The 60,948-nt window shown below is 40.3% G+C and overlaps 2 protein-coding genes across 7 annotated transcripts; one reads left to right on the top strand and one right to left on the bottom strand.

Moving 5' to 3' along the window:
• Window positions 1-517: 517 nt before the first annotated feature.
• Window positions 518-43,179, bottom strand: TRAK2 (trafficking kinesin protein 2). Of its 3 annotated transcripts, XM_044431867.1 has the most exons (17): window positions 42,944-43,179; window positions 30,659-30,956; window positions 29,705-29,890; window positions 23,561-23,614; window positions 23,144-23,217; window positions 19,069-19,185; window positions 18,082-18,291; window positions 14,170-14,248; window positions 13,123-13,253; window positions 12,931-13,005; window positions 11,999-12,136; window positions 10,228-10,304; window positions 8,492-8,695; window positions 7,543-7,844; window positions 5,747-6,022; window positions 4,606-4,705; window positions 518-3,960 (listed from the first exon to the last, which is right to left on the bottom strand). In XM_044431867.1, the coding sequence occupies exons 2-17, from the start codon at window positions 30,693-30,695 to the stop codon at window positions 3,297-3,299; spliced, it is 2,724 nt and encodes a 907-aa protein (XP_044287802.1). In that variant the 5' UTR covers window positions 30,696-30,956; window positions 42,944-43,179; the 3' UTR covers window positions 518-3,296. The 3 variants fall into 3 exon arrangements, with proteins under 3 accessions (XP_044287802.1, XP_044287803.1, XP_044287804.1); XM_044431868.1 differs by lacking the exon at window positions 23,561-23,614; XM_044431869.1 differs by lacking the exons at window positions 29,705-29,890; window positions 30,659-30,956; window positions 42,944-43,179 and adding an exon at window positions 25,683-27,356.
• A 249-nt stretch (window positions 43,180-43,428) lies between these two features.
• STRADB (STE20 related adaptor beta) lies at window positions 43,429-59,493 on the top strand. 4 transcript variants are annotated; one of them, XM_044432009.1, is made up of 12 exons: window positions 43,429-43,626; window positions 45,414-45,470; window positions 46,532-46,612; window positions 48,846-48,948; window positions 49,913-50,034; window positions 50,621-50,729; window positions 51,319-51,442; window positions 52,333-52,504; window positions 54,887-54,991; window positions 55,610-55,836; window positions 57,640-57,682; window positions 58,136-59,493. In XM_044432009.1, exons 2-12 carry the CDS (start codon window positions 45,459-45,461, stop codon window positions 58,286-58,288), a joined length of 1,251 nt encoding a protein of 416 aa, XP_044287944.1. In that variant the 5' UTR covers window positions 43,429-43,626; window positions 45,414-45,458; the 3' UTR covers window positions 58,289-59,493. The 4 variants fall into 4 exon arrangements, with proteins under 4 accessions (XP_044287944.1, XP_044287947.1, XP_044287945.1 ...); XM_044432010.1 differs by lacking the exon at window positions 43,429-43,626 and adding an exon at window positions 43,636-43,722; XM_044432011.1 differs by lacking the exon at window positions 43,429-43,626 and adding an exon at window positions 43,741-43,759.
• The last annotated feature ends 1,455 nt before the right edge of the window (window positions 59,494-60,948 follow it).

Genomic DNA, 60,948 nt, shown 5'->3' with positions numbered 1-60,948 from the left:
GCAGGATTGCAGCTTGAGTTTGATAGGCAAAGGGTCAAGAAATGTCTCATTATTTTGAACAAATTCAAATCTTTAGGGCCTGATGAAACGCACCCTGGAGTAATTGGAGGCATTCAAGATGCAACTGGATACCTGTATGTTAGGAATGGTTTCATTTGCAGTCCTGCCCTGAGCAAGGGGTTGGACTAGGTAGCTTTAGTGGCCCCTTCCAACTCTACTATTCTATATTCTAAAATAAAACTGTGTGCAAAAACTGTGTGTCAGTATAAGAAGACATGATGTGCAATTTGCTGGGAATGGCAAAAAAGGGATGCTGCTGAAGCCCTTTTTTTCCTGCTTTACAGGAGGTTTCTTCTCAGCTGAAGAACATTTCACCTTTTACCTGGTGCATGTGTGTGCACATGTGTGCATGCATGCGCACGTATGTGTGCGCACACACAAAAGACCTTAATGAACTTAAGAGTATGCATTTAAGGAAAATATCACATCCTTCTACTTCAAGTATGAGAGACTGAAATGTATTATACAATTTATTTATCAAATATGTATAGAATTCAGGTTACAGCAACAAACTTTTCCATAGATTTCTATTACAAGATTGTATATGTGCACATCTTTGCGCTTTACTAGCACTCAAGTATAGAACCCATTTTGTTACGTGGTGATCTGGGATGTCACTTGCATTTCCTGTTTCTGTATTAATCAGTATCTCTCTCACTGATTTTCTAGTGCCCTCTGCTCCAAGGTTCATGATTTAAAAGGATTTTGGCACAAAGGTATTGTTGTTCACCTGACTCCCAGCTGATTTTCTTGAGGAAGAACTTTAGGCACACTGTACAAAACGCAACTGAATACCTGTGGAAAGAGTGCTGGGTTTTCTATGCTTTTGTTTTGCTGCTATGGGATGCCCACTGATGGGACAAAAAATAGCGATCACTTGCATAAGAGCCTGAACCAGGTTATTTGGCTATCTATTTTTTTTCCAGGGGCAGGTAAGACTCCTTCATATCTTCAGATGACCTTCTTCATAGAAGCAGAAGCAGGGGAAGGGGGGACTGTCTTAAAACATGCATTGACTGAAAATACCTGCAAAATTAATTTTCACATGAACATGGTCTGCAGAAAGATTCTGGTTTACCAGGTCAGCTTCTTCTACAGTTAACAAGTTTAGATATTTAGCAAAGACATGCAGATACAAGGAAGCCATTTAGAAATCCACATTCATTCTAGGCTGCTACGCTTTTTATAGAAAAATGCAGGAAGGATTTATAGACTACAAACAACAGACATACATCAGTTCCATACTAGCTGCAATGTTGTGCTTCTTTTCCTCTTGGGATTGCTTGCTAGCATAGGCAAACATTGCCAATTACCTGATCTTTCCCTCATACTGTAAGAATAGAGCAGAATATGTTGGGTTCCAAGCTTAATGGAGAGCAAATTAAGCAAAATCCTCTTTTATCTATTTTATCAAGCAACGTGAAAGGCAGGTTGCATTTAGGAAATGCACCTGAAAAGTTTTTAATAATGTCAGAATGTTTTATTTTAAAGTAGAATTAACCCATATATAGCAATCTATAATAAATTCATTTTTACCATTTACAGGATTTTGCTTAGTTCCAACAACTGAGCTAAACAATAAAAAATCCATAGAGAAAAGCTAATAGATTTGGAGAGAAAAGTCATGTTTTGAGCAACACACAGTTCCATACAAAGTCATCATGTGTCTTAAACTTAATCTGCTCAGAGTGTCTAGATATATCCTAGATATAAGAGGGCCATTCTATATATGGCACTCATATATAGAATGGCCCTCTTTCCCACATATGCCATGCTTAAGAGTTACACCATGCTGCCATTATCTGTGGTTAATTTTCAAACCATGCTGACCTTTTCCCCTGTACGTGCTGTTTTGCACGATAGTTACGTACATTAGCTTACTGGAAACACAAATCAGTTTGATCGTACAGCTCACTGCATGTCTGTCTGATTTGCAACTATTCTCTCCACCCTCGGGTGAGGCAATTTTTAGATCTGCATCTGAAGTTTCTACTTCAGTCATCACATGGAAGGAGAGAGGTACAAGTCACTTGTGCTTACTCTCACCTTCCTGCTTCTATTTCATCAAATAGCTATCAAGAGATTCAGTGTCTGTCTTCTCATTCTGCCAGAGCAGAAGTGGTTCATTCAGAAACATTACAGTTTAGAATTTCTCTTATGAGAAATGGTTTCTTTTCAAGCAATGCCAATCCTTGTGTCTACTGCAGCTTGAAAACTGGGCCATCTTAGGATGCCACACTAGCATTGGGAGTTGTGCATGTCACTTAATGCAGTAGATTTCTTGGACGTGCCTCAGTGAAAACTTTGCAATGGAAACTTACCAAGAACCAGAAGGAAATTGACTGATAATGCATTTTGTTTTATAAAACAGATTTTCCCAAAAGGTATGGCTCCAATCCAGTCACTTCAGCTGAGGTTGTATTTTAAATTTATGGAATTGCTCAAAGACATTCATGTTCAGAGCATGATGTAGAATACAGATGTAGAACAGAATACCAAACGTACTATCCTTTGCCTGCCAAATATATGCTCCCTATTTAATTTAAATAAATACATACTTTTAAAAAACACATAGATTTTACTCCTTTCTTAATATTTGCCTGAGTATTTTGCCTGAAAATATATTTTTTGTTTGTGCAACAGGAGGTGTCACTGCAATTCTACACTCCTGAATCTGAATATATATCACAAGTATTTTTTTCACAAAGCTTGTAACACTATTTTTCAGAGAGCTAGTATATATTCCATCAGTATTTGTATTTTTAATTTATAAATTAAGCTGAGCTCTCCATCAGAAACACATTGCACCTCTTGTTTCGGACCAGTATTTAACAAACATTTTGCTCTTCTGCTTAGAATCTAAGTGGTAGGATCTCAAATAATACCTGATAAAACAAAATTAAGTGATAGAACTTAAATATTTCACTGTCCCAGAGACGTCATATCAAAGATTGAAAATATAATGTACCTACTTGTGCAGCCCCCTATTGTTCATCACAGAAGGTTAGAGATTTGAACTTTCAAGACTGAACTTTGGTTTGCTCTTTCCTTTGCACTCTTTAAATTCATTACCTCTTTTCCAACACTTCATGCAAAGCCTCCCACTTCCCACCTTTAACCAGGTATCTGCCTCCTTTCACGCACCCCTTCCAGACATTCTTTTCACCATTATCTGCATCCCCAGTAAATGCATTTTGTGCTTTTCCTCCAGCCAAAGGTCATTCGTGCTGAACCGCTCAGTCTTCCTTCAGGACGCCCATTTTTGAGGAGGAGGTGCTCACTGGGCCTCCCAGTGCTCCAATCAAGACTGGCAGGCTGTTGTTTCTCCTCAGTCCACCCATCAGATTGCTGCCTGGACTTACATACACAGCCGAGTCCTGCCTTTGCAGGCTCCCCTTTGCCCCCACTTCTTTACTGTCCCCTGCTTCGGCATGCTTGACAGCTCTGGCGATACCCAGCTTCTTTAACCTTTCCACCAGGTTCATTTTCAGCTGCCTTACATCATTGATATTAGAGGATTTCTGTGCATACATCTCCTGCAGTAATGTTTCAGCTGGTCGAGAGGCCAAAAAACTTTCAGAAATACTTGCTCGTGAGTCAAAAGGCAAGGGGGAAGGACAGGGGGAATGCAAAGGAGAATTTGGTGGTGTTGAAGGAACAGCAAAAATCTTGCGAGGCTGAAACACTGGTGCTTTCTCCAAAACTGGACTGTTGTAGACCTTTGCTGAGATGCCCTGTTCTTGCAGAAGCTTAGCTAAGCTTCCTGTACTACTTAAAGTGGTAGTTGAGTTTCTTCTGGTAGTGAGGAATTCTCCAGTACTAAGCCTATGGGACACACAGCTTGTAACTACATGGCTTGTACTGCTAAAACTTCCAGAGCATACAGGGGCATATGAAGCACTGAAAAATAGAATGAGAGAGAGAGAATTGTTAATAATGTTCCTTATAAAATAAAAAAGAATAAAGCTTACAAGAATCAAGGGTCAAGGTTCTATGTTTTATATTTATGTTATACTCCTTCCAGCGCCAGGTAAAGTCCTTTTTATTCAACCATCATTTTAATAATCAAGGGTTTTAGATGTTTTAAGGTTTTTTTTTTCCTTCCTCACAGTCGCATTTTCTATTCCTTTCCTCCCTTCTCTTTTTCTTAGTTTATAATGTCCTGTTTTATATTGTTTTAATAATTGTGGTTTTATTACTGTATTCTATAGACATTATTGTAATTTTATATTGTGTAAGCCATCCTGAGTGCTTGTTGGAAGGACAGGATATAAATGTTTGTAATAAATGATAAATAAATAAATATATCAACAGCAAAACTTTGCGTTTTCTTTAAATGACAATATTCCATGTACTATATTCCGTTTTTCCTTCTCTGATCCCATCCCTTTACATATTTACATATGGCAAATGTAATCATAATTCACTAAGCACACATACACACTGCACTGACTAATCAGGTGCAAACTTCTAGCTAACTTGAATATAACGAATGAGTTAAATATACATTGGATTACACATAAAATTCCAAGAATACCTTCTTACCTGGGGGTAACCTGTGTGATATCAGATGGATGGAGGATCCTACAAGTAGTAAAAGTAAATGTAGAATTTGTTGATGAAAGACATTTTCCCGGATTAGAAGCTGCAATATAAATAAAAACACATCTTATGAAAAGGAAAATGGTGAACGAACTAGCAGGAGAAATATTTCAAAATCCTGTATCAGCAAGTGTAAGAACTGATTCTTCCAAAACAAATACATTTCAGTGGAAGAAAATATTTTATACATTATTTTAAAGTTATCTGCATAGTGGATCATGGTTCTTGCACATCAAATTATGGTGAGTTATGTATTCTGAACACCAAATTCTGTAACTTTAGACTAGGCTATCCTGACTGTTTACAGCTAGGGGGTGCATTAGATATACTTTTCCTGATTGCTTAATCATGGTGAGGTGATGGCCAGTGGACTCTATATAAACTCTTCCCCATGCAAATTCTACTGCTGGCATCAACCATGTTTAAAGATTATGCCAACATCTATCTTAACCATGACTAATGCTCGCCAATGTAGCCTTAACCAGGGTTATGAAGCCAGCTTGGAAACCTGCTCAGAGTTGGCCATGATTAAGTGTATCATTAACATGGCTAAATCACCACTAAGTCTAAAGAGAGGATGGTGAAAGGGACATAAATAGCCTAATTCCTACAAGCAGCAATACATGTACAGCAGTTGAGGCCATCACTATGGTCAACCTCATTGCACTAGCTACTAAGGCTGTACAACTCATCTGTGCAAGGCATTTCAACATAGGACTGATTATTTTTTCAGTAACATTTTTTCAAAATGAACAGAAAACTTATTTTCTTATCTATTTGAGAATATGTTTCATTACTGAAGAACTATGAAATTAAACCTGGATTTCACCCTAATTTCACTAAGGTTATGTGCTTTACAGAACTACGGAAAATGGCAGCTGCAGTTTCCAATATTCCTTGAGAATGTCTATCTTCTTGTGAAGGAATACAACAGGCTCTCACGACAGAAAAAAAAGTCTGCTAATATCTTTGGTATAGAGAAAGTACCAACTTTTCTCTGGTAAAGTACCAAAGTACCAGCAAAAATCTAAGAGCTATCACAGCATAGAAATTTAGTGAAAATCATATGATTATACACTTTTACCTGTGAGGGAAACTGTTGCTAATTTTGTGGGTGGCAGGAAGATCCCCATCTCTGACTTTGGCACTGTGGGTTTCTGTTCCTCCAGAGGGGAGTGCTGCACTTGGAAAGTTATGCCGTCATCACTTTCTTTCTCATCTTCTTCAAAATCAGAAAGGTGATAGACATCATCTTCAGACAGCGGTGTGAACCCTTTTGTGACAACACCAGGGCGTGGGTCTAGAATTGTGCCTAGGTTAGGCTGAGCCAACTGCTGCCAGTGGAACAGGGTCTGAGAACCTTGTGAAAAAGGAACATGCACAAATTTCAGATTGAATGGGATTTAGGCACCCCAAAAATTACCCACTGGAGACTGGAAGCTACCACGCAGGGTGGAAATGAAAAATGAAAAGATGTTAGAAGTGATAGGATATTATCGAAAAAAATTCACTCTGCACTTGAAAGCTGAGAAGTCACTCATCTTCCAAGCAGAAACCAAAGTTGCACAATAGGACTAACATTTGGTGAGTATTTATACAGCAATATTAGTGTGCAAAAAGTACATTCATTCCCACAAAAGCTTTGCATTTCTGTTTTGGTGAGCCCGAGGGCACGTCCAGACTGTAGTTTCCCATGTGGATTGTTCTGCATTGAACAGGAAGCAGGGATAGAAGGGAGAGTACTGCTAAAGGTTCGGCAGCAACAGGTAAGCCCTGGAAAAGACTGAAGTACCAAAAGATGCAGGGCTTGTACACAGTAGTAAATGACTACCATTTGGAAGAACAGCAGTCAGCAGTGGAAGATGTCTCAGTTCTGGTGGGGCAAGTTGGTGACAACCAGGCTTAATCAGCAAGCCTTCCTGATGGTGGGTGGGTGGAGGGAGAGGGGGGAGGGAGAGGGGGCATCTGGAAGCAGCCTAGAAGAGAGTAACCTGTCAGAGCCCCTCTTCCTGACTGAAGGGGTGATCAGAGATCTGAACCTTGCATCCAGTTCTCTGTCTTAGAATCCAGCCAGCTGTCAATCACACTGATCTCACAGCAAAGGGTTGTGATCATAGGAGACACAGAGCAGCCAACACATAGAAACAGAGAAACAGAGCGAGTCAGAAGGGGCCTCCTGGGCCATTTAGTCTGACCCCTAGCTCCAGCTGGCTCCACTCATGACATGCCCACCATGTGCATGTCCAGCCTGTCTTTGAACACCCTCACCGATGGGGCCTCAACCACCTCCCGTGGAAGCCCATTCCATACCCTCGGGGTCCTGACTGTCAGGAAGTGCTTCCTGGCATCCAAATGGAACCTTGGTTTCCTGAGCTTTGCTCCGTTGGAGCGCGTCCTGCCTTCCTCTGCAGGGGAGAGCAGGCCTCTACCCATCTCCGTGTGACATCCCCTCACATACCTGTATGTCGCCAACATATCCCCCGAGTCTCCTCTTCTCCACGCTGAAGAGACTCAGTTCCCTCAGTCTCGTCTCATACGGCATCCCCTGCAAACTGGCCACCAACCTTGTGGCCCTACGCTGCACTGACTCTAACCTGGCTATATCTTTCCTGTAATGAGGGGCCCAAAACTAAGCCCAATACTCCAGTTGCGGGCGCACCAGAGTCGTATAGAGTGGTAGTAATACCTCTCTTGATCTAGAAGCCACGCTTCTGGCTATGCAACCAAGGGTGGCGTTCGGCCTCTTGACCACCGCATCACACTGCTGACTCATGTTTAGCCTGCAGTCAATCAGCACCCCGAGGTCCCTTTCACAAGTGCTGCTCTCCAGCCACTTGTCTCCTAGCCTGTACTTATGACCCTTGTCCTCTAACACCTTACCTTCAAGAGGTTTGACGATTTGCAGTTTCTCCGGAAGGAGAGAGCGCAAGCTGCTGGTGGATCCAGAGAAATCTGTAAGGTCTGAATTGCCTCCCAGTGGAAGGCAGCTCTCCCCTGGGGTGCTACAACCACTGAGTTCCTCTTTCTGGTCAGCCAGTAAATGCATCCTGCGCTTGCACTCATCTTCAAAGAACTGCTTTTCACTCAGGTAGTTCTGACGACGGAGGTTAAGCCTGTGCAAAGCAGCAGCTAAATCATCTCCCCTGGGGACACCAGGATGGCCCAGGTTTTCTGCTTCCCTCCTAGAAATAAAAGAATGAAATGTGGTATTATGACATTAAAAGGCGACCTCCCTCAAACAAGAGAATGGACACCATACAGTCAGACGGTCTGTCTGTCTGACTTCTGTAACTGATGGGCAACATTAAAAATGTGTAATGTTAAAACTTTCAATTGTGCAGAACAAGTGATATGCTGCTCCAGTGGTACACAAGCCTCCAGCAGCATTGGTGCCAATTCTTCATGGCAACGTAATTTCACAGAGAGAGAACACATCTTGCCAGGTAGTAGTTTGTGTTCTGAGCAGATGACATGCCCAACCATATGACAGACGCAACCAAAAAACTCTGCGCAAGAAAAGTAAACTAGCTCCATTCTTTGTTGCTCACTAATATTCTAACATAACATTTCTGTACTGGTCCATTGATACCCATGTATATCCCACGGCTGATGCAGCACTACGATATAGAAAGGAAAAGGTTCTGTTCATAGTACCTCATAGGAGGATGCTGATTAGATCACAAGATAAAATAAATATGCCAAAGAGGAAGCAGGAAAGAAAAGAGATGTTTGCCTTTAAGTGTGCTTTGAGACAACAGGAACTCTTCTTCTCCCAGCATCAGCATTCCTAGAAGTACACGGTTCAGCACTGACAATGAAAGTTCCTCACCTGGAAATGTTCTCTGAGCTGGTCTTCTGAGAGTGATATGCCTTTCCCTCCCCATGGTGCAAGTCAGAATGAAAAGGCTTTGCTGTCATGACAACACTGGAACGATTTGACCCTGGAATGGGTAGTGGAGTAGGACATGAAGCACAACGGCCACGCATTACATTCGCTACTTTTACAGTATCAAATATGCGCTTTTGCTGAGTCCTAAAAGAAAAAGAAAACAGACACTGGATATAAAAATGTACAGCATTTCTGTTCTCAGAGTGATACGTATCAGTCCATGTGTTTAGATAAGTTTACCTTTCACACCAGTTGTTCTGTAAAATGTCACTTAAGCAGTAAAAAAAAATCCTCACTGACTGTACCCAGAAGCTCATGCTCTCTCCTCTCTCTGGCCTTATGCGGGTCTGTGCCCCCATCTCTCAACTTCCTTCTCTCTTTTTCTTTTCCCATACATCATTTTTATTTTATTTATTTATTAAAACATTTCTATGCAGCCCCTTGCCGAAGCCTCGGGGCGGCTCACAGCACAAAATAAAATACAATAAAATACAAAAATAACAATATAAAATTAACAATACAAAATAAATAACAATATAAAATGTTCCTCTGGGAACATGGTCAATAACATGGTCCTCTGGGAACTCACATTCCTCAGCTAATGCCCTTCATGCTGTCCCACCCCAAAGGTCTTTGCAGCCTTCTGTTTCTCTAACATAACATTCACCCACTCATACTACACTGCCACCACTTTTTTCTGTTTCTGCACCTGTGACTTTGTATTTCCATTTTTCAGCTCCTCCTTATTAAAATGAGTATTTATTTATTACTGTTATCTTGTCCTTCATAAAATGCCCAATGCAACGCACAACAATTTAATGGCATACTAAAAATAAAACACAAACTAACATTGTAGGGGAAAAAAACCTGGCCAGAGCAGTTAAAATAAATATATAAATCCTTAGACTATTCAAAGCAGGCCCAAAGGCTTTCCTGAGAAGTCTTGTTTTTATCATATTCTGAAAGCCCAGCAGTGACAGGGAGGTGTGTAACTGGTTGGAAAAAAATGCAATTTCCATCACATGGCCCTTAATCCTGGAGAGTAGCAGTGCAAACACAGCAAAGCATCACCAAGCTTACTTCTGATGGACTATCATCAGGCCTTATGCCTAGGGGCTGCTCTCAAACAGCAAGGTTAACCTGAAAAGCTTGGTCCAGCAGGGAGCAGCCTGTGCTACATCTCTTCCTACCTGGACCGGGACTTCTCAGTTCAGTCTAAGAACTGGAGAAGATATGCTGCAGTGGCCCTCCCACTGCTAGAATATCCTAAGAAACAGGTCTTACATAACCATAAAGTGGTAGGAAGGCACCACAAACTTTAGCTTTCAAATTTCTTCAGAGAGCAGTGATCCAGCAGGTCTTATATTGCGCAAACCTGCACAGAAATCTGCACTGAAATCTGAGAGTTTAGATACTGCTTTTATTTATTGTGATTGAGTTTTAAACAAACTCAGCATTCAGGGCATTCATCTTGTCAGGACTGCTGTTTAATACAACTATTTTTTGCAGAAGAATGTTGTTTTCCAAACTCCACAATAATATTTATATTTAAGTAAAAATAAAAATAGCATCTCAATCCACTACACAGGTATCTGGATCCATCTACTGTCTTAATCCTACAACTACCATGACCTGTCAAAATGGACTTAGCGTAGCAAACCAAGAGCTGCACTTACTTTTGTCTTGAAATGGATTCCTCATCCATGCTCAGCTCTTTCCGCATTGTTCCCTCAATCTCTGCTGCCAACGATTCCTTACAGTATTAAAGAATATATTAGGTTTCAACATACTACAGTAAAATTGCAACTGCGCCTTTTTTGTTCAGCCCAACATCACTGGGGAAATGCACAATGAAATCCTAGCCAGAAGCATAAGATGATTCCTAAGTATTGCACAAACATCTCCTTCCAGGAAGTTCCTCACCCCAAAGCTACTCCACATAGTGGTGTACAATTTTCCCCAAACCTCTAGGTGTTCAGGAAGATACAAAATGTATCCCACTTTTTCTGGGGAAAAGTAGTTTTGACAGCTAGCTTAAAAATGGGGGTGGGGTTTAACAGGGTCATGGGTGCTTTTTGATTTGGATATCTGACTGCATATATCCCAGTCAAAAAACTCCACTGCCCAGTAAGAGTCCATTGCCTCTCCAAGGCCTGCAAGAGATACCATTGTTTTCAACTCTCTGTCAACTCTTGGCCATTCTAGACTCACTCCCTCCCTTTTTAACTAAAGGAAATGTTTCAATTAGCCATTTAGAAAGGAAGATATTGAGGTACAGAAATAACTTTCTCTAGAGCAATTACTCTGGAGTAAGCCAAGAAGAGCTACAGAAAGGTAATTTTCTAGGATAGATTCTCTACCCCCAATCAGGACAAAACAAATATCCCCTTATTACACTGTGTCCTCATTTAAATCCTTCTCTGTCATCCTAGAAAGACAGCACTATACAAATGGCTTGCATCAGTGACAACCCTCAAAATTATTCAGGGGCTGTTGACAGGATCAGGGAAGCCAACTAAAAAAACTAATACAAAACAAAAAACCATTGGACAATGTCCAGTGGTGGTATTCTGCAAACTCAAACAGTTCTAATAGGATTCCACTAACTCTTTCCATTGTGCAAACACCAATGAAACTGTGCTTGTGCAAACTATTGTGCAAACACCAATGAAACTGTGCTTGTGCAAACTTTAGTTGAATTCTCCTCCTGCACATAATTCAGAATGTTGTTTATGACAGCACAACGTCATTTGTATTAGTGGAATGACACAAGTGAATGCTGCTAAGTGTGCTAACAAGTTTCTACGATCTTTCAGCATTTATAACTATTTATCCAGAAGCACCTTCTTGAATGTACAACTCGGAGGGAGAGAGGGGAAGAAGAAGAAGGCAATGAAATAGCAGGAACCAACCTAGGAAATCCTTTTGCCAAAGTTAATTGTTTAGGTAAAGCTGATGAATTAACTGTTGAATTTCTGTTGCACAGAGTACAACAGACCTTCCTAACAGTAATGAAGGCTTTCTAATAATGCATTTGCTATTTAGTCTTTAGGAAGAAGATATTTTACACAATACTTCTCTCTCTCTCTCACACACACACATACACAATACAATACATACATACATACATACAAGGTGAAAATTATACTAGTGTTCAGGCCTTTGTGTCTGTCAAACGAGATGTATGACCCACAATAAGAAAAAAAGAAGAGAGCAGGAGACATAGGGAACAGCTATATTTAAAAGACAGAATCAGAAGTAGCAGGGTGGAGATTGAGATACTTTAGCTAACTGCCAGCTGCTTTTTCCAAGTTATAAGGGACAAGGTCAGTCACTTCAAGTCTGCCCTTGAAGTTTCATGTTACTTATAACCAGTGGGCAGTTGAAAGGGGTTCTGCTTGAACTCATGGGGTCTGCTAGATGGTCAGAAAACTGATGGTAAGTTACCACGGGAAATGTTCCACATGACTGGGGCTGGCAGAGACGAGCAGCATGGCTGGCTTTGCTGCGCAATCCCTTGGCTTCTTCTTGCGACTCGTGCAGCATCCCCAGGCACTCAGCATTCCGCTCTTGTAAGTCATGCAGCTGTAAGAATGCAAAAGGCCAGTCACTTACTTGGCAAAGAAAACAAGCCATACTGAAAAGACCCAACTACATATAATCCAAGGTGATACTGTTGCAGTCTGCTTCAGTATCTGCAAAGACAGGCAACATGAAACAGACACCTCTGAACAAAAAGCAAGTGCCAATCAGTGCTTTGGAGTTCTGGGTCTCAAGTTCATGAGTCTTTCTTTGTCAAAGTGCATGTATATTATTTTTCTAACAGAAAGATGACAGCATGCTGTCTTCTGGAATTTCCCTCCACTCCATCACTACAGCAATAACCTCATCCACTGAAAAAGAATTTTCCACTGTTCATTGTTTCATAGAATTATTTAGTAACATAATAAATAAATAGAAACCAGTCAAACTGGACGTTCAAAGTTGTATGTTTACAAAACTTAGGAAAAAGCTATTTAATATTCAGTCCTTCGGACAGGATAGAATGACTATGCTCATAATTTTTGACACCTTTATTCCCCCTAAAAACATAAGCACTGTAAGGGAAGTGCCATGTTATCTCAAAAATATTTACAATATTTTAAAAATAGGGCGAGATCCAACATTGTCTGTAGGCAAAACATACATATCACATACAAATTAATACATACTTTTTATAGTTTTGCTAACTAATCATTGGTCAAATAAAAAGAAGCTCATCAAATCACAATCAATTACCAGAACCTAACCCTAACCCTATTCCCAAAAAAAAAAATCTGATTCAAAACTTTCCAGAAAGCTCAGAACACTAGGTGCTATTCACAGAAGAAAACCCATACCTCTGCTGTCAGCTGTCGCTGGGCATCTTTGGAAGCTTGCAGGTGCAGTTTCAACTCTTCCTTTTCAATTACATGCTGAGGGTACATAGAAAATGTTTACCTAATCCACTCTGAATATCACTGGAAATAATAATAAGCACTTAATGCCCAACTTTCAATCCCTCCTTTCTGTCTGGGAACATGCACACAAACCTCTTTGATTTTATGCTGAAGATCAACAATCTGAGACAAGAGGGTTGAGATCTCTTCCTGATAGTGAAGCAGCTCTTCATTCTTCCTTGCCAGTTCCTCACTCATTCTTACATTCTGAGCATTTGTTTCCCCTAAGAATACATGGTTAAAAACATGTTAAGACAGTAGCTTCCCAGTGCTTGTACTAGCCCTCTCCTGCATAAAGTTACTTTTAGGAATGCACAGAAAATCATTTTAAGGGAAAAAAGTCAATGAAACAGCAAAAACCAATCATGATGAAAAAGCAAATAAGAAGGTGGCAGCTAATGCTTCTTACAATACTGGCCTTAACCAACAAGGATTCATCATTAACCAGGGTTTTAAATTCAGTATCAGCCCCTGCTTTCAAAACCCTGCTCAACCGTAAGTCCAAGTTTGAGTAAGGTTACACAGATGCAAATCTAACCACAGTTAAAGCCTGGCAAGGAAAGAGTAGGTGAACTGTGCTAGAGAAAGAAGGGATAATCATTGCAGATTTCTATTGGGTTTTAAAGCTTAAGCCTTCAAAAGGTCCCCATGTTAGCAAGTCCATCTGCTTATATAGTGCAGAACCCACTGGGGCACTTATACCCTGATTCTCTGCTGGCCTTCCAATTGCACCTCTTGTGCAGTAACAGTTAAGCATTTCTGGGGCAGCTCGAAACAAATGGAAGCATTAGGTTCGAGAAGGAAGCACGCTGGTAGAGCTTGTATAAGGGAAATGCTCATTTCTGAAAGGAGGTAAATCAGCAGAGCTCACCTAATGGTGCTCTGCTGGCCTGCCTCCTTCCACAATCAACCGTTTCACTTGTTTCAGGGATTCCCTAGGAATTGCTAAGTCCCCTTACATTAGCCAAGGGTTCTGCCACTTTTGGGAAGGCACAGGAAAGGCAGAAAATAATTTGCCCAGTTGGATTCTGCCCAAAGAGCTCTGACATGGAAGCAGGAGTGCGCCATTGATGTGTTTGCATCCCAAGACAGAAATATATATTTTTTACTTGCAGCAGAAGATGCCACTTGGATACTCACTGATCTCTTTGACACAGTCACTGACTAGCTGTTGCTCTTTCTCTTCATATGTCATAGTTTCAGTCTTCAGATGGCAGGCCTTCAAGAACATGAGCAAGCTTTCATGAATTTTAAAGTTAGCTCTACATGCATGTATATTTTTCTTTCTCTATCCACAGACCAGAAATAACTTCACTGTAACTGCAACCTACACTTTTATGTATTTGATGAAGATTGATTTCTTACCTATAACTATGGTTCCTCAAGTGACCATCTGTGCATTCATAGGCATGGGCTCTTCACTTGCACAGAGCCTTGATTCGGAAAGTTTCTATAGCCGAGGAATTTTGGCATAAACCCTCCCCACTATATATTTTTAGATTCCTGCCCATTTCCTCAGTTTGATGAAACAGCCTATTGTGGCCTCCAAACAAAGAGAAGTTTGGCACTGGTATCAGTACAATGGGTAGTAGTACTGTCTTGAACTCCAAATCATAATAAATGAACTCAAACCAGAATTCAACTAAAAAGGCTACAAAAGTAACTGGAAATCTATGGTAGGCATGGACTTAAAAGGTTTCCCAGTGAGTGCTTTCAGCACTACAGAGAAGCTGCAATGGGGAACAGGCAATTTTACTAGGGAAACAATCTTATAAGCACCTTGAAGGAACTGTTTAACTGCTGGATCTGAAACAAAACAAAACAAGACAAAAACCTGGAGTGTGAAAGAGATAGCAGTTGAATAAACCTTGAGAGAAGAAAGTTTTAAATCTCTTGAGATAAGGATAACAGAAAATGCAGAACATGGGGAAAAGAACATGAAGGACTGGATCCTTTGAATAACATGAAGGAGGAGAAGACTTCCCTCCTCGCATTCCTTCCTACCAATAAATGAAGAAACTCATCAGGTCTCTCTTCCATCAGATCTTGGGACCAAGGTTAGCAATGAGGAAGGATGGTTGTTAGCCCTCACAGAAGTCCTCTGTACCAAAAAAGAGGCTGGCCAAGAGTTTTCCCATCTATTGACATCCTGACATGGCAAGGGCTCTTCCAATCTGTGAAAATGTCACATCAGAACAATGATTGCATTCCAAGGTATCTTAAAAGCCCCAGTCAATGGTATTTGATATAGGCCAGGTGGGAGAGATGGCTCCCAAATGTCACTGTAGTTATCCTTATGATAAGACTGATGAGGTTGCATCAACCAATCCAAGGGTTCCTCCCAGCCCAAGGGAGGGGATTTTTCATGGTACTGATACTGGCTGCCTTTGAGCTGTTGCGATCAAGACTATCCAGGAGAACTCACATGGGATTGAAATACCAGTAGAGGGCTGGTGAGAGGCTCCTGAGCATCTTGAGGGTTCTCCAATTTCCTCCACAGAGGCTCAAGCTCTGATGGCATACCCAGATGGCAGAACAGTCAGAAACAAAGTGGCACCAGCAGCCAAAGTGTGGATGATTGCTAAGACTCCTATGAGTGCTCCTGAGAGGAAACAGAATCTTTCTTCTTTTTGGTCTTGTTCAAAAAGGTTGTTGATTCGGTCATTTTAGACATTTTTTTACTACCAAGACAGCAACAGAACAACCAAATGTCAAGGGTTAGGGTGTTAGGGTTATGTTACTAAATAATTTATGATTAGAGCTTGAATGACTGGTGAGGGAGAAGAAAATGGCCTAACATCTATAGCAGTAGTTGAAGCAGCTTTTGATGGGGCAGGTCATTATGGATCCATTGCAGGGATAGGAATTACCCCTGCCCTTAAGGAGGAGAGTCTTTAAAATCTGTCAGACATGTTTCTCCTCCCCTGTTAGGTAATAGCCTGTCACTGCGAACAGGAATGGACAATATGTCCCTCACCCAGGGGAAGTAGGCAGAATGAGTGACCATTGGTTGGTAGATGATTGCTGCCACAGTGCGTGCACTTCCAAAAATGACCATATGCCTCTCAGGTGAAGGCCTCAATATGCCTTCATGACCATATGCCTCTCAGGTGAAGGAAGCAATCAAAGATTACCAAAAACTGCTGATAAAATAAAGAAAATAATTGGAAGAAATGCTCAGTAATAATCTCAAAGGGACAGAACTTTATCCTGAGGAGAAAGGATAAGGCTTCCTACAAGGCAACCGCAATGGAAGCTGAAGAAGAACTGAGGCAGGAACCTACTGACAATATAAAATGAGGGAGAGATCCTGCTGAAAACTCATAGAAAGCTTCCCAAATCAAGGCTTTGCACAGGTATAAAGCCCATATATGTGGTGCACAGAGGTTACAAAGAAGAATTAATTGTGCCATTTGATTCCATTGAAATCATTTTCTTCATTTGCTGTGGAGAAATATATAGTTCAAAGATTACAAAAATTAAACAACTCACTGCAAAAGAGACACTCACAAAGTGAGATTTGCATTCAGTATGAATAATATATTTGATTGCCTATAACGGGGTGTGAAAGGAATCCATCTGGAGGTAGGGATCAATTGGATTCCCTAGACTTGGCTTCCTAGACTCCATTAATAAAAAGTTCATAAATGAACATCAGATGAGGGAAGAGAAGATACATCAAGGAACTGTACTGGGCCTGGAAAATCTGTACCAGCCCAGGTTTTCTTGTAAACTTGGTTTTGATTGTAAACTTGATGTAAAAGTGCCATCTACAGAGAAAGTACTACAGTAGAGCCATACTTTAGTAAAAGTTAAAGGGTTTTCTTCACTCTTACTGCACAAAGATGTAGTTTTATGCATTCTTTTTTGGAATATGCTGCACTGAACACAGTAAAATTTATTTCTGAGTAAACATGCAGATTGCACCTTAATAGCACTCTTTATCTTGAATTATTACAAGTTTATGCAGGACATAACAGTTTTCAGGACAAGAAAATTAATGAAGAGCTGTAATATAGCAGGTATCATAATTAATCTTGACAGAACTCAAAATAAAAACAAGGCCAGTGTCTAAACAATGTATTAGAATGCAACAAAACAATAAAAATAATAGTCACTAAAACAGCACCACTCAAATCAATAAGGCCATAAGATTTCTATTCTACAGTGTAAAAGACCCAATGTACATTCAGGCATAGGCACATAATTTTCAGTTCCGGTAGCCAGCCAAAATCTGACCTATTATAGAAATAGCCTGTGTGGTTATATATGTCCTCCATTGGAGCATCCTGTAGGATCTGAGGTATCTCACAAACATTCCCGCTAAAGGGTTAATTGCATCTGAAGCTACCTCATACAACTTTTAGCCCCAAGTTAGCTAAAAGATAACATTTTTTTACGTTCCACAGGGCCTATATGAAAGCAAGGGCATTTTATTCCTTCCTGATACTTTTATTCAATTTAGAACTTACATATCATTCTAAAGATCTGACAAACAGGATGTCAGTAAATCAACCCAAGTGAGCAATATGGATTATTCTATTTGTTTTCTCTTCAATTGCAGGAGGGCAGACTATGACCACCCCCAAAATTAGAATGGTCCAAGATCCTAGTTAACTTCTGCCACAACCCGAAGCAAACAATTTAGCTCTGCTTCTTCAATAATTTGGAGCCATGCTCTCACTGTGACATATGTTAATATGAATTGCCCAATGAATCAATATGGGACTGGCAAGTAGTTCTGACTTTTGGGCATTAGTTTCAACTGGACAGAATTCAGAGAAGACAAAGTTAAATCTCAGACCACAGAAAGGAACTAAATCCGTTCAGCAAAGCCAAAAAAGGCATTTAAACAGTAAAGTTCCATCTAGAATGAAGACGATTTTTTAAGCAAAGGAGAAGCAAGTAGATGGTAAGGGACAGTGATATCACAGAATGAACAGAAGAGGCTCATGCAATCTTGAAGACAGAACAAGCTTGACCTTAATTTTGTTAGCAGGCCGTTTCTTTTAATTTATTTTAATGTTTGAAAGGCCCATGAATGTAGATTACCTTTGTTCGAAGAGAAATGTTCTCCTCCTCCAGTTCCCTGAGTTTATCCTGCAACATATCCAACTGCAGGAGTCCATGAGACGAGTTGAAAGACTCATTGAAGCGAAGTGGTGTGGAACAGCTAGAGTCAGTCTCGCTTTCTTCAGAAGCGATGGACACCACGCGAAGCAGTTCATCTTTTTTTGTTAGCTCATGCTGTAGCTGATGAACCTGATTTCAAAAAGCCTTTGTTTACCAAAGCAGTCAACATATCAAGGTTTTGCTGCCACCTCTAAGGGATCACTGCACAAGTGAAAAACAATAGGATACCACCATCCAAAATTGTATGTATGCCTCTCTCCTTTTTCTCTGTTTGATGGGTCTATTAATATGGTATCATCTGAAGCTATGATATGGAGCTCAAAGACATCTTAATATATTTAATGTACTTTTAGCTGCACTATGTAATAATTGTATATGAAATGGTTATATGCAGCCTTGCAAATACTAATCAAAGGCATCACTGCCTGTTTGATGCTCTTCTTTTATCTAAGCTTCTTTCCCATCAGTTTCCTTTGTTCTGCAGGGTGAAAATACAGCCGTCTTTCCAGGTGGTGGTGGTTTCTCTCCCTCCAGCCTTTAAAACTAGAAGGGATAGTGCTAGAAAACACACAGTTGCAGACATACATCCAATAGCACTAAGGCTAGAAGGAAGAAACAGTTATGGGCACAATCTTCCTTAGCTCAATACATGTCCTTTGCTGGAAGGGAGATGAAGGGTTAGTTCACACATTCATCAAATGAGGAAATTATCTTCTCCCAAGGTGATGTGTGCTATAGATTACACACTATTTCATACTTTATTGCCTGATTCTACTTCAGTAGAATATGTTTTAAATACAAACACACTTCTGTAGTGGTTTAGTCGGGTGCAGTAATCTGCTCTTGAACTAAGATTGAACTAAGATCTTCCTGCCACTTAAGATGCTCAAGTTCCTGCTCACTCACCTTGTCAAAGGCTTGGCCCAACTGTTCTTCAAGAGCTTCATTTTGCTCAGTTAGGATATGGTTTCGTTTAAGCAGGGCCTGTCCAATTCGTGCTGCCAACTCAAGATCCCGATCTCTCTGCTCAGAAACAACAAGAAATGGCTTTATGTCCAAGGAATTTATTCAAATCCTAATTTAAAACAACACATGCATCTGTTTCATTTGCAACATATAGAAAAGGTTTCCCTTAATGTACAAAATCTCAGACTTGAGTTAAATGTTACGTTCTCCTTATTTGTCTGTTAAACCCATCAATGAAGAAATGTAAATAAAAATGGGCAGTGCATGTATTTAACATATTTAAAATATCAGGCACAGGTCTAATGTAGAGAGTTTGCATTTTCTCTGATGATTAAAACAAAGAAAAGTATTGACTGAAATAGCCAAAACAAAGTTCACTCCCTTGAAAATGCTTAAGTATTGTTCTCATCCTGTGAGCTAAGCAAGCACTGCAATCTTCCCTTTACTTTTACAACAGATTCTAGGATACAATATTTACTAATTTAATTTAACATATTTCTATGCTGCTTTTTTGGGTGTGACATCACATTGTAGTTTATAATAAAAGTGTTATACTAAACTACTGAAAAACATACTAAAAGCAATTATCAGTTTACAAATGTATGGGAAGGGTCCAAACAGTAAGATCAGTGTGCAGAATCCAGCAGGGCGCTTATGCCCCCACCAATTGCTTTCCTCCCCAATTCCATTCCCCAAATAGTATGTCCCACTGATTTGGTTGTGCAAGCAGGACCCACCATATACACAACAGAGAATTAGCACTTCCTAGGGAAAGACCTGAAATGAACAGAAATGCTCATTTGTGGAAGGAGACAGGGTGGCAGTGTAACCTTCTGGGTTGCCCAGGAAGCACTAAGTTCAGAACTGATTGTGCATAGAAGAATCAGCCAGGAGATAAGAGCTCCATTGGATTCTGCAACAAACACTATCTAGATAGAATTACATTAGTCTATAGGATCATAGGTGGGAGGATCATCTGTTCAGATGAGAGATATCCAGCCTGCCTTGGATGGGGCTGCACTCCTCCTAAAGGACAACGTCTGCAGCTTGGGGGTGCGCCGAGACCCTGAATTGTCCCTTGAATTCCAGGTGGATTTGGTGGCCAGGAGCACCTTCTATCAGCTGAGGCTGATTTGTCAGCTGCGGCCGTTTCTGGACAGACAGGACCTAGGAACTGTTATTGATGCACTAGTAATCTTGTGCCTAGACAATTGAAATATGCTCAGGCTCCCATTCAAGACAGTCCAGAATAGGGCAGCTAGGCTGCTAATGAAGACTGGTATGTATGTATGTATTTATTTATACATTTCTATGCCGCCCCTTGCCGAAGCCTCGGGGCGGCTTACAACACAATAAAATACAAAAATAACAATATAAAATTAACAATATAAAATAAATAACAATATAAAAGAAGTCGCCCTGGCCAGATAAATAAGCAAATATTGTTAACAATTAAAATGACGTTTAAATAAAAAGGTCTTCACCTGGCACCGAAAAACAAATAACGACGGCGCCAGGCGGACCTCCTGGCACTATCTTTGCATTCTTTTCGATGTCAGACAAAGAACTTTTTATTCTGCTGGTATTTTAATGGTTAAACTGGGTTTTAATGCTATTCTAACAGAATGGGACAGAAGTGCATTTTTATTGTTGTTTTATTGTCATTTTAATATTTGAGATGTTTTTATTGTTTTACACTGTTTTGTATGGTTTCGCGGTTGTAACCCACTGAGGGAGCTGTGTGGCTAGCAGGGCAGGCTAGAAATCTAATAATAATAACAATAATAATAATAAAATAAGAAGTAGTTATGTGCATGCATACAGATGCATCAGGGTAAAGAATTAATTCAGCCTGAGGATTGAAACTGCAAAATGGGAAAGTCTTCAGGGCCATATTCAAATTGTGGGCAGGATCATAAGTAGAGAATGCAGGACCAAATGTGATTGCCATTTTAAGCCTACTCAACTGTAAGCAAGGTATGTCTTCTGTATGTTTACCCAAGAGTAAGCAGGCCTGAATCACTAAGCAGGACTTTCAACTAGTACTCCAAATATTATACCTCTGCTTGACTACTCACAAATAAGCAAGTCCCCTGCCTACAAAATTCACACTTGAGTTTGTTGCTGTAGCTCTCCTGTCTGCAAACTGTGCAGTTTAAAAAGTTTTCAGCAGTTCAGTTCTTTGTGGGGTATTTAAGGTTTTCAATCTACTACTGAAGGTAATTCCAAATTAAGCCAGGGAATAGTTGGGAATCCAAGATTGCACTAGCCTTCAGGCTGAATGCTTCCCATCTTTAGCATATATAAAACACAGAGGTAAGGTTCCCATTTTTTTCTAGATGGGCAGGTTTATCAGACTCTGAGCTAGTAAAAAGTACTATGAGTCACTGAGGTCACTTGCATCTTCCTAGCTATTGCTGGTTCTGGGAATACCTCCAAGACAACTCATCAAATTTTGCAATCCCAGCCAGGTATAAACCAGTGATCTTTCTACCATATTGTATTTTGATCTGTGACACCTCTGTACAAGCCTCTGAATTATCTTTCCCAGCAATTTCTTGTAAATATTCAGGAGAGAATAGGTATGGGAGGAGGGCTAGAATACTGACACATCCCAAGGCCCACATTTGTAAGTGGAACATTAGTTCTTCCTATTTCCACCACACCCCAAAAAAGTTCTGAACGTGTTTATTGAGGAAGGACTGGAGCAATCATAGCACCATACCTCCAAGTTTCACTTTGATGACACAGTACAGAAGGAGACAAAAGATGACAGCATTGAAAATAGCTAAAATCTATTAAAAAGCTGCTATAGTTGGTATTATTGAAAGTTGCTGTCATTTTTAGAAGCACAATGGGGTTGTATTCCCTCTGTCTGTCTTCAGGTGAAGATCACTTCAGCAGAATTAACTGAGGCAGTTTTATTTCCATAGCCAGTTTGGAAGCTGGACTGGAACAGATTCAAATATCTTCATCCAAATATGCCTGGAGTTGAAACATCACTGCCTGTTCCAGACAGATAATTCTACATGGGACCCTAATTCTAAGTATAGACAGCTTATACAGATGGGACATGTAGTGAGAACCAAGATTCTGATGCTGGCACCATCAGACAGGGGGAGCTGTAGACTCTTTAATGGTGTCACTAGATATGCTTGCACTTAATAATTATTTGTACCTCCCTGAAATGTATATTTATTTATTTATTTAAGATATTTGTATGCCGTCCTTTGCAAGAGCCTCAGGATGGCTTACACAAATAATATTCCGAGGTACATAAACAATATAATATAAATAAATTGACAACCCACTCTGGCTGCAAATTAAAATACGGTAATAAAATTCAATATTAAAACTTATTAAAATATTGAATAAATAAAAAGGTCTTAACCTGGCACCGAAAAACAGGCAGACCACCCTAGGGAGTGCATTCCATAGATGGGGCGCCACTGCAGAGAAGGCCCTCCTCCTGGTACTCTGTCTCCTGATGTCTTTCACAGAGGGTTCCCGGAGGAGGGCTTCTGCTGCCGATCTGATTACATTATTCCCCTCCAAGCTATTGCTTTAATTCTTTTTTGTTGTTACTACTTCCCATTACTTATTTTATGTATTTATTCAAAACATTTATATGACACTGTTCAGTTAAAAGATTATCAGAGTTGCACAAATTTCTAATGATTTTAGTAGAACAGCATTCCATTTTTTTCTTAATAATTTGACTAACTATATCTGCGGTCTAATCAGGATCTGTGTGTATGTCATACAAGTTTTAAGTAAATCCTATAATATAAAAATACATATCTTTTATAGCAAACAAAAGCTAAACCTTTTATGAAGTTACAGTATTTGCATGCTGCCCCATAAAAAATTCTCTGGATAGTTTACATAAGCAAACATAACAATTTAAATACATAATAAGCCATGAAACTGAAAGATCAAAAGAAGCACAAATGTAAGAAACAAAACATATAGCAACCACAAAATTAAAACAACAATTAAAACTGAATAATTATACCTCAGCCAGTAGACGTGTGACCACTTCAGCATCATTGGAACTTGTCACCTGTTCATGTCTGTCTGGGCCAAGAACTGAAAACCAAACAATGACTCAATGTGGTTTAACTGGAACAACCACGCACAGTAACTAAGGATAACATATTTGGAAACTTAAAGCAGAAAGCTTGTGAGGATTAGTGGGTGAGCTCAAAGGCACATTAAAATGTAGCATTCAGATGAAATTTTCTATAATATTTCTGAAAAAAACTTAGAAAATATTTAAGTATTAATTCCAAGGAATTTTTATGGAATCAGCTGTAATGAATAATTAAGAGGAAAACATTACAATCGAGCAAAAGTTAGCAGTAATAAAAACTAACAAGCAATTTCTACTGGCACTTGTCATGGAAGAGCTGAGGACAGAAGCTGGAATTACCTTGTGCCTGTTTGTGAGGTCCAGCCAAGTAGGAAGGGGGAAGTTCAATAAGAGCTAGTACAGATGAACAGAAGTAGGAGAGGAAGGAGAAAGCATCAATAGTTACAAAACTGTATGGTTGTAAATTTGTTGCTGAATTACCATAGGTACAGTGTGCCCTTGCTATTTCCAAGCAATTTCCTCTTACACTGACCAAAACCAACAAAACTGAGAAAGCAGAGATTCATGCAGAAGCAGGAAGTGGCTCATGTTTGCAAACGGAAGCTGTGTGGTAAAATCTGTAGCTCTAACACCTGCCTGCGAATTCTTGCTAGGTAGGATATGTGCATGTAAACCAAAGGCTGGCCAGTAATGATCAGAATGCAGAAAATCTTTGTGCGTGCAGCATACAGAGCATTCCCCCCACACGCAGATCTTTCAGTTGACAGCATGTTGCACAGCGAGTGTTCACTTCTCACAGAAAAGGATGAAAAGCCCAAGCCTTTGTGAGCACTGTTCTGTCATGGCCCAGGACTGGCTGCCTGAAAACACCTTAATTACATTTGAGAAACATTTGTGGATTTTAAAAGGCGCATTGAAGCTGTGCTCCCTCTAAAAATGATATGGAGAACGAAAATTATCTAGCATAAAGCAGGTATAAAAGAGTAGCAAACATAGATAGCCATACCAAAACAAGTAAATTTGCAATTAATTTGTGCAATTAATTTTGCAGCACAGCAGTGTTAATAATGGGTAAGCCATTTGGTGAATTATTTGTCTTTTTCATTTTTAACTGCTATTCAACTTGAACACATGAGTGTCCACCTTCTTATGCTTTATTTAGTGGCAAACACTATCACCTTCCAACCTATCATGGTACACAACATTTCTGAAAATTTTTATAAGTTGTAATTTAAATTTCTAACCCTTTGAAATTGTGCTCAGTTGTGTTTATTCAGCCATACAGAGAAAAAAAGAAGTGGAGCAGTGGCATTTATTTCCCCATTTGTTATGGACAGAGAACATCTGATATAATCTAACTGGAAAGGGACCTGGTACAGTGCTATGTAAAAGCTAACAAGAAGCTGGGGGAACTGTTTGACTTATTGTACTACAACACCCTGTTTACATTTTAATGGCTCATAGCTTATTCGAAAGGAGGACAAAGTCAAACAATTAACTTTACTAAACATCAGTAAAAGGACAAAGGCCTGCTCAGCTTAACTAATAAGGACAGTATGCAGATATTGGAGGGAGAGGAGAACCCAAGCTGTGCTTTCTTCCAGTGGTATAGTACTTTCAGCCACTAGCATTGTTTAGTAATTATCTAGCACTTTTCTGCTCTCCGAGCACTTCAACATGCCTATCTTCATGTAATTCTCACAACAGTCCTGGAAGACAGGTAGACAATATCTCAGGTTTTCAAAGGCATTACATGATATGGCAATAACAGTAGAAAATCCAGCTGAGAAAACTCTACGATGCCACTAGGCAAGCACAAACCACTTTCATAAACCTAAGCAGCTTTTTGGCTTCCAGGCAACAGTAAAGTATGTTCTAACTCGGTGGGATGGATCCAGAAATGCAACCTTACAAATTGAAGGGCTCCTTCTGTTGAAGCAAACTGGATCCAGTGGAAGCTCCTGTTCCATGAACTGGATGTTCTAGAAAGGGAGAACATTTTTGCTTATTTCCCCTCCCTCTAGCAAACTCCAGAGCCACCTGTTCCCCTATTCTGGATGGTCCCACAAACCACAGAGCAAACTTTCAGTGCATAGAGGCTGCAAGGAAGAGACAGAATCAACAACAAAACCTTTCCCTCTTTCTGCCAGCAGTAGTGTCCATTTTGCAGAGTTTACTTTATGCAACATTGGACCCAACCCTATGCATTGCAGGTGCTTTCTATGAAAAGCTAAGGGAGAGAGGCCTTTGTGAAACCTAGAGAATTTATAGCAGGCTTAGATTTGACCTGGGCGAGTTCCCATTTAGTAGACCAGAGAACCTACAGATAGGTCACAGAACATAAAAATTCCAGTCACTAACATCACAAAAGGATTATGGCTTTGAAAGTACTAGTCCCTCAATTATTTCTGTAAAACTCACAAACAAGACACAACAGTTGTACTGATTTTTATATACTTACTTTGTAAAGTGAAAGCTGCAAGCAGCTCTTCATTTTGGTTGGTATCTCTGTTATCTAGGGCCATGCCTTCATATATAAGGAGAAGCTCCAAAGAAGTATGTCCATGCCGAGGTTAGGCTTGGTCAGAATGTTTTTTTCTGCAGCATGCAGTGCCACTGTGCCACAGTGTAAGCACTCCCTATATTTACTCAGTTGTCTATCAAATAAACATTGCTCCAAGCAACAGTCAGAAAAGAGGAGGAGCTACATTGCAGTTTTGAGCTATTATCAGAGAACAGAGACATGTGGCTCTGAGCACAACAGAAATATGCAGCTGGCAGTTCCTTAGATTTAAAACCTTGCTTACAAAAATAAGCAGCATTGCAATTTTATTAGATTGTTTGCTGAAGTTGTGCTCCTAATTTACCCTCTTACTGTAGGTGTTCAGAATTCACCAAGTTCACACAAGATTAATCTTGCCCAGTTTTTCAAATATATATATGATTTCAATATATTTTAATACTGGTTGGCAGGCCAGGGGTGCTATTTTCTTAAGCATCTCAAAGCAAAAGTTCAGCAATGGATAAAGCTGATTCAGCAAAGCTACATAATTAGATATCAAAGGGGATGCATGCATTCTTTTTGTAAACAATTATTTCTAGCGTACATCATTGATCTATTTCTGCCAGACCTTTGTTTCATCACTAAAAAAAGATGCAGCATCCTGTTATGCAGTGGGTCTTATCGGTAATGTCCTAACATTGCTTCATATCGTGGCAATATGAGAGAGCAGAGAGGAAAAAAAGACTGTAGGAAGAACTGTTCAAATTTCAGTTCTTCACACTCTTGATAAACTGAAATGCTGGACTGCACGTCAAAAGGAGCTAAACTCAACTGGAAAGGCTGTAGAAATGCAGCCACATAAGATACTATACCAACTTTTGGGATCAGCATTTAGGAAAGATTCTGATGCATTTCATGATGCAAGACTAGTTAATACTTGAAAGCTTAAGGTTAGTGCTTTTTCTTGATACTACTTTCCAATATACTATTATGAAACAATTTATTTTTAACTAGCTAGGGATTCACTCAGGTCCTAATAGTTATTTAACCAAGAAAAAAGAAAATAACACAAAATAATTGACACTAGCACCACCACTCTAGGAGTATGAAACAATGGTCAATTTTAATCATAGCACTATATGTTGCAAATTCAAAATTTTCGGTACTAACACAATGCTGACTTATACATTTCTCTACACATAAACTGCTGGAAATATCTACAAGTAACTAATTATTCTTGGTCTGAAATCCACAATACAACAGCCAGAACTGCATTTGAGCACATTATGTTTAGAACACTTTCCAGCTGAAATAGAATCAAAGCTTCATACATGAAACCCTATTCAATCTGTCTTCAATAGCATCAATAACGTGGAGAGCAGGACTAGGGAGCAAGAAGCTGGTTGGTCTTTTCAGTAACAGCAAATTTGGGGCATGTTGGAAGAGACATATGAGGTACTTGTGGAGGTTTGTCAAACATACCTATAAGGCTCAGAAGGATACAGAAATCCAAACACACCCATAGTACACACAGTCAGTCATTACCGTATTTTTCACTCTATAAGACGCACCTGACCATAAGACACACCTAGTTTTTAGAGGAGGGATCCACGGAAAGCTTCCTGTTAATCACAGGCACATTCCCCATCACTTCCCCATGGGCTTCATTAAAAGACGGGTTGCCATTTGAAAACACACACCGACCTGTGATTAACAGCTCTCACCTGCGCTGGAGGAGGGGGGTGGAGCAGGGTGCGCCGAGCACGTGCCGGCCAGGTGTGGTGCAGCACGCCGGCGGTGGTCTTCCAGGCGGCACGGCAGCGGCAGGTCTTCCCGGGCGGTGGGGGTGAGCGGTCCGTCTCTCCGTGCGGCCGGCGGGTTAAAGCCCGTGGCTCCTCCTCGTCTGTGGCAGGTCTTCCTGGGCAGTGGGGGTGAGCAGTCCGTCTCTCCGTGCGGCAGGCGGGTTAAAGCCCGCGGCTCCTCCTCCTCCACGGCAGGTCTTCCCGGGAGGTGGGGGTGAGCAGTCCATTTCTCCGTGCGGCCGGTGGGTTGAAGCCCACGGCTCCTCCTCCTCCACACCGCTCCCCCTGAGTGGCACAGCTCTCACCTGCGCTGGAGGGGGGATGGAGCAGCGCGCGCCGAGAGTGTGCCGGCTGGGTGGTGCCACGTGGTGCAGGCGGGCAGGCAGCGTCCCGGGCGTCGGGCACACACACATTCGCTCTATAAGACGCACAGACATTTCCCCTTACTTTTGAGGGGGAAAAAAGTGTGTCTTATAGAGCGAAAAATACGGTAATTTGACAACTGCATTACAGCTTAAAGATTTATCAGAGCCCAGATAATAAAATGTTGTATAAGGCACTATTTAACTAGCACTTACAATGTTATTTAGATATAAATGAACATTGCACACAAATATTGCAAGGTTCTCATTTTGTGGATCTTGAACATAACCTATGGTCAATTGCTCAGGAATACCTGACATTTTCCCACAAGCCCAGTCACTGTTTAGCTTATGTTTACTGATGTTTTTGCCCTGTGTTGAAAAATGTGTTTGCTCAAGTATGGGCGTGGAGTTTTAAAACCAGAAACAACCATTGAACTCAAAACCTCAACTGCAGTTCCTTATACCAACAAAGGTAAACCTGCAATTTCTCAAAGCAGAAAGGACTTTTGTGTTCCTTGCAGGTTGACTTTAAATCTTCAACATCACATCTTTAATAGAACATTTTCTGGTCCTCATGTAATCCGTAATCTGTTTAATACTTCAACTGTACAGCATAGAACCCCATGAGACTGTTGGGTGACCTCAAAATCTGTTCTGGAGGGTCCCTGGACCCTCCAAAGGATTTTTTGAGGGAGGCACAGGAGAAAGTCCCACTTGTATGACACTGGATTCCTTTCATAAAGTTTATAGCATTATATACATTCTGACATTTTAAAATGCTAATTACCATGAGTGTTAGATCCTTTTTTAAATGTGGATTGTCACAACCTCCGCTCCTGGAATATGCCTCGTACTGGCATTTAGATAACATTTAGATACCATCCCCACTGAAGTGCAAGTATGCCATGAAACACACTCCAGCCTTATATACTGTATTAAGTGTGCAATTTATGACCTCTTGACATTGTCGGAGGGGACAGTGTGGGGAGCATAGGAGAAGCGGGAGTTCCAGCTCCAGTCTTAGAAAAATACTCCAGGGTTGGAGCTGGGACCCCAAATTTGGGGGAGAGGGGGGCTCCCTCAACCTTGCAGCTGACTCAGTTCTTTCCATGCTGGCTGAGGCTGTGAAGATGAAAATCCCTCTTCAAAGCTGAAGGGAAGTGAGGAGTAAGGTCCAATGTCCTCTGAAGAATCTCGGCAGTGCCTTATTTCTCTTCCTCCTGAGAATGGGAAAATGTTTGGATGGCCAAAACTGGTCATCTAAATGTTCTGGAGGGTGAGGGGGGCATGATGGCAATCCTAGCCTTCATATTCCTCCCATCTTTCACTGGATGCCTGTAATCCTATGAGTTCAGAGGGTAACAGTCAGCTACACTGGATGGCCCCATTATCAATCTACAGAAATTTAGTTTCAAATATGAATACTGCCATGAAGTCATTAACCAACAGCACCTGAAGGACATCATACCTTGTAAATGTCATTCCTGTAGGGCATTCAACTACTTTTAGAGACTGATTCAATGGGTTGCAATCCTATGCACACTTACCTAGGAGTTCACTGCCATGATGGGACTTACTTCTCATTGAACATGCAAAGAATTGTGCAGTAACTATATTGTATTGCATGCATACTCTGTACAATCTTTACAATGTTCCGGTCACTTTGACTCCCATTTTGTCCAATGTAAGTGAGAGCAAAGAAAAACTGAGGAAGGATTTAGGTACAGCAGTATAACCAGTGAAGTAGTCTGGCTACATTATATAATTCATTTAGATTTCTATGGAATCCTTAGCTGTAAGTAGAAATACTTACTCATGTAATGGAAAGTCTCCTCAGCAAGGGCTGGAGAAGTAACATCAGGGATGTGACTGTGACAGCCTGCAGACTGGATCCAATCATCATTTTCAGAGAGATATAAAGAGTCCACATGCAACTTATATTGAGGAAGCTGTTCTTCTAACATGCTCACCAGTTCTACTTCAGGAAGGTCTCCATTAGCTAAAGATATATACAGGTTTCATGACACAAATCAGTCTGGGGGTAAATGGTATGGGAACCATTAATTTCCCATGAGAAACAATTGCACTTTCAATAGCAAAAGCATTCATGACAGGCTGTCAATGTCAATTTAAAAACATCTACCAAACAAAGATTCCTAAAAAAAAATAGCTTCCTGGGTAACACTAAGTTATTGATACTGTTCTATTTTGAGTTGCTTGTCAGGTGATTAATAAAAGTGAAACTGATAGATGGAAATGCTTTTACGCTCAACTTTATACAATTATACAAAGTGACATAATTCTTTGGAGGTAAGTTCTGACAATTACCTATACCTTTGATATAAATTTGGGAACATACTTTTTTTGCAACTTCCGAAAAAGGACCAGGAGGCTACATTGATCCATGCTAAATCAATACCTATTCCACCTTTCAGTTCAATGAATTAAAACCATTCCAAAGCCTCTGTAGGAAAGTAAAAGTACTCTTCCACAACAACTCCATGTATACAGACCTGATCAAGAAGCTATGATTTTTAATCTCTTTCACTGATTTTTATATAGCTTCCCCCTCCCCTTAATTCCAGCTCTGAAGTTATCTTTTTTTTGACCCACTGGGGATGCTTGGGCAATTCTCTTTACTTATAGGAGGCCTTGCTGTGAGACAGCCTGTGCTTAGTAAGCTCCAAAAATACACTAATAAAGTCTGCAACTATTTAAGCATTTTTGAAAGCTACTAACACCATATTTAACTGTCTTTTCAACTTACCAGTAATGCTCTCTGGATCTCTGTGGTTGAAATTCATGAGGTTTGCTTCAGACTTCAATTATTTGAAAACCACATCCTGTACTCACATTCTATGTTGCAACTTTTCAATTTGGTTGAAAGATGGCTTTGGTTTAAAAGCAGACTAAGGAGCAGTCGTTAATTTATCTGGCATTATGAGAATTCTTGGCTTATTTTTGGGCTGGATGATCATTCAGGTCCAAGGACGACAACTTCAAAGCTTGTATCTCATCTGATATTATGATGTAGATGTTACAATCTTGCCTGGATGAGCCACCATCTTGAAAAGAATTAAAGAAATGGCTATTAAAATTGAGTTTTAGTTATTAATAAAAATGCTAAATTGTTTCTATAGAAGCACAATGGCAGGGTGGCCAGTACACTAATATTAGCATCATTAGATTCCACTAGGTTTTAAAAATACTTTCCGTATTTTTTGAAATGACAAATTAAGCCATAAAAAACTAAGGATACGTGGGTCAAAGGAAGGCACTATATAATGAATATATTGAATTTTAATTCTAATTGTAGTGAATTCTAATTCTATATCTGCTTCTATTCCCTTGATTTTCCTCCACTACAGTCATGGAATTGTCTTCAACTACGATATTTTCTATTGCTCCTTTTCCTTCTTTGTCCAGGCTAACAAATTCTCAAAGCCCAATTCAATTTTTGCCATATTATATATTCAGCACCATCAGCGGACATGAAACTTTACAGAGTCTAGGAGAAAATCCTGTTTGTTTTACAGCTAGGCATTTATACACCATGCCTTACTTTCTGAGGCAGAATCCTAGCACTGAAAATAGATTCTGAGGCTGAAGGTTGGCAAATCTTGGCTTAAATCAAACTGTAATATAATCAGAGGCAGTATAAGGAAAGTTACTTCATTTAGCCATGCTCTGCCTTTCCTCTTCTCTTTGCCACTGACCCCTAGGATTTACCAAAAATAAGTACTTGTCTATAATTCAGAATCTAAAAACCAATATAGAAGGTAGGTGTATCCAAGTGAAAATTGTTCTATTATCATTAAGCTCTTGGTTGTGTGATCAAAAAGTAGCTAAGCTGGATTCCAACATATAACCCCTCCCCCCCACCCCCAAAAAGCCACAGAGAAGTATCAAGATGGCAGTAGCTTTAGATCAAGGGTCCTCAAACTTTTTCACCAGGGGGCCAGCTGAAAGGTACCGCAGGTGGCATGAGCCAGAAAGGTGGTGCCTGCGGGGCACGCGGGCCGGCCCAGGAGCAGGGGTGGGGCATGCGGGCGAACATGTGCTGAGACAGGGCACACGGGCATGGCAAGATGCGGGCGGGCGTGAGGACGTGCAAAGGGAGGCAAGGCAAGGCGAGGCGGGCACACGCCGCAATGCAGTGGTGGGCGCACGATGCAGCGGCTTGCTCGCTTGGAGATCGTTTTCTCTGAGCGAGTCCTAAACGATCTCCCCGTGAGCAAGCCGCCGCCTCCGAGCGCGGGGGGGGGGGTGCGAGGCAGGCACACATGGCGTGCATGTGGCATGCGGGCGCACGCGCAGCGCATTAAAAACCTCTGAGGCAGGCCGGATAAATGGCCATGGTGGGCCAGATCCGGCCCCCAGGGCATAGTTTGAGGACTAATGCTTTAGATGAAGATGTTGAGCCTCTTAAATTTTGGAGAAACTCTAGTTTGCTACATACTAGATCCAAAGGAAAAGAGAGGGAAGCCAGGGGAAGACTTTGAAGGATCAGACCCCAGGGTGGTCAATTTGGGCCCGTGAGCCTCAGGTTCAAAACCCTTGCTTTAGAGACTTATGGCTCCGAAGTGTTATATGCCACACAAACATTTAAAAATACCCATTTAAACTGGTAATATTCAAGAACTCTTCAAAGAAGTCATTTTGAAAAAGTGTGTACAGTGGTACTTCGGCTCATGAACTCAATCCATTCCAGGACTCTGGTCGTGACCCAAATTGGTCATGAGCCAAGTTAAATTTCCCCATAAGGTTCAATGTAAATAAGGTTAATCCATTCTGTAACTATTTGCTTTACATTTTTCTGATTAAAAACAAGTGACAAAGAACAACAAAGATCGTTGCCATCTCCACCCACCACCCTTAGTATGAGCGCAGTCATCTCCCCACCCCCCCAAGCACGACCGCGATAGTGCCTGTCATCCCGGCGTGCTGGGGGGGGGGAGTGATGGGGCGATCGCAGGAGCACTCGGGGATGGGAGACAGGCGCGATCGTGGGCGCACTGGGGGGCGAGATGGCTGAGACTGCGATTGCGTTCCTGCAGGAAAGACAGGTACAATCATGGGCGTGATCTCGGCCATCTCCCCACCCCCACCTCAGCACGATCGCGGCTGTCTCCCCACTCGGGGGGGGGGGGAGATGGCTGCGATCGCGGTCACCACCCAATGTGGAGTTCATGACCTGAGTCATATTTTTTATGAAAGGACTCGATTTGGTTGTGAACTGAGGCATTTGTGAGCCAAGGAACTACTGTATACCGTCATATATGCAGCATATTATAAGTATTTATTTTCTTACAACATATAGATCAGGCAGTCACTGCACATATTGGTTATTCTAAATGTGTACATACACTACAACATAGAGACAGCTGGTGAAGTCCACTGTTGACTTCACCTCTAGCTGCTTTCCCTGCCTCCCTCACCTGGAGCTCCTGGTTGGAAGGTGGCTGCCTTTGGCAGCTCCTCTCAGATCCTTGAGTGAGTGAGCTTACGCCTGCTTGCTTTAGTATTCTGGCAGGGACTGGTTTTGCTTTCAGGTGGGAGGAAAGAATGATGTGTTTATATCTATGGTTTTTGTATTATAATGCTATTGATATATTGTTGTTTTATATTTGTGGAAAGTTGCATTTTTTCACATTGCTTGTATCTAAATTTGTACGCACATTTGTGAGCCATTCTGGGTGCGTTTTAAACCAAAAAGCAGCATGGGAAGAAACTGTGCCAAAGCAAACTGTAGTGCAAATGTAACAGTGTACATGTTCTCCTAATGTAGGTTGCCTCCTTTTAGAATAAATATGAACCTGTCTGCTAATGAGAAGCACTTTCAGTGCTGTTATGTGGAGAGTTGGAATGATGGTACATTTATTCCATGGGTTAACCTATTTAATGTAACAATAAGAATTAGACAATAACAATAAGTAATCTGCATGTATGCTCTGACCTAACAATTATTAAGCTATTAATAGCTTCCTAAAGTTTTTTTTTACTTTAAAAATTGTGTTGTGATGTTTACCCCGCTATTTACTAAGCTACAAAGTCTGTCCAATATTTATCAAAGTCTACAATTTCATCCCCCTTTTTAATGCACATATTTTTGCAAAGCCACTAGAAGTTCAAATTTGGACATTGCCATCAGTATGCGGGGCTTTCCTTTTAAGACAGTTCAGAAGCTGCAGCTTGTGCAAAATGTGGCAGCCAGATTGATAACACGGCCGAGATTTGAATATATAACACCAATTCTGGCCTGCTTTGCACAGGCTGTATGTTTCCAAGATCGATTCAGGGTGCTGCTTTTAATGTATAATGCTTGCAATGTCCAGGACTACAATATATGACACAGCACCTCTCCAATTGTGACCCTACTCATATACTGCATTCATCATTTAAGGTCTTCCTCCACTAAGGGAGGCTTGGTTGGTGGCAACAAGGAAGAAAGTCTTCTCTAACACAGGTCAAGACTTTCCACTATTCTCAGGCATTTGGCAGGATATGGACAATAGCTCTTCACTGGGTCCTAGGATTTCTTACTGCAGGTTGTTGAAATGGTTTATTTTATTTTATTTTATTTTATTTTATTTTATTTATTTATTAAAACATTTTTATGCCGCCCCATTCGCCGAAGCCTCGGGGCGGCTTACAAAATAGTTTAAGCCAAAATAGTTTAAGCCATGGGTCCTCAAACTATGGCCCGCGGTCCATAAATAAATAAAGGTTTCGGACTCCCCGTGCCTGGTATAAACTCCCTATGTCTGGTATAAACTAGCCAAGCTGGTAGGCCTCACCATGTAGTGTGCAATATCCAAGTAGAATTGGTCAAAGAAAATGAAGGCACAGCACAGCCTCCGAATACGAAACTCTGATGTCATTCACTAAACATGTGCAGCAGGAAAATATTCAAAAGTACTGGGGGAAAAGAATATGCTATAATATATTTAACTATTCATGTTGAGCTAAAGGCCAGCACATTTTGTGAATGTATTAAGAACAGGATTAGTATAAAATACAGTCATTCTTTGCTACAGTGTTTGGAATAATTTAGAGAGCTAAAAACCAATCAAACTAACATTTCATAAAAACAGAAAAAGTACAATTGTGGAAGCGATAACAGTGAGTTGTACCCAAGTACTCAGTGTAACCAGGAAGGTAGAGAGAAAATATTGTAATATTTATTACTTCCACTTGGCAAAGATAAGAATGCTGCCTATCAATTCTGCTCTAAACCATGAATAATGCAGAATGACATATTTGCTACAGTCTACATACTGAAATCACAGATTGAAATCCTGTGCATGGGCAATAGCAGCTATTAAATTTTCAGTGACTGACTTCATTTCCCCACCATCTGAATGATATCCATTCTAACCGCAACTGCATTTAAACAGACTCTGCAATAAAAAATCTAGAGTAGACATTCAGTTTCTCTGTAAAATTTTAATGAATATCCAGCTATATTGCATACTTAATAGCCAGTGCCAACATTAAGTAAAGGTTAGCGATGTTGTGGAGTAACAGTAGGTATAAAAAATGACCAATGCTATATACTAGCATTATAAGAATACTATTAAATTTTCAAGTATACAATCTCAGTTTTCTAAGTTGCTTATTCTTAATATATTCAAAGTATTTTTAAAGAGATGTACAATACTGTGTATTCAAGGTATGTTTATATTGCTACAGAGATAACAAAGCCTTACAAATAAAACAAATTATTCCAGAAGAAAAGCCATATTTAATTGCTGGAGACTCTTGACTTGCTTCTGAGTAGAGATGTATAGTTTTTATGCTACCCTTGGTGCAGTATCATCTATTTATTAGATTCATAAATAAAACAGGGAAGGTGGTAGATATATTTAACTGCAGAGTGGGAGAAATAGTATGAGATAATAGCTGCAGGCCAATAAAAAAGATATAAAGTTCAAGAATACTTTGAAAGCAATGGAAATATGTTAAGATGGGACACTCAGGTTTCTTGTAACAACAATTAAAAGCCACTTGTAAAAAACTGGAAAACTGAAAGCTTCAATTTTCTAAGCCAACAACTTTTTAAAAGTGTTTCAAATAATTCTCAACCATCTTATGAAGGTAAAGGACACAGAAGCGAACATAATGCTATCCCACCCATCTCCCTTGTTCCATCTGAGTTTTCTGGCAATCCAGCTGTCACAAATCCACAGATGCCTCTGGCCCTTCCAGTTCAGTCTTGCTGAAAACCTGTCCTAAATAAATTCTCCTAAGTTGCTTTCAAATAATTAATTTCAACATTTTAATCCACCAAGTTTCATTACACATTCTCTTTGGTTGCAGAATTTCATCTTACAATTCAGGAAAGCCAAAAGCAAATGATTTATTTCCTGCTGTTGAAAAGGACAAAATTCTCTCTTATAAACCTTCTCAATATAAACCTTCCAGAAATGTCTCTAAAAAAAAAGGTATCTTTTTTTCTCTACCTATCTGTGGCACTTTGAATCAATCACAGGTGGAATACATGTTAATTTTCTGTGTTTTTTCCATGGTATTTAGATATATTTACCCCTTACTCACTCTGTTTCCTGAAGCAGACTTATTCCAGAAAAGTTTATTGCAATCTGCAGTATGAAGAAATAAACTGACCTCAAGAGACACAATATGTAATACAAGCTGATCAATAATGGGGCAAATTTAGGGCTTGGTCCTATGATACTTGTTTATATTTGTTTTGTATCTGCTTTATTAGGCATTTCACTAGGTATTTGTAGAAAATCCATGTCTTATTTAAAGATAAGGTCCCAGCAGAATAAAGGCAGCTATTTCAGCAAAGCTTTCTCCTTCCTATCTTCCCTCACATGTTTGAGTCAAGGGTGCACACCTAATGTTCCTGATGCCTTGTTATGTGCTGCCAAATCTGACTTATGGCAACCCTATGAATGAATGCCTGCCAAAATGTTCTGTCAGACAATACAATAACGCAGAGTTCAAAAACTCACACTCAACCTTTAAGCATGTGTTATTGTGTTGTCTGAACACAGCCAGTAAGCTCATTACACAAGCTAAACCACGGCACTTCCATTTAAACTTTCATTTCAATTGTTTTGTTCAACAGGTTTCCTACATTATCTGTTCTTATAACAATTATTGCCAGCCTGCACAAAGGATTGGCACCCAGCCTACACAGAACTATGCTGTTGGGACATAAGCCAAATTCAGTGTGACAGATGATGTTGACAATTACTTGCAGCAATGCATCAGTGTGTCAGAGAAAATACTTGCTATGTATGAAGTACTACTGTTATTTTCAGAATTGTTGTACTGTGCTAAACTTATTTTTACTTGCTGCCAAAATGTAACTTTTGAAAATGGCAGTCTGACAGCAAACACGTCCATTTCAACCATTCAATAAAGAATTGAATTAGTACTTGTAAAAGGCAAAGTGCACTGATAACCTAGCCTCCCCCACCCTAGTGCTCACCAGACTGCTCTACAACAACTCCCAGCAGCCCCAGCCAACATGACCAGGCACCAGGCACCACGTTAAGGAAGGCTGCAAGAGCCAGTGTAGAGACGATGCTTTACAATATTGGCAATACTTACAGCACTGCCAAAGAAAAGGAGTCCTTAAACCAGCCTTCCTTGATCAGATGCTCTCCAGGGATTTGGAATTTCAACACCCATCAACCCTAGCCAGCATAGCTAATGGACAGCCATGCTAGGAGTTGTAGTGCATAATATATAGAGGGCACCAGGTTGGGGAAGGCTGAGTGAAAGCAAAAAAAAGTATGCTGATCTAGCTTGTCCCAATTATTGGCTCAGTACACTTCCACTTCCATATGAGCATTTAGAAAGAAACTGGCATATATTTATTTCATGTAGGCCTCACCTTTCTGCCACTGAACTCAGGTTAACATATATGGGACCTGTCCCCACCCTATTTTTAACTAGCAACTCTGTGAACCACCTGCTGGTTGTTGACCTTAACTAGTCAAGGATCATTCTATATAAGCTTTACAGTCAGAAGTGTTTGATCCTTGTTATTTTCTCATGATTGGGCTATAAACACCTGGTATGAATCATTGCTAAGGGTTGCTGTTGTAAGATTATCAGAACTATTTAAACAGCAACAATAAAACCACAACAAAGAGCCAGTGCGGTGTAGTGGTTAGAGCATGGGACTGGGACTCGGGCGATCCAGGTTCGAGTCCCCGCTCGGCCATGGAGCCAACTGGGTGACTTTGGGCCAGTCACAGACTCAGCCCAACCTACCTCACAGGGATGTTGTTGTGGGGATAAGATGGAGAAGGAGAATGATGTAAGCTGCCTTGAGCCCTTTGTAGGAAAAAGGCAGGACATAAATCAATAAATAATTAAATACAAAGAGAGACATTTAATAAATTATATGCCACATAAGCACATCTGGTTTCAAACAGTGAACATTCTGTTATGTATGCCACTTTTGAAAGACTTTTAAGCATCTAAGCATTCCGACAATCTGAGTACAACCTGTTAAATAAGAAATCATTTGGATGTATTTCTACCTGAAACTTTAAGCTTCTTTTTCTTACAGTCTTATCAATCCTATATCGAACCTTTCAATATTTACTAAGTTTACAGTACTAACACCACCTGCTTGGTTTTTATTATTTTGCCTTCAGCTTGGACTGATGTCAATCAGTAATGCAAGCAATACAATGAGACTTTTAAAGAAATGGTCTTGTTTTGGGTGGGTGAAGAGATTGAGTTGTAGCCAATATTAGTCCTACTCAGAACACATCCATTGAAATGAATGGGATTTAAGTTTGACTAACAATGGATATTATTATATTTCATTTCTATACTGCACAATAGCCAAAGCCCTCTGGGCACTTGACAACAGTACATACAATCATAGAATAAAAATAAAGTCTTATCCAAAGAAATGTAAGTTAAAAACACCTAAAAGCATACAATGAAAAATGTCCTGTATAAGAAAAGCACCTGGGATGGGTTATCCCCTCAAGCCCCTGAATAAGCAAAAATATATTTTGAAGCCTTGGCGTAAAGGGCTGTCATTAACTGGTACTGAAAAGATGACAAAAGTGGCACTAAGCAGGCAGCAGTGGGGAGGTCATTCCATAGATGAGGCGCCACCACACAGAAAGCCTTCCCCTTTTGTTGCCACCCTCTGAGCCTCTCTTGCAGGTGGCACTTGGAGGAAGGCCCCACATGCCAGGTAGATTGCAGGTGGGAGAGGTGCTCGATCAAATATTGTGGTCCCAAGCCAGGTAAGGTTTTATATGTTAAAAGCAGCACCTTGTATTGGGCCCAGCAGCACAGAGCCAATGCAAGCAGGCCAGAACTGTTCTGTGTTGGACTGATGGGTCCCACTTATTCCATCACGGGGAGTGCAACCCCATCTAGAACAGGTTGAACACAGCGAGACGCTAGTTTAGAACACCCACAGCTTCACCTATTGATGATGAAAAGGAGAAGCAGAGCTGCATGCCATGAGTTTGCTTGCTTATTTATAGCTTTTCTATCCCATCCTATTACAAAAGTTTCAGGATGGCAATACACATCAAAACTCCAGATGACTCTACTCAACAGTTTCATACAGATGTTAAATAGAATGGGGGATGGAACAGACCCTTGACCCATGCTAGAGAATTCACAGGGTTGAATAATATTCCCCAACTTGGATATAAGCCTGCAGTCTTATACACACCTACTTGGGGAGAATGTTCAACCGAAAGCAATGAGGTATTTCTAAGCAAACATGTACTTGTTTGTTTAGAAGACTGATATGCCCTTAAACACATCCCTCAGAATCTATCATGATTACAGTACTTACTTTCTCTGCTATATACACTTCAGCAGTCCCCTTAACTGCTCACTCACTGTGCAAATGGCACTGTCAGTTGTATATGAAGTGATTACACTAATGTCAATGTCAAGACCCAAGCTTGATCTGTCTTCAAATGTTCTTGAAAGGATGAATGAGATACCCAAGGGATTGGGTCCATCTCTCAAAATAAGCATTCCAAGCCTGAAAGCTCAGGTTCTGAAGGCAAGCTCAATGAAGAAGCAGAGAGGTTGGAATGTGTTACTGAAATGCCAAGGTTAACAAGCAAGATTAGCCAAGCAGCTGCTGAGAACCAGACTGCCTCTGGTTGGGGGGGGGGGGGGCTGGAAAGCAGATGCAAAACCCAGTCTTTGACTCAGTATGATGGTAACTGGAGAAGTGTGCTGCCCAGTTAAAGGTCGTCTGACATTCCTGCTATCTAGCGATCAAGCAGCAGAAGCCAAAGAGGGGGAAGTCAGTTTTACTGAAAGGGAGGGACTGAGGGGAAGTTTTCAGTTTGGATTCTACTCTTTACATGGGCAGCTACTTCTCCCTCGACTTTAGCAGGTGGCTTGTTAAGAGTTCACATTGTTTTGCAATCTGTTAAGTTTCAATAAAGAATTGCACTTCAAAGGGCTCACCTTGAGTTTGATAAACGGAAGGAAAAGAGGGAAGGGTCCAAAGCACAACATAAGTAATGTCTAGCATTCCCGCAGTCTAGCCCACAAGCTCTAAAGATTCAGCCAGCCTCCTTTGGAGGAAAAAAAATGAGGAGGGGCGTTCATTTGGGAATCTGCTCCTACCATGGGCAAAAGCTAACTCCACCAATCAGAGCGATCACTACATTGGTAAATGCTAACAACTTTACTATTACTCTTTCTGTACTACAAAGCAAACCTAGTTTAATCAAGGAATGTATTTTAGAAGGTTTTCACTTTGATCAGCTGGAAAGGGAACAGGGATGAGATGTACTCCTGACAGATGCCAACTATGAAGCTTGTATTTGGCAAAACGCGCACAGACCTGCTAAAGTACTAAACAAATAACAAGTTTGAATAAAGAATAATAATATTATTTAGCTTCTAAAGTCAAGATTAGTAAATAAAGAAATGAACAGTATATGGGATAATTCAGAATATGGAAGCACTGCTAATACAAGTGGTGATATATACCAATGTTAGTTCAACAGTAAGAGATAATTTAGCATTGACAAAATCTTTTTCCATGACAGAAAATGAACGAATGAGGTAGGCAACAGTGTTGGTAATGGAGGCAAAGCAAAACTAGGCTCTGATCTTAAAATACTATAACCAATTTGTTTAACAGAAGAGTAACAAAAACTTAAGATGTGCAGTTTGACTGTGAAAAAGTATTGCTTTGTTTATATACACACACACCAGCAAGCATTCCTAGTAGAACAACTATGTATGAAAACTGTTATAGTAAAAATAAATTAATATTATTTTTAAGTTATATGTCATATGTCAGCTTTATCTGGAATTGAAGGTGACTTTACAGTCTACAGGTTGCCCTTTGAAAGAAGCACTGATAATCATGAGTAATTTCTTCCCCACTGTAAAGCCACAGGCTATCAGTGAGGATTAACCATTTAAATTTAATTTGTTTAGCACAGCCCTATGCACACTTTTCCATTAAGTTCAGTGGGAATTACTTATAGACATGCATGGGAGACTATATGAACTGAAGCATGAACTGAAAAAGAAATAGAGTCCCTTCTCCTTTTGCACATTGCTCATCTATGCTTGTCTAATGTTTGGATATATTTGTGGAAGATTCATTGGGTATTTTGGAATCTGGACTTAAAATTCTCCTAGTTCTTTCACCTACAAATCCAGTTATCCTAAATATTATACATTTCAGCAGAATAATTTGGCAGGAGGTGGGGAAGAAGACTCATGTTGTTGCTACTAGCATTGAACAATTGTGCATCAAAATTCCTTGCTGGTCCACAGCAAAACATCCATGTTGACCTAATATATAACATATTTTTTTTTAAAAAAAGCACAAAACTTTATGGCACAGTATAGTGCATGCCAAGAACAGGTTTCATAGACAAGCAAGTTTAAAAGTTAGACTCAAGACATACACACTCAGATCCTGTCATAGCTGCCAATATTTGTATGCCTTCTGAACAGTTTCAGGCATGAATCACCAAGGTCAAACTGGAAGGACAGTTTTGTTACTGAAAGATGCATAAAAAGAGCACTTCAAAAGTTCAAATAATTGAACTGGTATTTCCATATGTTATACCTTATAAAGCAAAATAAATCTAGAATCCTCTTTATCAGTTGATAAAGCTGAGCACAAAAAAAAGCCAATACAGAAAGAACCAATATCAGTTCTCTTTTGCAAGAATCATCAACTTAGTTGTTATGTGTTATAAAAGCATTTACATGTAAAACAAAGGCAGGTCAGATGCCATTTTCAAAAAGGAGTCCACAGGTGAAAAATGTTAAAACCATTGCTACTCTCAGTCTTCATTGCTCAACAGGCAACGGAATCAGGCATACATTGTTCTTGGATTCATACTGATTCAGCCTCATCACTTGACTACAAATCCCACTGATGTCACCCAGAAAAGAGAAAGAACCTTTTATTTTCATTAAGAGGGAAGGAGAGAAACAAGTGGGAACTGTCTAATCAGTGACTAGCTGGGCAGGACTTCCGTGACAAGCAAATCAACATCAAATACCGCTCCGTATTCTTCTATGTGCAGAGGCATCCCTTAACCATGTGGGAGAATCACAGTTGGTCCAGATAAGGGCATACTGCATATCCTTTCCTCATTTTTTTATTTTTTGGCTTTTCTGAGTTTCGCCTTTTAATTTTGGAAATTTCTCACTGCAGCAAGCGAGAGAGGACAGCCTGCTCAAAAGAAGCAAATTTCTGGTATGATATCAACGAAGAGAGAGGAGGGGAAGAGGGCGTGAGAGAGTTCAAAGGAGTACTGGGGCTGTCAACATTTGTGGGAAGGAGGGAAGAGCGAGGATGCAATTCTGTGCATGCTTCTCCAGGACAAGGCACGACTGAATTCCTGGCAGTCGTTTCCGAGGCAATACTCCCAGCACCGGGCTGCCTAATTGTGGAGGCGGAAAGAGAGGAAACTGCCTGAAGAGGCTCAGACGAAATGGAGGAGAGAGATGGTGGCAGGAAGGAGACAGCAATGGGCGGGAGCTGAAAGCGAGGGAATGAGGAATCACAGGGTCGCCCCCGTTCGCCTCTTACCAGGTCCACGGTTTGCCTCTTTTCCGCTCCGACCCTTCCCGCCTCCTGCACTCAAGCTACGGGTCGCTCCTATTGCAACAGCCTCTCCTCAGCTCCCTCTTTCGGTGCACCGGCTGGAATGAAGAAGCAACGTGGGCGGATACGGGCAGGGGAGGGGACGGGAGAGGAGGTGGAGATAGCCGCACGGGGTCGCAAGATGGCGCCCGAAAAGGGTACGAGACCGCCGCCCCTCCCCCTCAATAGACCTCAATCGCTCGCTAGCCCTTCTTCTTTTTCTAACTATCTTTCCCGTCGTGCAACAGCGAGGCGGGGACAGGCTCTCTTTTCTCTACCCCCAACCCCCGCTTGGAAAACCCCGTCGTGCACAGACTGGCCGCGTTGCATCGTGGGACTCGTAGTCCTCCCGTGGGGGGCGCGCCCGCTCGCCTGGCCAGCCTCCCTCTCAGCTACTCTGCGGGGCGGGGTTTGAAGCGGGAGGCTCGCCGGAGTCGTGGATGGGGCGCTTGGGTTGCCGCGACCGAGGCGGGGCAGGGCAGTAGACGGGGGTGCGGCCAGCTGTGCGGGAAGAGGAGGAGGCCCTCGCGCTGCCGCTCTTCGGGCACCGGCCGACGTTCACTCGGGGCTCGCGGGGCTCCTCCGCGGCCTTGGGGGCGCTGGCCCCTCCCACGGTCGCCGCCGCTGCGGTGAGAGACGGGAGGGCGGGGGAGCCGAGCCCGCCCGGACGATGGTGCATGCGAGGGAGGGGTCGAGCGCGCCGTCCTCGGCGTGCCTACTCAGAAGTAAGTCCCGCTTGAGTTCAGGGGGACTTACTTCCAGGTAACTGGTGAAGCATTCGCGAGCTCCGTTGGCGCGTGAAGGAGAGGAGGCAGTGCAGCGTGAAGGCAAACGTGCCTGTGTGTACGCACGTGTGAAGTCGTGCAAGGGGAGGCCAGTTAACAGTGCAGGCGCCTGAAGGGTGGAAAAAATAGAAAGTTGCTCATGCAAATCGCCACTTGTCTCTTGCTGTGGAGGGTGACTTCAGCTACTCCTGACACCGCTTTAACTCTTGCGTGCTGACAAGGCTTGGAGGCTGGGCTGGGCTGGGCTGGGCTGGGCTGGGGGAGATTGGAGACGGCTTAAAGTGCCCCGTTTCCGTGCATAGCGGAGCTGCGCGGGAGGCGGGGTACACCGGAGAGAACGTCTTGATTTATGCGTGGCTATCATTAGTATTTCTGAAAGTTAAGATAGCTATGAGTATGCAGTGCTTCTTTATCGCATGTGCAGCCTTATCCTATGCGTGTTTGCTTGCGACAGAGTTAGCTGAGTTGATAAATTTAGGGTACGTACAATTCAATGTTTTAAACAGGACTTTCAAAAATTCTTTCTCCTTTGGATTAAATTCTGATTTCCTTAACTTACCGATGCATTTACCGATCGATGATTTGAATGCCGATTTCAGACTTCTTCCCTCCCCTCCCGCGCCCATTTTCAGGGAGACCATTTATTTGCCTTTTCACTTTGTAAAAAAAATGAACTGTGAATGTTTTTGAATGTTTACATAGTTGTTGTAAGCGTTTTTATTTGCTGCAGCAGAAAGATGGCACTCATATCCTTCCTTCTCCATTCTTTTGCCACCCAAAAGTTTAGATTTCAACTCCTGTCAACTCTTGCCATTCCTGATTATCAGTAATTCTGATGGTAGCTGATGGGAGTTGTAGCCCCAGTCATGTGGCAGGTACCAAATTGGAAAGGCTTATATACCTTTGAGGTGCTACAGCCATTATATTTTTTTAGTTTGTCTCTTCATTATAATTTAAATAGACATCCGTTCAGAAAGAGTTGCACCACCTTTCTGAGTGTGGAACCTCCATGTGTTTTTGCGTACTACATTTCCCATCAATCCTAGCCAGCATGGTTACTCAGCTACATCATAATAAGGAGCCACCTGAGTTATGGGCCAAAACCTCTGGAGGACCTCAAGTTGCACACCCCTGGTCTATAGATATATGTTTGTGTGTGATGAAAGCAGCCAGAAGTGCTGTAGTCTGACACAACTGGACTTTCCTGAGTTTAGTCCATTGCATACATTGTATTCGATGTGATAAATGCTGTTTTTTCAGTAGCTGCACTTCTCAGTGTATAGTTTTAAGTATGCTTATAGGGCAACAATTTCCAGGAAACAATAGGATTTCTGATTAAATATGCATATAATAGCTCTTCTTACCACAGTTCCTTCAAGGTTATGGATTTATTATTTCTGGTGTAATTTTATTTATTTATTTTCATTTCTGTGCTGCCTCATAACCTAAAGGTTATTAATATATGGTGTGTCAGGAAGAATTGTAAAGCTGATCAGGGTAGGATCCTATGTCAGACATAATAGGAAGCTGAGTCTTGTAAGTGTGTGGGTTGGAGTGGCATCTTTGCATATTTGATGTTTGGGATTTAGGGCTGAATGCAATTTAAAATAATTTTTAATATTTTATTTCAGGGTAGATGGGTTTGCATGACATTTTCTATGCACTAAGGCAGTTCCATGTCTTGTTTGGTAAGCAGATATTTGTTCTTTGCTAACTAGCCACATGCAATAGGTTTTAGGTAGACATCTGTTTTGTTTGTGTTTTTAAAACATTGTGTTCTGGTTTGCTTGTAATGACAACCTATGGGTTGTTTAATGCACGAGTTGCTGGACCGAGTATGCTGCTGCCCATCCGTTTGTTCCTGTAAGTCTTGATTAACTGTGTTTAATCCTTGCTGCTCATAATGTGTGAACCAGATCAATGAAAGAAAATAGCTTTCCTTTGACTACTTCAGGTTTCTTTTACATTTGGCTAGATGTCTTAAAACTACAAAGAGAAAGTGGAAATCTCCTGTTTTTCAATAGTGTTGCAGCAAAAAGAAGGCACTCATGTTCTCCTTTCTCCATTCTCTTGTCCTCAAATGTTTTGGGCTACAAACCTTATGATTCCTGACTATTGGCCATGTCATCGGGCACTGATGGGAATCATCTGGAGGGCATCAAATGCAGAAGGCTTAAGAATTTTAAGTGATACAGATTTCTGTTACATTTTTTAATTTTGTCACCACACTATTGTGATGACAAAATTAACAGACATCTATACAGAAAGAGCTGCAAATCCCTGGGTCTGTGGATTGGACCTACTCTCGCTCCTGCTTAGGTGGTAAAATCTTCCTTGGGTTGTAAGAGAGGGCAACATGCCAAAAGTAGTGGTTCTACTTTCAGACCTGTACATTTACACCTTTTTGGTCTGTATATCAATATGGTGGTTCAAGATCAAAAACATAAATGGTGGCGCCATTGCACACTGAAGGCCTACAGAAAAAGCTGTAGTCTGTATATTCTGTGTTAATATTTCTTTGAAGAAGAGCTGCGTTTAGTTGAGAGAGAACATACTTGGTCATGATTTTTCATAATGATGCTAATCGTCCAGTAGCTCCTTTAGAAATTGTGGACCCTTCCCATTTGGATTAGCAGGCATGGCGATGTTCACTCTTTGTAACTGTGTGTCAAGGTTCTATTTATCATTATTGATGAGTGAGGATATAAACTATGATATATGGTGCACTTACCAGTGTAATACTTTTTAGGACTGTTCCTGCCTTCTACGGACAGAAGTTGAATCCATTGGAGCAGAAAAGCAATCTGAAGGCAGCAGGAGTCAGGATTTGGTAAAAAAATATATATATATATATATTATAACTTGACCTTTATGAGCATTTGTTCTCTGTTGGGATAATGAATAAGAGCCAATTCTCTATTAGTTATTTTATGGCGGTGACAATAAGGACTCAGGTGGTTGTATATGAATTGATCCAGAGCCCCTGGCTCCCATCCGCTACAGAGCATCCCTTACTGATTAGGCCAGGTAGAAACTCTGTGCATGCAGCATGGGAATCTTTCCCTTCTACCATTGTGGTGAAGAAGAAGTGTGGAACTCAACCACCACATAGTTTGCATCGTTTGTTTATTTGATTTATATGCTGCCTGATTATTTATTTAAAGCTGTTATATATCGTTCAACTACTAAAGTCTTGGGATGGTCTTAAGAACAGAATAAAAGGAAGCACAGCATGTGAATAATTCCAATAAAATAAAATCCACATTAAAATCTAATCAAACCTTAAAATAATGGGAAAATAAAACGGTTTTGCCTGGTGCCAAAAGGAATAAAGTGTTGGCGCCCGGCGAACCTCTCTAGGGAGTGCATTCCATAACACTCTCTGGGAGGCTTACATGCATATGTAATAAATTCTCTCCATTTTAGGTTTTATATTGTTTATGGAGGTGTGTGTGTGAAACATACATTTTCCGGATTTTAATGCTATAGTAAAAAGAGTTTTTAAAATGTATCATTTATGCCTTTTACAAAAAATTAAGATTGGTTTTACATTTGTAGTTTTTACTCTGTGACTGTATGGGCTAAATTTCTATACAGAACTTCCATGAAGTGATAAGTTTAAGCTCCAAGCTATTGTGCTCCCATTTGCTTAGTAACTGGCACTCCTTTTTCCATTATTATTTTAAGATCATATAGATGTTCTTGTTATTTTAACCAACTGCATGATTCTTCTAGAATTGGCATTTTTGGAGCTACAAAAACTTTTTAAGCCTTATGCATGATAGACAACTAGTCAAGCTGGATATTTTGTTGTAACTAGACCTGGATAAAATAGAATTGCTGTTAGAAATGAAAAGTGTTCTCGGATATAGTAGGAATTGCATTCTTTATTTCCTTATTCTTATTCCTCATATGTTGTGTAGGGTGAGGTCCTATTTATAATATTACAGCCAATTTCACAAGCCTGAAGAATGTTGACACAATAAGAAAATAGTATCATTTAAAAAGATTGCATGAGAGGGATAAATTTTAATTACCAGTCATGCCCACTGATGAAATAAACATTTTATGTTTCTCAGTCTAAATTATACAACCTCTCATAACTTCTCCAGCCCTGCAGCTGACTACCACCTTGCACCAGACTACTGGATACATTTAACTATTCTTGCTTGATGTGTAAAGCCTGCATAAGCAGTAGTCTTTACAAATGATGTAGTTTATGTTCCATTGAGTACTAGTTGCTGCTAACTTTTGATAATCCAGTATATAGTTATGACTGCAACTATTCATGTAATAGCAATGAAAGAATTACCAGGCATCATTTCATGCAGAACATTGTTAGAAGCCAAAGAAAACTGTTCTGCTGCATTGGTAGGTTTACACATGCAGAAAAGTCCTGATGAACTTTGTCCTTTGCATGCAATTTTATTACAATGCCCATAATCCTCTGAGCTTAGGTGCTAGGGGCTTCCGATGCAGAGGAAAAGCTCCATTGCTTTTCCATCTTGCAGCCCCGCTTTGCTTTTTTTTGGGGGGGGGGGGGGTTCCAATCTAGCTGAAGCATTTTGGAGAGCCTTCTCCAAGGTTGCTTTCCCAACTGTGGAGAACAGCAGGCATGGGTCTTTTGTGCTGGGTGCGAGGGGGTGGGGGGGGGTCATCACAGTTAGCTAGCTAATCATCATCATAGATGCCTATTACAGCTCTGTGTTCAAGCAGGGAGGAAAGGGACTATATTATAGTTTGCACGAATGCAATATTGCAGAAAAACACTTAATGCTCTTGCACTGCATACTTGGCTTTTGTCCTGTACTGAATGACTGAAAGTGTACCTTGCCTAATGAACATTTAACAGTGGTTTAAAATTTAAATAAAGTGGACATAAACCCTGTCCCTAACAAATCAACTTTGACAACCAAAGCCAGGCAAAACAAAAGAATATGCAGCGCTTTTGAAAAAGGTACAGGTAAGAATGTAGGTAGATTTAAGAGGTTTCTGTGAATGTGCATTATTAGTTTCATTTTTAATACATTTAATGTAAATGCCTAAATCATATTACTGTTTAGACAGATGAACCTGCTGTTTGTTGGGGCCAGTCGACCCAGAGAGGAGACGAACAAGTGCATTGGTCCTCTGATGTATCCCACTATGACCTCCAGGTGGAAATAGGTGAATTGTTCTGATCTTGGCTCATTGAGAGATTTTTAGCAAATTGGATGGTACTGTTCCATGAGGTGAAAATCTAGAGTCCCCCGCCAATAGCTCCGAAATGTGCAAGAGTAATATTTGATCTTCCTTACTTGCTTTTTCTTTAACATTTAGCCACATTTGGCTGCTTATTTTTCCTGTGATTGTCATACTTGTACCCAGTGTGCTTTTCTTCCATGGGGACTGCAGTCCTGTCAGTGGTGACTGACTATTCCCAAAGCTGCCGCAGTGTGCTGTCCAAATCTGTCTCTCTATGTTGATCAAGAAGTCCTCCAGGTCATTCTTTTCACCTGAGGAAACTGCAAGTTTGTATTTCCCACAGTCCCATGCAATGCCACGTGAGGAAGCTGGAGATGATGCTGTGCTAGTGCTGCACAAGTATCCTAACGTGTCGCTTTCTCACAGTGACAGGAGTTATCTATGGTTGCCCTGTGCTGTTTTGAGGGTTACTAGCTGTGGCACTGAGATGTTATAAGAATGCAGACCTTCCAACTCTGTGTTGTACTCTATGTGTTTTTACATACAAAAGTAGTATGATCCAGCAAGCTGAGTGTCTGTTACTCTACTATATACTGTGCTTCACTATAGATAATTAAGATTTTTGCTGCTGTTTTGGAGATAGTGTAACATTTGGCATTTGGTTTGACATAGTAAAAGGTTAAGACTGTGTTTCAAGATTGCCCTTCATATTGTGCTACATTAGCTTCTGGAATAGAAAATGTCTTCCAAAGTTCTGAAGTTTTGTCAAGCAAAATTCAAACTTGCACCTGTTTGATTAAGTCCAGCCTCACATCTGGTGTTTGTTCATCTGCTAAGCTTTACATAGAATTCTAGGATATAGGATTGTTTAAATGCTAACTGATGAAGGAATCACTCAGTTATGCTACCAAGCTGCTAAACTGGTTCACTCTTGTTTTTCTAATAGGAAAGGGAAGCAACAATTTAACTTCGATCTACCTCGCACGTCATATCCCTACAGGAACACTGGTGGCTGTAAAGATTACAGATCTGGAAAAATGTTCTGAAGAACGCTTGAAAGCTTTACAAGTAAAACAGATGTTTAATATATTCCAGATAGTTATAGGATTGACATATAATGAGGGGGAACATGGTTTTATTTAAAATTCCATGAATTGGTACTCTAGATTAGGGATGGGTGAAAAATGCATTGAGAAAGTTGGTTTGTTTGCTTCTAATTTACCCTGTCTATATTGCCTGCACTTTTCAGTGAGCTGAGAAAGTTGCATATGGAAATACACATACTTGTTAGTTTCCTAATGTAGCCAGCCTCAGGGAAAATTTGCATATGAGGGAAAAATACAATGTAAATGGCTTATATTTGAAAAAGTATACCTCAAACCGCAGTTCTGCAGTCTAAAATATCTAGAAAAACTTGTGTAGGAAAAATGGAAAGGATCGATTTAAGGTACACTAAAATGTTCAGAAACTTGTGATTAAATCTTGCTATATTTTTCTCAAGCAGCCTATTCTGTCAAAGAGCAGCAATCCACAAATCTTTCTATTGAGGTTTTTGATTTAGGCATTGTCCTCAGTTTACTAATGGTCTGTGGCTAAAGGCATAAGGAGTGATTACTGTGCTTTCCATTATTAAAACATTTCTTCATTCCATTAGAATGAGGTGGTATTATCACACTCCTTTCGACACCCCAATATCTTGACACTTTGGGCAGTGTTTACAGTTGGAAGCTGGCTTTGGATTATTTCTCCCTTCATGGCTTATAGTAAGTATTCCATTTACAAAATACCAAACAAAAACATGTAGATTGAATTGGATCTGCACAGGCTAATTTGGGTGTACCTTATGTTAGTATAATGGGTTGAGCTATCAAAATTAAAGAACAGACTGGGGAGGGGTTATATTTTTTAAAAGCTCCCAAGAATGGTGTGGACTTTTCAGTGGCAGCCTCTCAAAGTTTTTGTCCCATAACCAGTGGAAAAGAAAAAGAAACAGTCTATTGTTTAGTAACAGGCGGTTTCATACAGGTGTGGCCTTAGTAGACAGACAATTGCAGGCAACATTTTTAGGGGCAACAGTGAAACAGTCCAATACAAAGAACTGTACTTTCAGGATCCTTTGTAATTTGCTGAGCTCTGCTTTGATCATACATTGCTTTTACTGCCCATGAGTTCTGTCTGAGCATCCCTGGAAACATGGAAGGAGATCATTGGTGCCTCTCTGTGCTGATACACACTATTTACTCATTTGCACCTCTCTGATTATAGACAGAAAATGTCTTGGGGCAGATCTGGTTTCACTTTATAAAGAAGTCTTAATTTGACCGTCAAGCAAGTCTTGTTCACCTTTTCTAGGTTCAGCCAGTCATCTTTTGAGGACTTACTTCCCTGAAGGCATGAGTGAAGCATTGATCAGAAATATCCTGTTTGGAGCAATTAGTGGGCTAAACTATATGCACCAACATGGCTTCATCCACAGGTAATCTATAGAAAAGTTTACAGGGAAGTGTAGGGATGTTGGTGAAGTCTGCAGTGGATCCAAATGAGTTTGGATTTCTATGAGCCTGAGCTGCAAATTCAAGTTTTTCACTTTTGGGTGAATTTGTACTCATTCACATTAATGATAAGTACTTCTACAATTACGCTTATTTGCATTAACTAGTATAAGTAGAACAACATTCTGGTAAAAATAATCTGATGCTGCCAGTCAGTAGATGATAGAATGAAAATGCCTGACAGTCTACACAACAGACTGAACAGATTAAAAATCCATTCATTCTGAGGAAAATGTCAGATTTGCATTCCAGAATTTGTAAAATCCTGTTATTTCTTCATCTATTTCAGTTCAGAAGGCTTTAAACTTTTCTGACTGATGGGTTCACTTATTTATAAGGATACATACCTCACCTTTCTGTCAAAATTCGGAGGCCATTTTAAAATAGATTAAAGCAAATCAAAAGCATGCTACTTCCTGGGAGGCTGTATTTGTTTATGTCATATTTGAATGTTGTTACTTATATTGTGGGTCCTCTCAGAAACTTTGGGGCCATTTGTAAGGCTAACATGATGAACTACAGAAGGCCCTCAGGCCTTTGCTCCCTTACCATGTAACTGCTGCCCCCCAGGAACCTCTTAAAACTGTCCTCAAATGCAGTGTGAAGCATAAATGTAACTGGGAGGGAATGGGGGGAAATTCAGGAAAACTGGATGCATGTACCCTACAGATCTCTTCAGATCACAGCTTAGAATATTGTTGCCAGCATCGGAACTGTTGTGCCAGGCTGTATGAAAAATACCATATGATGTGTGTCAGAATTTTCATTTTTATTTGAGTCCTCTCTTCTCATCCTGTCACTGTTTGTATTTCAGAAGTGTTAAAGCTAGCCACATACTGATTTCAGAGGATGGTCTAGTTTATCTCTCTGGCTTAAACCACCTTTACAATTTAGTCAGCAGTGGGCATCTGTTAAAAGCTGTGTATGACTTCCCTGAGTTCAGTACATCAATGCTTCCTTGGCTGAGTCCCGAACTGCTAAGGCAGGTCAGTATAAGCTGTATTTCATTGTGACAGTGCAGTTCTGCTCTATCACATTGGCACAGACTGTGCATCAGAACTGCTCAAAAGAATTTTAATTCTTAAGCACAGAAACTAAGTTTGAAACCTTAAACTCTGTTACTTCCTCTTTTTAATTTTATTATAGTTTGATATTTCTTAACGTGGTATCTGACGCTTTGTGTGACTCTGTAATGTTCTACAATTCAGAGGAATGCACTTCACATTATTTAAAAAAATTAATGTAATTCAGAGTATTCCATTGCACTCTACATGAGGCCAGGGATGTGTGAGGAATGTTTGGGGCTGGGAATCTGTCAGTTTCCCTGGGCTTGGCTCCCAGATTTGGCCCACTTTGCAGGGGCCCTGTGCTGCAGTTCCTAGTGAGTGGACCCGGCGTTTATGGGGCATTCGCCAGGAATCAAAGCCCATGTGCTGTGCATGCGGCATCCCTCATGTGCACCACTCACATCAGCCCAGATGGCTGCTACACATGGTGTGCAAGAGGGACACAGCTAGTGGTCATGTGATGCTCCATCCCTGGCATCCTTTTCCATGCCACACGTAGCAGATATTTAGGCTGCTTTGAAGTGGAAGAACATTTCAAGGTGCCAAGGAAAAACTAGCCATTTGTTGTCCCCAGCAAGGTTACAAGATTTGCATTTTTCATTAAACATTTAATTTAATGGAGCAGATGGTATCTCTGTTGTGTTTGATCTTGAGTGTTGGTTCTGTTTTTAATGTATGCACTTAATTCCTTACTCGGATGCACACCTTAGCATGGTAATGGGGTTCAAAAGTATCAGAGAAGCCAAGAGCAATCGGAAACATGGAGACAGAGCAAGTCAGAAGGGGTCTCCTGGGCCATCTAGTCTGACCCCCGGCTCCAGCCCACTTCACTCATGACATGCCCACCATGTGCATGTCTAGCCTGTCCTTGAACACCCTCACTGATAGGGCTTCAACCACCTCCCATGAAAGCCCATTCCATACCCTCGGGGTCCTAATTGTCAGGAAGTATTCTTGGCATCCAAATTGAACCTTGGTTATCTGACCTTTGCTCCATTAGAATGTGTTCTGCAGGGGACCACAGGTCTCTACCCACCTCCGTGTGACACCCCCTCATGCACCTGTATGTTGCCAACCGACCCATTTCCCTCAGTGTCACCTCATACGTCCTTCTTTGCAACCCAGCCACCATCCTTGTGGCCCTACATTGCACCGATTCTAACCTGGCTTTATCCTTCCTGTAATGTGGAGCCCAGGAGGCCAGACTCTCTCTCTAGGCTGGTTTCCTAGCCAGATTCCCCAAGGTGTAATGGCCTTAGACAGCAGACTAAGCAGACCTTCTTCGCAGTACTAATTACATCAGCAGAAGAGAATAGATATCTGTAATGATGATGGGAGCAGAGAAACTCCTGAAGGGCAGCTACTGAACAGCGGGGGTAGTTGAAGTGCCACTGGTGGAAGAAAGAAGAAAGGACAAAAACAGGACTTCATTTAAATATTAAGAAAACAAAATCATGACTACAGAAGAATTATACAACCTTCATGTCAACAATGAATAAACTGAAATTGTGAAAGGTTTTGCATATCTTGGCCCAATGCAAAGGGAGCCTGCAACCAAGAAATTCAAAGGAGGCTGGGATTTGGAAGAGCAACAGTGAAGGAACTAGAAAGGATCCTGTGGAGGGCTTTCATTCATAGGGTCACAAGATGACCTGATGGCATGTTGCAACAACATCCACTTAATCCACCCCCCCCCTTTATGGAGCTGTTCCCATCTGTTTCAAAGGCTTAGAGGGATATATGGAATAGAGCAGAAAGTTCTATTGTATTTTGATGTTTTTTGTCAAATGTATTAATTTTTTTCTTTGATGCAAATTACTTGGAATGTTTGGGAAAGAGAAATAAATGCAGATCCATAAAAGGGAGTGGGTGGAGTCAGACTATATAATAGTAAATACATAGTTTTCCTTTTCCTCTCCTCCTGCTTTCAGATATTTTAGTGGAAATGTGATTATTGGTCCAAACTTTCAGTAAAGGGCTGTTTTTAGAAATGAAAGCTTATGAGCCAGTTGAATACAACAAAAAATTTGATACAGTAACTTTGTGTATTAAAATCAACATTATACTAAAAGGGTACAGTTTTGCAGACAGTTTAAAAATATATGCATCAGAGACAATAAGCTATATTTATTTAGCTGTGTAAACTATTTTATCTTAATCACAGACAAAAGCTTATAGAAAAGCTGATTAAAATTAAATTGCAAATAACACTTTCTGCTTGTATGTGCATCAGTTTCTTTCAGTTCACACACATTGATAGATTAGTTGTTGAATTTATCAAGACAGTGTTTTCTTTTATAGGATATGTATGGCTATAATGTGAAATCTGACATTTATAGTGTGGGCATTACAGCTTGTGAACTAGCAAATGGACACGTACCTTTTCAGGATATGCCTCGTACACAGGTAAAGCACATAATGCTTTAAAATATTTATTAAATGCATTTCTTCTGAGGAACTAACTACAGAAATACTGTCATGAAAAGAAAGGCAACTGTTTACAGTAGTGTCTTTAAACACCTGGCTACATAATACTAGCAGAGTTTATCTCCCGTGATGTTCCTAAAACTTATTTTAAGAACTGATGATGATGTATTTGTCAACATCAGAATGTATTTGCCAACATCAAAATGCATCCACCTCTCCTTTTGGCTCTTTTCAAAAAAGTGATTTTGCAAAGTGGTACAAAAGCATTGACAAATTATGATTCAAGAAGTATGGTTTTGTTTGCCCTTAGTGATGTTATCAAGTACACTGCATGATTCTTATTGTTTTGGGATCATTTATACAATCAGACCAGGAGGCATTGTCTTCAATGTTCATTGGCTTTATTGGCCTTCAGTTTGCAACGTAGCTTAGTGACATGATCCCAGACTAGCTACACTGACAATGAGCAGTTCTGAAAAGAGTAGACATAGACACATTGCATAGGTTTCTCCCCCACAAAAAACAGTTCTGCCCAGGATACTAGCATTGATCTAAGAAGTCATGGGAAATTTTGTATCACCCTAATCTTTCTATCAGATGCTGCTGCAGAAGCTTAAAGGCCCATCTTATTATCCCTGGGCTATAAATACATTTCCACATGGTGAATCCAGGATAAAAAATTCTCGATCAGGGATTGACTCTGGAATTGGTGAAAGCATGACACGCACAATGACAAGTGAGAGACTGGCGACTCCACCAAAGACCTTCTCCCCTGCTTTCCATAACTTGATAGAACTCTGTTTGCATCAGGATCCAGAAAAAAGGTAATGCTTTTGCAGTAAACTACACTTAGAAGTTAGTGATTAAAATTTGAAATACATTTGCATGGATACAAAAATAACTTTGTACAGTGGTTTCAAAACCTAATTTTATCTATGCTTGAAAGTATATAAAGGTATATAACAGGAGAACGTATTTTCTCTAGCACTTTTCAGAATTGCTGGGGAAAGAGGGATTCTTAGCCATTGCAAGGTGCATTTATTCTTTAAATGCAGTTCAAATTTCTCAGGAAGCCAGATTCTGTGGCCATACTGTGTAGGGGTACAGTGAAACATATGATACACACAGGTCCTATTAGTTCTAAGTGAGACTTGGTTGCAAAAATCTCAGCTGAAATGAAAGAGTAGATAGACACAGTGAGGATATTATAAAGTACAGTGAGGATATTATAAAAAAAGTTCTGGTCCACTGCATGCCTTGGCTCAGTCATCAGTTCAAAGGAGACTGCAGCCAACAAATGAGGACTCAGGCTTGGAAGGGCAGCAATGGAGGAATTAGAAAAGATCATCAAAAGTAAGGATGTTTCACTGGAGACCAAAGCCAGGATCATCCACACTGTTGTATTCCTGATCATTCTGTATTGGTGTGAAAGCTGGACAGTGATGAAAGGTGGCAGGAAGAAATTGCTGCAAATACTCTGGACTGAGAAAAACTAATGGGTGCATCTTAGATCAAATAAAGCCAGAACTTTCCCCAGAAGCAAAAATCTCAAAACTGAGGCTCTCATATTTGGGGCATATCATGAGAAGGCAGGATTCACTGGAGAAGACACTAATGCTAGGGAAGATTGAAGAAGACGACCAACCATGAGATGGATTGTTTCCACAAAGGAAAACACAGCCTTGAGTTTACAAGAACTGAGCAGGGCTGAGAAGAATAGGACGTTCTGGAGGGATTTCATTCATAGAGTTATCCTACGTTGGCGATGATAAGGGGATGATTCACTGGACATACCATCATCTTGCTAATGCACAGAAAATCCTGCTAAGGCTTAATAGAGCCTTATTCTCTCCTGCCACCCCTCTGGCTTCCTAACCTGTGAGCATATAGTTCATTGGGATGATAAAAAGTGATGGCGGCCTTTACATGCTTCCCATATCTCTACCTTATTCTTATTAACTTACCTCTACCAGGTTAGTTATGTTCAGAACATGCAAAGAATGGAGAGGACTGGATGAGTGGAGAAGTACATTCCATTCTCCCTAACTTCCCATCACTCTACCTCTATAACATTTTTCCACTGTGGGTCCTACCCCAGTGGTGTGAGTGTTGTGATCTTTGGTGGAGCAGCATTTGAAACTGATTGGTGGCAATCAAAGTCAATCTGTGAAGCAATTTTTGCTCTGTTCTGTCTTTAAAATAGGGAATGAAAAGAAAATCTCAAGGACTATGTTTTTGTCTAAATATGAGTGGTAACATATTAAATGGTATAATATGTACTGGTGTTTTGGTAATGTGCAAATGCATTCAGATAAACCACATCAGTAAGTAAAAGGCACAGAATAAATTCAATAAATTCTGTAATTCTAAGTTCTGATTTTGAAACTTTTCACATATGACAAGCATGAAAAAATACATTTTTGTGGAGTTTATGTGTTTTTGAAAATATTATGACATTACTCTAACAGGTGTATTTGGGGAGTATAATTAAATGGAACGATTTTACTTGATTTTTTTTAATCAATTGACCCTGCTAATAGGCTGCAAGAGGAGGGGAAGTAATTACCAGCTAACTCCATTTGCAAAGGTTAAAAACCTAAGCTTTGTGTTTTCCTCCTGGGATCTAGGCCATCAGCGAGAGGTCTACTGTCACATGCTTTTTTCAAACAGGTAAGCTTGTCACAAATTTCAGTGGATACAATATATACAGTAATTGTAGCTTAAGATAAAGACCAGTCTAGGAAACAAGTAATGCATTGGGAGCACAAGCTGCTCATTCTTAAGGGGAAAAATCTTAAGGTGTGTCTGCAGGCAAGCAGATGCATCTGGAGCTGACTGGTGTTAAGAGGAGTAGTGTAAGCGGGATGTACCTTGAAGCAGTAATACGCCTTCAGAAGTAGTCTTTCGGTGGAACAAGAGGTTTTGTGGTGGCAGTAATTTCAACATTAGTTAACCAGTGTGAAGCAGTTAACACCTAGGCATATCTGGAGCACACCCAAGTTTCAGATTCTTCATTGTCCACCAGTTGTAAGATAATGATCCTACCTGAATTAATCTACAATTATTTCAACAGATTTGTCAGTACATGTTTATTATTTGTGTCACCAAGTTCTCCTTTTTCAGGTAAAAGAACAAACAAAGGGCTCATTACTTTCACTGTTGCCTCCTGCCATCCAACATATTCGATCACAAATGTCAGCAGTACCTTCAGCAGACATGTGGAGAAAGTCTGGATGTATTTTACCAAATGCAAGAGAGATGTATTGGGAATTCTAGAGATGCTAAGCCTTACCTCTAACATATGTCTGAAAGAAATGTGATTTATTTGCTGCTTTGTTTTGTTAAAATACAAATATTTGTGATATACTTGAACACGTTAAATGTGTGTACAGATGATGCTGTATGGGGAGGAGGCTTCTTCCCAAGTGATACTTACTGGTGAATGCAGTAAACCTGCCTTCTTGAATTGCCAAACATCTTCTCTCCACTTCTGCAAACTAAGTATAACAGGGCCTATTTTATGATAAAACACTTGCATGGAATGACATATGGTTACCTGTATGTTATTACAGCCTTTGCAGTGTTAAACTGAAATTCTTTCTGTTTTGGTATATCTGTTAACATATTTATCGCATATATACACTAGTGTCTTTTCCTGCATACAAAAAGTGACACGGTACAGACTTGTCACTTAAGTCCTGAGGGTTCTTCCACCATGCGTCCTTCACCTACCACTATAGCCTGGAAGAGAGAGCTATGATCCTTCACTGCATGAATCCATTGCCATTGCTTACCAGTCCACAGTTCTAATAGTATTTGAAATGTTGCTACTCAGAGCTCACATCTACCTAGCCTTTAAATAGGCTTTGAGGATTAGATGGATTGCAGAGAAAATAATCTACATAACTGAGGCAAAGAATAAGATCTGTTGGGCCTCAAAGACTGAAACATGAATGGCAATAATACATGACTATTAGAAGTATACTGCTGCAAACACTGTTCTAGAAAGCAATAGATTCTAAAGGTAAATGACCTTAAGTTTTGTATTGTGAACTTCTTGAGGTGCCTTTCCTTGTGAAGAAAGGGTAAGTCCACATGACAAAAATAATGAAAACAAAGGGTCAGATTGATGGGAAACAAGCTTTCAATTCTTGTTACCTTAGTACTGTGAATGATTGAATAAGCATGACCTTAACCAAACTTATTCTCTGTACAGCATATAATTTGGGGGGAGAGGGTTTTAATACTGAAATATTTAGAATTATATTTTATTAATGTACATTCAATTTGATCATGTAAAATAGATGTTAGCTTATTTTTTTTTAAGTATGTAGCTTCACAAAGCTGTATCAGATGTGATACAAGTAGATGTTCTTTTGACTAGGAAACTACTGAAATAAAACTATGTATTAGTCATCTTTTGCCAACCTAAATCTGATCAATATAACTGGAATAAAATGTGCTTCTTGTTTAAAAGAAAATTAGTTGAGGTATTTTTATTTTATTAGCTTGTGGATTAACACTGCAATCCTGAATAATACTTGAAAGTATATCCCAGCATATTGAACGGGCATATTTCTACAATTCCTGACACTGTCACACTTTTTTCTGTATAACATGAATATTTTATATAGACGTTTAATGTTCAAAGGGTTAACTATTTTTCTCCATTTTAGTCTTACAGTTACACTAATTAGAAATGAAGGATTTTGATAGCATGAAGAGTAAACAAGAATTTTAAGACAAGTCTAAAATTAAGTCCAACTCTTACCTTTTAGAGGGAAGCGGTGGTGCAGCGGTGGTACAGTTGGTTAGTGACGCTGGATCTGCCAGCCAGAAATGGCCAGCACTCGAGCAGTTTGAGCCCAGCTTCCGCCAGACCGAGTGAGTCCCTAGCTCCTAGCCAACCTAGCAGTTCAAAAGCATGTAATGTGAGCAGATAAATAGGCACCCTCTCAGTGGGAAGGTAACAGCATTCCATGACATCCTGCTGGCCACATGACCTCAGAATCGTTTTGGAACAGTGCTGGTTCACAGCCTTAGAAATGGAGATGAGCACCACCTCTATTAGCTGCTGGCTAAGTTGAGTAAAATCCATAGGGACTCTAACTTTTTTACCTTTTCATTGACCACTTTAACAACTTGTGTTCAACTTCTAAATTTTGCTTGCCTATACTCTCTTGCCTGGGAATAAGTCATTTGGAAATTATTGTGACATATTTCTGAGTAGTCTTGCATGAAATTCCATTTTCAGAATGCTTTGCAAACCCATTATCAATTCGACAGGGTAGCTTTTTTGCTCCCATGGGTTCTGTGCAGCCATGGGCTGTGGGGTGGGGCCAAATGTGCCTGTAAGTTTCTTTCCTTGTCCTTCCCCCATGCCTTTTACACCTTATTCCATTTTCCTCACAAGGAAGAAAATTTAAATCTTTTTCCCTTGAGCTAGGATCACTTCAAGCCTTCCTTCCTTGTGCCTGTCAGCTGGTGGTAGGGGGGAAAGCAGTGCAATTTATGTAGGGAAGACAATGCAGAATAGAGATATAAACATTCTGGAAAGTTTGAAGCCATGGAAAGAAAAAAAAGATTTTGAGAACATTGAAAAATAAGTAATATTTACTTTTTACTGCACTTCTCACTTTTTAGGACAGACTTCTCCAACCTTGGACCATCTAGATATTCTGGACTTTGGCTCCCAGCAGCCCCATATGACATGGCCATTGGTCAAAAGTGCTGGACATTGTAGTCCAAAACATTTGGATGGCACCAGCTTGGGGAGGCCTACTTTAGGATCATAATATAATGCAGGCTTATTGTTTATAATTTGACCTGTTCATAAAGTCATTATATTTACTTTTAAAAGTAAACTCAGTAAATTGGTCAGTAAACCCTATTAAAATGTAATATCCCAAACATACTTTTCAAAACAAACCAGGAGA

Source organism: Varanus komodoensis, unplaced genomic scaffold (assembly GCF_004798865.1).
Source record: "Varanus komodoensis strain SLA01 unplaced genomic scaffold, ASM479886v1 scaffold23, whole genome shotgun sequence".
Taxonomy (NCBI): domain Eukaryota; kingdom Metazoa; phylum Chordata; class Lepidosauria; order Squamata; family Varanidae; genus Varanus; species Varanus komodoensis.
This window is presented reverse-complemented; position numbering and strand designations above follow the sequence as displayed.

Coding starts and splice junctions, on each gene's coding strand:
- TRAK2 (XM_044431867.1), bottom strand. CDS start 30,695: ATGAATTTCAACCACAGAGATCCAGAGAGCATTACTG. Junction 8,696..10,227: donor GAATCCATTTCAAGACAAAA/GTAAGTGCAGCT, acceptor TTTTTCTTTTAG/GACTCAGCAAAAGCGCATAT. Junction 6,023..7,542: donor AATCGTCAAACCTCTTGAAG/GTAAGGTGTTAG, acceptor CTTTTTCACAAG/GTTCTCAGACCCTGTTCCAC.
- STRADB (XM_044432009.1), top strand. Junction 51,443..52,332: donor CAACATGGCTTCATCCACAG/GTAATCTATAGA, acceptor TTTGTATTTCAG/AAGTGTTAAAGCTAGCCACA. Junction 57,683..58,135: donor CACATGCTTTTTTCAAACAG/GTAAGCTTGTCA, acceptor CTCCTTTTTCAG/GTAAAAGAACAAACAAAGGG.